The sequence below is a fragment of the Lactuca sativa genome, chromosome 6 (assembly GCF_002870075.4).
Source record: "Lactuca sativa cultivar Salinas chromosome 6, Lsat_Salinas_v11, whole genome shotgun sequence".
NCBI lineage: Eukaryota > Viridiplantae > Streptophyta > Magnoliopsida > Asterales > Asteraceae > Lactuca > Lactuca sativa.
This window is the reverse complement of record NC_056628.2, coordinates 201,332,816-201,404,904: the sequence shown is the minus strand read 5'-3', so window position 1 is coordinate 201,404,904 and position 72,089 is coordinate 201,332,816. Positions and strand designations below refer to the sequence as shown.

Here is a 72,089-nt window from a genome sequence, read left to right as displayed (position 1 = left end):
AATTCAAAGTATTGAAGGATACAATCATAGATAAGAGGGATTGGTGGTGGTGGTATCAACGAGGAATGAGGCAGCGTCATGATTTTTTTTCTTAGATGAGAGGCGAATCAAAGATTGGAGAAATGATTTTTATCATTTTTTGTGTGTGTGATTTAATCACCATTGGGATGAAGGGTGAGTGGTGGGCTAGTGTCAGTGGGGGATAGAAGTGATGTCGAGGCGAAGCCAATGAGAGAAGAGGTAAAATATAAGTCGATTTGGTGTAGGGTGATGATGAAACCTGTATATTTTATAAACACAACAATTTTATTTTTTAATTAATAAATAGCAAAAATTGTTAATGACTACGGTTTAGGCCTAAGGCCTTTAGGGTTTAAGTCATTTGGGTTAGGTATTCTCTATAGATTACTAAGTAATTGTCTTTTGAGTATTAATCAATCTATTATCTAATACGGTATCAGAGCTTTAGGTTAAAACCCTACTACTGACCACAACCCACAGTCGTCGCCCTCCACCACCGACGACCTTCTCTAGAAGGAGTCGTAGGTGCCTTCATTATGTTCCATATTTTTTCTCTTTTCTATCTTCTCCGCCTATATAATAAATTAGGAGTTGGCACCAAACCAGAACTCTTTCGTCTGCTTCTTCTAATGCCTCGTCTACTTCTACCTCCTCATCAGATGAATCCTGTCTCTAAGCCTTATGCCTCCTCCTTAGATGGCCACTTCTTCATATCTCTTTTCCAATTCAGTCCCTTCTAATGTTGCTACTGTCTCCCACCGATGACTCTTTCTCTATCGGGAAACCTGTAATTTGCAGTCGTCTCTTTCTCTATCAACATTACAGTCGCCGATCTCTCCAAAATTGGCTCTGTCTGCCGCATCTAAAGCATTCTTTCTTTCTCGATGTCTTTATCTGATCTCCGCTATTGTCGGTTGCATGATCATTGTCGCCGCTGTCGTTCTTCTCTTCTTACACAATGGAATCGCCTCTAGCTATCGCTTCTTCTCTCGTCTTCTCCAACGAGCAATCGATGTTAGCCGCCATCGTAAGAGATCGACCACCACTGATGTCGCTATCTTCATCTAGTTTTTATGTTTTGTAATTTTTTTCCACTCTAATCGTCTTCTTGTAACATTCCAAAAATACTAAGTAAAAAATTTTGTTTTTAAGTCAACCAAAACCATCATTCATTCATTTCAAACCATCGAAAGCATTTCAATGTGGAAAATAATTATCAGAGTATAATCCCAAAATCATAAAATGCCAAATACTGGTGAATGCGATGTGATCATGTCAAGCCTTTCCCTTTTGAACTGGAAGTACCTGAAAAACATTCAAACAAAAACCATAAGCACAAAGCTTAGTGAGTTCCCTAATATACCACATACCATACATACACATCATACATATATATCAACCTAAAGTTGTAATGAGTCTATTTCATCCGTGAGTCCCTTCCGACTCCATGAGTCCCTTCTGACTCTCTAATTCCCTTCCGAATATTTGAGTTCCTTCCGACTCCTTTGGTATCTTTCAACCAGTACGGGTGTATTTCACCCCTTCATCTAAGCATACAATCATTCTAACAGGAGTCACAAAGACAACAAGCACATAAAGGCATATCAGTAAGTGTCACAAAGACAACTATTATCCTACAATATAATCCAGTGGGTTGAAATTAGTGCCTTTAACCCACAAGTACAACGAGGAGACTCATCTCAATCTGATGATAAACAATCACACTTTCGCGTTGCTGCTACCATGGCTCCTTACACTGAACATATCCAAAATCAACATTAATTAATAATTAGGGTAATAACCTCTAAATGGTCCAAATCATATTCTATCTTAATATGGGTAAAATATCATTCTACCCTTCCTATATTTGACCCAACTAATCATGGCCCAAAACCCATATTGACCCAAGGCCTAAAAATGGCCAAAATGGGCTTCTAGGAGTACGCCATGCATACCTCCCTATTACGCCTTACGCACTGGCTTCAACAGAAAGGGAAATATGGCATAGCCCGTTACACCGTGTATACTTCATGGTTATGCCCATCATACCCCTTTGATGCTCAAGATCTGTTTTAAGCACTTAATACCTAAAGTCTAAACGTCCAATTCACATATCAAGCTCTTGGAAAGGTATTAACTAATAAAGTTGACAACTTTTGGATTTTGCATGGCATGTTAGAGCCCAAAACCAAACCCTAACTTCTAACTTCATAAAATGGTCAAAAACTCATGCATGGATGAAATGTACCAAACAAGCTAGATTCGATTTTTGTGACTTAATGACCTTACAAATGGCTAGAAATGATGCTCAAGGGTTCTGGAGTAACTCCTAGTCACAAGATCCAAAGCCATGAGATTAAACATGCCAACACATAACCCAAATCTAGATCTAAACTACTGAGCCATAAAGTTTAGAGCTTTATACCTCCAGAAGATGCTAGATGAAAAACCAAGTTTGGATCTACTAGCTCCAAGCTTCCGAACACCTCTCCAATGGGCTATTTCTTCATCAAAAAGAACAAAAACACACAAGAATCACTCTAAGAGCTCATGAACCTCACAAGGTGGTTAGGGTTTCAAAATGAGGCTTCGGGACAATGGAGGCTGGTAATAAGGGAGGCCTCAAAGACTTAACGTCCTTTAAATAGGGTCCAAACCCTAAAAATTAGGGTTTGGGATTTGCATGAGTACGCCCTATGTACCCCTTATGTAAGCCTAACGTACTCAACAGAATCCGTGTCCAAATTAAGTGATGTAGGCCTTGCGTACCCATCAGGTACGCCCAATGTACTACCAACCCCCATTTTCATCTTAACTTCAAACAACCATAACTTCTTCGTTCTAACTCCGTTTTTGGCGTTCATTTTATGCTCGGGAAAGTATTCAAGAGCCCCACAATCCTATCTCATTACTTTTGAATTAAACCATACCAAACTAAGATTCTTAATTCATGCAAGAAGCCGAATCTATAACTTTTCCCCTTTCTTCTCTTTGGGTCCAACATACGAACCAAGGCTAGACCTTACAACCTAATAACGCTTATTTTATACATATAATGTAGGTGTTGTCTTATTATTTTATGCTATGTTTTTATAATATTTTGAGCTAAAAGGTACTTATAATGTTTTGAGTTGTAATTTACAACTATTAATTATTGTTGGAGCGGAACTGAAGCAAAAAGCCCGGAAAAACAGAGTTGGACTGCAAATAAGAAGAATTGGGCTGAAAGTGGGCCGAACGCACTGAGTTCCCCGGATGAATGCACTGCGTTCGTGGCTTGCAGATTACGGGATCGCTTGGAGGAGCGTAGGGATGAGCAAAAGGACCGAACCGGCCCGAACCGGACCGGAACCGGGAAGCGGCTTCGGCCAAAATCAAGAACCGAACTGGCCCGGCGGTTCTACCGGTTCCCGGTTCCTACCGGTTCTTGTCGTGTCTTCAAATGTTGGAACCAGTCCTTGAAAAATAGCATCATACGATTCCGGTTTTTACCGGTTCTACCAGTTTTTGCCGGTTCTACCGGTTTCGGTTATATCGGTTCCGGTTCCTACCGGTTCCCGGTTCCAAAAATCCACAAAAATAACGTCCCGGTCCCGGCCCGACCGGTTCCATCAGGTTTCGGTTCTGGTGCCGGTTCCGGTACTGGTTCCGACCGGTTCCCCGGTCTATATGCTCATCCTTAGAGGAACGCCCTGCGTTCCTTGGACCTGCGCGCTGCGTTCGTTTGGTAGTGTGAAATTACTATATATCGACAGTTAATTCGTTCAAAAAGGAGATTCTGACTTCTAACCTATTTTAGTCGACAAATAACTTCTAATGAGTCGTTTTGAGGGTCTAGGAGACGGCTGGAAGGCCGTTAAGCTGATATGGAGCAAAAATCTAAGGGATTGGAGAACAGATTTGTGTTGGTAATCATGTAGTTTGTTAACGTGAACATGTTTAACATTCCATTATGATTCTATATGTAGTTACTTTCTGATTTGGGTGTTAAAACCCTTTGCTTTGTGTTTATGATTAGATGAAACATTGATTTATGGATTAATTGCTATTTGGATTGTTTTATTCGTATTTAATTTATCTTGTTAGGCTTGTTAAAGATCCTTGTGTATTGATGATAATTATTTTCTGTTAAATATCAAGTTATTGAATTTCATGAACATCTTCTTAATTGCTTGAATCATATAGTTTTGTGAACATAAGATTATATGCCTAGGAATAGTGAACATGAAACTAGGGTTAACTAGAAAATAAGTAAATCAATGTGTGAGCATGTGTGATGAACAACCACATATAAGTTGATTAAATTGACAAATTTAGTTAACTAAAATTACAAGTCTGTCTTGATACGAACTGAACACTAGGAAACATGTTGGTTTAATCAACTAATCACTGCTTGAATTGACTTGTTTGCTAAAGGATTAGTAATAGTGAACATGAACCTAATCATTTTAGAAATCGGTGAACATGAATAAGCAAACCTGTTTGTGCAATTATCCATGATTTTCAAGATGTAGTTTGTCTAAACCAAAGTACCTAAAGAGATTTGTTTTCCAATCAGTTTATCGAGATTTGCTAATTAGTCAATTGTTGAGATTTAATAAAACCTTTCTCTTTTTATTGCTTTTGTGTGTTTTGTGTAACCTACAATCAAACATTCTAAATTAATTCACTAGGTGTAGTCCCTTGTGTTCGACACCCTTGCTTATCAAAGCTATACTATACTCGATTTGGTTCACTGCCTGTAAGTTGTGGTTTAGATGCAATAAATTAGGAATTATAAATAAAAAACCAGTGCATTAAAAGTACACATCAAGTTTTTGGCGCCGTTGTCGGGGAACGGTTTTCAGTTAATTTAGTTTGTTTGATTAGTCGTTATTTGTTTTAATTTTTTTAGTTTTATTTTTATTGTCGTTGATGTCGTGTCACTTGTCGGGAAGGTTTTTGTTGTTATGTGCAGGAATTCGTGATCATACGCATTGCTTGGTTTTACTTTTTGCGTGGGTTTTGAGATTGCAAGCGATTAGGGAATTCTTTACTTGTTTAGTCTACTACTTTGGTGATTTGTCCAACTCAATCCATGAGGCGTAGTATAGCAAGGCGTATCGTGGTGGTTAAGTGGAAGACCGAACTCTTGCTACTCTTGACTATTTTGGTCAAATCTTGTTCTACTTATTAATTAATGGTGCAAAGTAAATAAAGGAAATAGCCTAACGGGTCCCGAAAGTTTTTGTTTTCACAAACCACTTCTTGCATGCAAGGGATTTAATCAACAATTGTTGCTTGATTTCGACGAAGAGGAGTGATCATAATATCCTTTTTAGTTATTTTAGTTTTATTTTATTTTTATTTCAATAATAATGTGTCACTTGTCGGAGGATTTGGCTGTTGGTTTAACAGATCAGAAATATTCAATAGACGCGATGGAGCTAAGGATTATAAGAACACAGTAAAAATAAAAGAAGCAATGAATTTTAATTGTTGAATGGAGTTTTAAAAGAAAATATATTTAATAAAAGAAAATTGAGAGTATTCAGCGAACACCATGTGTAATATGTGGGAACGCCCTGCGTTCATCTTTTTGGTCGCGATTTTCGTATCCAGAGTTCATTGTGAACGCGTTGCGTTCCTTTTGAACACCCCACGTTCATAGTTACAGGTTATGTTTTCTTACCGTAGTTTACTTTTTTCTTTTCCAGTCTTCTTTTTCACTTCACTGGTCCCCCCTCGGTGTTCTTACTCCCTCCGTCGATTCTTCGCAAAACCCTAAAATTTCTTCTGTAATCGGCTCAAAAGTTATGATTTTAGTAATCCTTGTGCTTAAGGTTAGTTTAACTTCTTAAATTGTGTTGCATTGTGCTAAATAGAAAAACTAAGGTTTATTCTATTTTCGATTTATGGTTCGATTTTGATGAAGTTGACGCTTATTATTGTATTGTCAGACCAAATTCATCCCGTAGACCAAAACCTAGCTTGAAATTTTGGCATTAATTTTAATTTTGGACGAACTAAAACTGCAAGCGACGAACGAACACACTGCGTTTACCAGACGAGCGCCATGCCTTCGTCTTTCTGCCCAACTTTTCTTCTTTGATTAAATAAGTGAATATGTGGTGTTTAGATGTTTTTGTGCTTTAGTTTTCTTTGCAGGGAAATGGCAAGGAGAAATCAACAACCTCCCGAGGAAATCACAAACCACCCGTTCTTGCAATTTCCCCGTTCTTTGAATCCGATCACTCTTACAAAACATCAAGGAAGGATCAGCACATTACTTCAGAAAAAAAAAAATTGATATTGCACCAAATTTTGAATGGGAATTTGCAGCCCAATATGGGATCGATGTCCTCATCCGGGATTTTTTGACATACACTCACCTGGACACAGGTGGCGTGCCTCTGTTTACATGTCGAGGTTAGGACCGGTTATTTAGGATTCAGAAGCCCGTCTGTCGGGAGTTTTTGCTGGTGTTCTATGCTACAGTTGCTTTTGATCCTACAAAGCCTCTCAACGATAGGATTGCATTTTCTTTTCGATTAGGTGGTGTTAGCGGGGAATGTAGTGTGATTGAGCTTGGCATCAGGGTTGGGGTATATACTACAGATGAGACGAGGACTCCTCATTTTCATGATTTTCTTTCAGACTATGTTGTAGGGACGCATGAGGAGTATAATGAAAACTAGGGATGTTATTCGGGTCGGAACCGAACCGACCCGACCCGAACCCGAATAAACCGAAAATCGAATAAGGGTAATTGTATGAACTGAAAACCAAACCAAATAAGCAATACGGGTTCGGTTCGGTTCGGTTTGGGTATTATTCAGTTTGGTTCCGGTCCGAATAACCCAAATAACATGTACAAGATGATTAAAGAGCCGAATGATCCGAATAACCCGAATAACCCAAATAACCCAAATAACATTTAAAAATAACATTTACAATGTGATTATAAATGTTGTATTTTGTATGACTTTTGTAGCTTATGTTAAACACGAATAACACATTCTTGATATATAAAATGTAAAATCCAACCACCACAATCTTAAGATATAGTTATTAAGCAACATATTAAACACTAAACATTAAAAATCCAAAACACCCAAAAATCTATCTATAAGTATATAAGTTAAACATTAAACATTACGTAGGTATTTTGGGTAACGATCGATAGAACACAAAAACAAATAAAAAAATCGTACAAGTGGGAAAAAATGTGACTTTTCATATTCGGCTCGGTCCTTTTGGACCAAATTAGCCCTTATTCGGGTAACCCGGACCAAATAATCCGAAAACCGAGTAAGCCTTATATAGATACCCGAAAACCGAATCGAATTGCTTATTCGGGTCTAATTCGGTTCGGTTCGATTCGGTTTTCGGTTCCGTTCGGGTTTTCTGGCCAAATTCTAATCCCTAATGAAAGCACTTTTTGGGCTCAGCTTGTTGGGGAGGTGTATGTTCCATCTTCTGTCCGGGGCAACATGATTAGTTCAACTACTTATAGATTGTTACACAGATTGATTGCGAGCTCTCTCACTCATCACAAAAATAGTGAGAGGATGCCTTCTGGAGATCTTTCAGTTTTATGGACCCTTATTACCCCAGGGAGGCACCTGAACTTTCCATTGGCTATAGAATTGTATATGGTGCAGAAGGCAAGTGGGCGTCGGGAGGATAGTCCAATTTTTGGTGGAAATTTTGTTACTCGGTTAGTTGCGTCATACTCGTTGTTGACCAGGGATATTACAAGGACGATGGTCTGCTATGACATGAGGGTGATGGGTGTTCAGATGCTGGAGTCTATGCGTGTGATTGCACGAGGGGGTGATGGTATTTTTTGGATAGTGTCTGATGATGAGGCATCGGGGGATGCTGCCCCACCACCTGAGCCACAGAGAGTCCATGAGTGTCGTCCTGCTTCTCGAGGAGCACAGTAGGGACCTTAGCCAGAGATCGATATACATTACCTTTCTCGATGCATGGACGAGCGTTTTGATATAGTAGAGACTAGACAACAGTGGTTTAAGGGAGTATTGACTGGTTTTTGTGCTTCGCAGGGATATCATCATCCAATCCACTTTCCCCAATCATGCCAGCAGCGACAAGATGGAGACGACACATCTGGGACACAACAGCACGATGACGAGGATGACAAGTGACTTAGTTTATCCTTTTTATTTTTATTTTTATGTTATTTTTAGTTTATTTTGCGTTTCTTAGTATTAATATTAGTATTTTTATTTTGGTATGTATTTAGTTTAAATTAGGATGTTTTATTTTTGTTTTTGTAACTTTTTTTTCCATGTTGATGCTCTTTGATTGTTTTAGATCTTTGCAGAATTTTCACTCTTAGGAATCTGGCAGTAAGTTCAGCCGCTAGGTCCGACTGTTGTTTTATCACGAGAGAGAAAGTCGTGTGAGAGTTTGAAGTTTATAGTCAAGACTCATAAGTGTGGGGTGCGTATCGATATTTGGAGAAATTATTATTTACAAAGAGTAGCATTTCCATTAATACATTGATTCCTATGGTATGGAAGAGTTGTTCCCACACCATGGAGTTTTATTTCGACGCAAGGTAGAGGTATCATCCCGGCTGCCACGACATGGTTGACACTTTCCTATGTTGTGGGGGACCTTTTCATCGTAAGAGGAGGCTGCCATTTTCGATACCACGTCATGGCCATACTGTTATTGCTATGTGAGTATTCCCTCACTCGACAACACGATGTGGTCGACTCTTTCCCATGTCATGGTTACTATACATTGCATTAGTTTGCAATCCTTTGCACCACATTTTAGAAGTCGGTGTTCTTGATTTTATTTTCCGGCACATTCAAAAGCAGTTGTTCCAGTTTCCAATCTTCCAACAAATTTATGGAGCAACTTTTAGCAGTCCCATTCGATCTCGCCACCACTACCCCATGGGAGTCTGTTCATTTTTCTCCCTTTTTTTACTGCTTTTATGTGCTTAATTAGTTTTAAGCATGCAATGAGGACATTGCATCAAAATAAGTGAGGGGTAGGGGGTCGAAAAAGGAATTTAAATTGGAAAATTAAAAATTGCAAGATTGGGAAAATTTTAAAAATTTATAAACTTGAAATAATAGTTTAATTTAGGAAAATCTAGTAATAATTAAAAACTTTTGCTAATATTATATGGGATGATCTGATGAAAACCCAAATGTTTACCTGAGCCTACACATGTTATAGTGTATTTGTGGCTTCCCATTTCCTAGTGAAAAGTCACTAGATATGAAAGATAATCTGGTAGTTTATATGGCATAATATGCTTTGCAGCCTAAACCAGAAATCTATCCAGGAGAGCATATGTAGTCATTGCACTTAGACTAATACTTTAACCAATAAAAGTTGAAGTTAAGCTCCTTGCTTAAGCATGTAGGATATAAGCGAAAAAAGTGAGATATATAAAAGTAAAAGAGAGAGAAATTATCAAAAAGTTGAAAGAAGTTTGGAGCAGTCAAGTATGAAATTCAAAAATCAAAATTCTGAAGAAATCCAAAAAGTTGAAGATACCCAAAATCAATAAAAAAAGTTCGTGAATTCAAAGAAATCAAATACCAAATATTCAAAGAAGTTAAGAATTCAAAGAGCTCCATTGTGGTATCAAAGTTGTAATTTTTTTAGAATTTATGTATGCTTGGTTTTTTAGCCAAAAAAATACCTTGAGGTTAAGAAAGATTTCTGAGGATTATTGATTCGGAGGGTTGCAAAAATGAGTGTCATATAAACTAAGGGTTGAAGGTTCATAAGGATTGTGAGTATTTAAGAGTGGGAAGTTTTAGAAATTATAGACACAAATACATGCATTGCGGTCTTGGGATAATGGTTGAGTTTTAAATGAATTGTTTTATGTGATATTGGTAAATTAAAAGTAAGTTTTGCTTGGAGGCAAGCAAAAGGCTAGTGTGGGGTAGTTTGATAACACTTATTTTATACATATAATTTAGGTGTTTTCTTATTATTTTATGCTATGTTTTTATAATTTTTAGAGCTAAAAGGTACTTATAATGCTTTGAATTGTAATTTACAACTATTAATTATTGTTGGAGCGGAATTGAAGCAAAAAGCCCGGAAAAATAGAGTTGGACTGCAAATAAGAAGAATTGGGTTGAAAGTGGGCCGCACGCCCTGCGTTCCCCGGATGAACGCGCTGCGTTTGTGGCTTCCTGATTACGGGATCGCTTGGAGGAACGCCCTACGTTCCTTGGACCTATGTGTCGCGTTCGTTTGGCGGTGTAAAATTACTATATAGACATGAAATATCTAAATAATTAATGAAACTAAAACATCCTCTAAAACATTCACCTGACAATCCTGGACAGTCGGCCTTAGTTGATAGATCTTGATGTAGACTTTGAGATTGTTGAGGAATCTAAGTCCTTAGGATAATAAGTTCCATGAAATATGAAATTAGACTAAAACTTACTGTTATGTACATCTAGGTCTTTTGGAAAAAGTTGTAAGGCGAAGCTCTGCCCGATTCACCAATCACCAGACATTTTGTCAAGTGAGTGCATAGTTACTTTCATCATACACATAGACATGAAATATCTTAATAATTAATTGATATATGTTCTTATATTCAAAAATGTTTTGTGTTAGATGAAATATTATAAGATTATTTTTATAAGATTTACCCTATACGTATTTTCTTACCTGTAATATATTGGTCAAAAATAGGTAATGAGGGTTGAATAGAATAGAGGGGTAGAAGTGATGAAAGATGAAAACAATAATAGGCCTTAACTTACTAGTACTATTGCACTGGAATATGACATCATCTACCAGAGTATTGTAACGCCCGTGTTTCTATGCTAGGCATTAATGTTGATGTAATAGTCTAGGTTAACCTTTGTAACTCGTTTTGAAATAATAAGAATGTATTATTTGAGTATTATGTGTTTTATGCTTAATTGTGTGACTTAATTGAATTAAGAACAAGAATAAGCATAATAATAAAATATTAGATAAGCCCGATATCTATGAAGGAAGTTGTAGTGGTCATGACGAGGATTCTGAAATCATAAAGAATGCCGAAATCCGAGTTATAACGAAGAAGTTATGACATGTTGAAGTTTCGCGACAGAACCGCTACGACACTATGTGATGTAAATAGTGAATTTACGATTGAGCGATATTTACCCTTAGTGATCTAAATGAAAGTCGTAGAATACGTTAAACCGAGAGCATACATAAAAAGAGCGTCTAAATCTGACTTCGTATGAGGAAGTTATGGTTTTTCTAAGTTTCGACTTAGCAATATGCAGCCCAAAGTTCGAATATGAAATCGAGTGATTTCTAGCCAAAACAATCTAAACGAGAATCGAAGATCTCGTCGATAGTAGTCCAACGGTAAAAAGACAGACGAAAACGGACGTTAGATGAAGAAGTAATGAATTTCTAACTAAGTTTTCCTATCCCGGCCTACTAAAAATAATATAATAAAAATAAAGTCAAAATTAGCCGACAGAGTCTAAATGAAAGTTGTAGATCATAGTCTCATCTACACGTGGATATAAAGAACGTCAAAAACGGAGTTTGTATGCGAAATATACGAATTTTAGATGTTTGGAAATGCGGAGTACGTCCAGCGTACAGAAGTACGCCCAGCGTACTCATGGTTCATGGTCTGGGTTGGGCCACGTCGCCCTACTCCCTAACTCGAGTGCCTCGGGTCCGAAGCCGTGACGCATCCGATCCAATCCACCCAATACGCCCAACATACTAAGCATACGCCCATCGTATAGGTCGACAAAGCAGTACGCCCCGCGTACTCTGAGATTACGCCCAACATCATCCGATGCTCAGCACCCTATAAATAGAACTCGAGGGATACCGATTTTTTTTTGCTAATTTCCACTTCTTCACCCCTTTTTCTTTCTTCTACTTTGCGAGAAATTCCCCCGAAGCCCCAGTATCAACCCGACACCCGAAGCAAGTCCCGAAGCCCCAAAGATCCCAAGAAATAGAGTTGTCGAGCCGAAACTCTGCCCGTGAGAAGCCTAGTTTTTGAAAGATATCCCGGTTTCATCGAAGATTATTATTTTAAGAGCCGTAGTGCTGTCCGAGCATCGTCTTATCAAGTGAGTGTGTAGTTGCTTTTTTCTAACATATAGATATGAATTATTTCTCTATAAAATACGTGTTATGTGTATATATATTATCTATTATTTGGAATGAGTATTGAATGAATATATTATACAGGTTTTAAGTTATGTATGAATGTATATATATATATATATATATATATATATATATATATATCTACAAAAATGTTGGGTAAAACATAGGTAGATAGTTGATGTGTGATGAAATAAAAATGATGAGAGGCCTCAATGTTGTTGTTGATCTAGTCATCTAGCGGAGTATGGATGACGACCACAGACTCTTTCTAGACAGTCCAATGGAACGCTGGCAGGTTCATAACCTGTAGGTGTTGTGAACGATGTGTTCAGCGGTGTACTCTATCCCCCTCATGGTTGCATTTAGGACATCTATTGTTGAGGAAACCCCTTTGCAGTAATGTCCATCCCGATGAAAATCCTTAAATTAGGTCCATTGTGATAGTTGTTGTTTTAGGGACGTAAAGTGAGGATAACGGGAATGGGTAATCGGGTTATTGTCGGTTGGTGAAACTAAATATAATTATTTATTGTAGGTTGAAAACCCTATATGCTTAACAGGCTCCCAAGCCTGACCACTCAGTTTTATTTGTATTACAGGTAGTGGCACGGGAGCATAAGTTGGATGAATCATCAAGTTATTTTGTTTATAAGCCTGTAGTTGTAAATAACCGTTGTAAGGCTTATAATGTGCTATTTATGCTTTTGGCCTGTATCGGAACATGACATCCCGAGTTTTATTATATATGAAAATACATTTCTTTAAGAAATGCTTTGATAAATTTTATTTATCATATTTTATTTTGGGAACAAATTCCGCAACTCTTTTAAATCAAAGGATTACTCTGAAAATTATTTTAAAAACATAAATTAAATCGGTCTTTTCTGGCCGTGATTTTGGGGATGTCACAAGTATAGATGACAACCACAAACTATTCTAGACAGTCTAGTGGAACGTTAGCAGACTTGCAACCTGTATGTGTTTATGAACTATATGCTCACTAGATGTACTCTAAAACCTAGTGACATGTGTTGTGGGTGAATTCCCTAAAATAATATTGTCTAATAAAGAAAATGATCCCTAGAGATAAATCCTTAGAAATGAATATAGAAGAAACCTACTGATAAGTATCATAGAGGAATCCCTGAACTAGTACTATCAGCATAGATGATCCTTAGGGTAAATCCTTAAGAATGAAGAAGATAATGGGAATGGGAAATTGAGTTAATTGTTTGATAATTAAACATATTAACTATATTATTGTGGGTTGAAAACCCTTTGTACTCAATTGGTTTCCTAACCTGACCCACTCAGTTTATTGTATGACAAGTATTGATATAAAAGATACATTCTGGTGAGAGATTAAAGGAGTATTAGGCCACTAGTTTAATTCCTGCAAGGATTGTAATATTTTATTATGCTTATGTTTCTATATTGACGATGACATCTCAACGTTTTAATATAAATAAAATACATTTCTTCGAAAATACTTTGAGAATATCATTATCATGTTTTTTGGAACAAATTCCGCAAATTATTCCCCAAAAAAGGATACTATTATTTTAAATAAGCATAAACAAATCGATCTTTTCTGGCTGTAAAATTGAAGATCTCACAGTTGGTATCAGAGCATTAGATTAAGAAAACAAGGAATTTTAGATGATTTCTAGACTTAAAATTAGAATACTAAGCAATGATCGTGAGGTGTGTGTCCATATTATTTTAGGTCGTACACGTGAATTGGTAGAAGCACTAACTTACTTTAGGATAAGATGCCTAATTTGCTTTTATGCTCTAAATGGTTTGAATTATAGTGTGCCTTAGGTTTCTTATCTAAATTGCTATTATTAGATTTAAGGTCTATTGCCGACCTAGAATTAAGAAATTTTATGTGTTCAAGTTTCTAAACGTTTAATTACGGTACTAGAATTGACATATAACTTTTCAAAGTAATAAGGAATTAGGAAATGAATTCAATTCCAAAGCTGAGTTTCCATTTCAGGGGTATACTATGCTTGGCAACTGATACAACAAAGAATCGTCCCACTACCAGTACAACAATTGAGGCTGGAATGGGAAATTAAATGGGCATCAATACAATAATGAAGCTGGAGCGGGAATGGTGGTGGACAAAACAATGTGAATTAGCAACAGAATGGGAATGAAGTTGAGCAACGGAATGTAAATGGTGAAGAGGGATATGAACATGCTTAATCTTATGGTTCTCCAAAAAAAGGTATAACTTTGTTTAATTTTATAAAACACAAACACGAATCTATCATATAACTTAAATATGTATTTACATGCATTATAGGAGGTTGTTCATTTGTTTTTTGATGAAGTCTTTTACTTAGATAAGCTTCATAAATTGAGAATCAAAGAAGAATTCATTAATTTTCCATGTTTTAACAAATTATTGTCTTAATTGCTTTTTCACTTCTCATTAATATTAATTTATTATCATGACTACATGTTAAACCTTTTGTTTTGATCACTTGTTTTCATTTAATTTTTGTGCAAGTGTCACCATTATCCTTCAAGGTTGTTATTTTAAAATCTTAGATATATTTTATATAGTAAACACCATCATCCATATGATTTTCCTTTTATATTTTTCAGATTAAGCTACCTTCAAGCATTCGTTCTTCGGATGATGAATGAAAAACAATCAAAAGCATTTGACCATATGGTTGTATACAATATAAATATTTATTTAATTACCACCTAAACCGTTTGTATTTATTTTTTCATATTCTTGGTCATTTGGTGGTGGCAGACAAAAGTAGATTGTTATTTGTTGCAATTTTCATATTTAAATAGCATAATCCTTTACAATGTAACTCAATAAAATCTTCCTGTTTTTTCCGTTTCCGTAGCGTTTCCAACCCCGCAAAGCGGGGTTCTTCCCTAGTTTAAGCATTAAATTATCATCTATGCTTGTGGTTATTATCAGTAATTTATCTAAAATTCTATATTATTTTAATATAATAACCGTATAGTATATGAGTTTTAACCTAATTAGATTATATATCAAATTAAATATTATAGTTTATTTATGATAATATATTTCAGTTTTTTAACTAACATCACAATAAGAAAATTTATTATTCATATATTCTAGCTTGAAGAACGAACGTGCATCCTAACAAGATAGTGATATATATATAATATAGAAAATGACCAATTCATTGTCCGACAATATATATCGAATTGAATTATGAACTGTAGTCTTCATGCACTAAAAATTATAATAAATACAAAAACTATGAAAACAATAAGTTTATAATCCTGAAACGTGTCATTAATCGTGTATAATCCATGGTTGAGGGGTGCATGTTGAAAGGAATGAGATATTTGCCGTATAAAAAAAATACATTTTTAAATTATAGTCAGTTTTGTTAAATATTTTAATACAATATGTTAAATATAATGATTATAAAAATAATTACACAAAAGAGGGTCAATCACGTAAATATTTTAAACTGTGTAGTCTTGTTTATATCAAAACATTCTCATATTTCACAACGTTTTCTTTATAAGTCTTGTAAAATGGGCAATGTTTTGTTTTATACAAAGTTTCCATGTTAAAATGATTCACTTCTTGATCACACAAATAATATTCATAATTTTCTTTAATTGTTTTGCAAGAAAATTAAATATTTATGTAAAATAAAACAAAACAATTTTCATGATATGAAAGGATTTGTTTTATTACCAATACAAAGGTCGCATTGATCTATCCGATAACATGATAACTTCTCTAAAATGATTTGATCTTTTTTTCTTTCTTTTTAAATTAACCAATTTTGAGAAACAGAGTTTTAAGAATACAAATTTTTTTACAACCTTTTATCTCATCCACTAAATATCATATAATATCATATGAGATGTAAATCCATACACTAGTACACTAAATAATTATCTTAAAGACACAATCCACATTATAACTGCATTCCTAGATTTGAACACTTAACCCTTGAAGATTTTTTAAGTATATCTGATTGGAACCAAATGTGCCCCGGACAATTTCGTTATTTAGGTTCAAATGTCACTTTTTTTATTTTCTACTATTTTTCTTTGTATGGGAACAATAAAATAGCAATCTAATAAATACATAGAAATATTGAAGTTAAATCCATGATGTCATGAAAAATATATTTGTTGAAAGCGCAATAATATGTAATAGCATAAAGATTATACAACTTTTTTATAGTAGTGTATTATTAAGATGCATTTTTATCTAAATTTCAAACAAAAATCCAAACCTCATTGTTAGATTTGGTCTTTCTAAAAGACTAGAACAATGTTTCAAAATGATTCATTTTTTGGATGTGGTGTTTTGGTTTTTTGTGGTTTTGATTTTATGTGCACATCTGCAAATCGTATACTGAAAAAAAAATTAAAAAAATTAGTTACTTTAAATACAAAATTTATACAAAGAAAAATACATGTCCACTCCAAGGAGACTGTTTTGTCAACCCCACCACCGGGTGGGGTTTAAGCCTGTTACCGTTATTGCTTCTCTTTCTAGTTTCTATATATAACGTATGCTTTCTCTTTCTCTCTCTAAAAAACCTTACTTTCAAATTTCAAACATGGCTTCCACCTTCTTCCTCCTCCTCCTCTTCTTCACCACCACCACCATAGTCACCGCCCAAACTCCTCCAGCACCTGCACCATCACCATCCTCCGCCACCTGCAACGGCGTCTTCCTATCCTACTCATACAGTTCCGGAGCCCAAATCCCACCAAAACTCAAATCCGACCCCGCCAAACAACCTTACCGCTTCAAATCCACACTCTCTGTACTCAACAACGCCGCCGAGGAGCTTAAATCATGGAGGGTTTTTGTTGGATTTCAGCATGATGAATACCTGGTGTCCGCTTCTAACGCTGTCATTGCCGACGGCTCAGCTACTCTTCCGAGTCCAGTCGGAAATGGGACAGTTTTCGCTGGGTTTCCGAATTCTGACCTCAAAACCGCCATTGAGACCGCCGGAGATCTGACTCAAATGTCCGTTCAGGTGAAATTTCTTGGTACACAGTTCGGAGTCGGGTCACCGGATGTTCCCATGCCTAATAACATCTCTCTCGTGAACGATGGGTTTATCTGTTCTGTACCTACTATGCAAGGTAAACTCATTGCAATTTCGAATTCATTCATCTGGATTAGTGGATTTGATTTCATTTGACATAGAAATGATTCAATTGTTATGATTTTTCAGGGATTAGAGTAATGGAAGTTTGTTGTATGAAAGATCCAAACGCAATAACGAACGTAACTCTCCCCGACGAGTTTCTTCCACGGCAAACCGGCGACCTGACGATCATGTACGACGTGATTCGCACCTACGAGTCCAATTACTGGGCCGCCGTCACCATCGAAAACCACAACCCTCTCGGCCGCCTCGATAACTGGAATCTGACATGGGACTGGATGCGAGATGAGTTCATCGGAGATATAAAAGGTGCGTATCCCTTCACTCGGGATTCATCCAGTTGCATATTCGGCCCACAGGGTGCGTTTTACACATCAATGGATTTCTCCAACGTTTTGAACTGTGAACGCCGACCAACGTTGATCGATTTACCCCTCGAGATGACCAACAATACCCAAATCGGAAACATCCCGTTTTGTTGCCGGAACGGCACCATCCTCCCGCCGACGATGGACCCAAGCAAGTCAAAATCGGCATTCCAGATACAAGTCTACAAAATGCCACCGGATATCAACCGGTCGGAGCTCCTTCCGCCGCAAAACTTCAAGATAAACGGCCGGTTGAACCCGGATTATAACTGCGGCCCGCCGGTACGAGTCAGCCCGAGCGAGTCACCGGACTCTGGCGGACTACCTGGTTCGACGGCGGTTTCGAGCTGGCAAGTCGTCTGTAATATAACTCAACCTAAAGGTTCGAGTCCACGATGCTGTGTGTCGTTTTCGGCGTATTACAACGAGTCGATTATCCCGTGTCCGACTTGTGCGTGTGGCTGCCGGAATACGAATCCGGGAACGTGCAGTGCCACCGCACCGGCGTTATTTCTTCCGTCGCAGGCAATTTTAGTTCCGTTTGACAACCGAACTGCACTAGCCACGGCTTGGGCTCACCTGAAACACCGAAACGTACCGAGTCCGTTGCCATGTCCGGACAACTGTGGAGTTAGCATCAACTGGCACTTGTTGACGGACTTTCGCGGCGGATGGTCTTCCCGTTTGACTATGTTTAATTGGGAAGATGAGGCTTTCGCCGACTGGTTTGTGGCGGTGGAAATGGACAAATCTACACCGGGGTTCGAGAAAGCGTACTCGTTCAACGGGACGATTCTGGAGGTGAACCGAAAGAACGACACGATTTTGATGCAGGGTCTTCCAGGACTGAACTATCTCGTCGGAGAAGTAGATGGGGCGAGCCCGGAAAAAGATCCTCGGGTACCTGGGAAACAGCAATCGGTGCTTTCGTTCACGACGAAGAAGATGTCGGGGATTAATGTGGCCGGCGGCGATGGGTTTCCGACTAAAGTTTTCTTCAACGGGGAGGAGTGTGCGCTTCCGGGATTAATTCCGACGAATGATTCTCACCGGAAGAAGTTGGAAGGAGTGTTTTCAGTGGTTTTAGCGATTATTGTATTGGTGTTGATGCAGCATTGACATGACATCCATTGATGTCGATTTTCGATTTCTTGATTCTTTTTCTTTCGAATGATTTTGGGTCGAATTTTGTTGTATAGAAGTAGTTTTCTATGTAAAACATTTTTTATATATGAATCCCACGTATTTTGAAACATATGGTATTGATCTTATATAATTGTAGATCGATTGTTTTCCAAAAAAAGAAAATTTTGAGGTTAGTTATTATTAATACAAAACGTATTTACTTGCCTTCTCATTAATCACAAAAGTGGTATAAATACAATGCATGGTATCCTTGCTAATAACAAGAATAGACAGATGCTCACACCTAATATGTGACGGTGAATTTCCATGGTTTAAGTAGGTGCCAATGAAAGTTCTATGTTTCGCTTGGCGAGCTAGGTTGGGTCGAATCCCAACTTTGTTGGCCCTTAGCCGCAGGAATGTTAAGGTAGACTCCCAATGGTGTAGTGCATGTATCTCGAGGTTAGAAACTTCCGACCATCTCCTAGTGGACTGCCCGTTTGCGGATCATGTATGGAGGAATCTGGAGAAGTGGTGCGGTATTAGGAAGATAAACGCCAACTCGGTTCGAGGAATTATTGATGAGGGTGTCAGACTGAAGATGGGTTCCAATCGCAAGAAGAAGGCTCTGTTCTCGATCCTCTATGGTGCTCTGTGGGCTATTTGGCGAGCCAGGATTGATAGAATCTTCAATGGCGATATTGCTGATCCGATTAAGGTTGTCGATTCGATTAAGTCTATGACATTTCTGTGGGTAAAACATAGATATGGCAGGTGTAGTATTAATTGGGGTGATTGGATTGGATCCCCGTTAAACTGTTTGTAATTGAACTCTGTCTTTTGTTTTTCTTTATCCTTCCACTAGCACCTTGCTAGGGTTGGTGTTTTATATAATATATATTTGCCGGTTCCAAAAAAAAAGTTATAGTGGATTGAATGAATTAGCCCCTAATTATTCCAAAAAGGTTTGAAAATTGAAACCACAAATACTCCACATGAAAATTAATTACGTAAATATGGATTTACATAAAATTATTTGAATGAATTAGCTCCTAGTTGTTCATTCTTAGGGTTTAGGGTTCAATTGTGTTTGATAATATGTTGAGAATATTAATAACTATTTGTGAAACCCATGTATTACATGAATTAATTTTTTTTTAAAGTTAAATATAAATATTTCAAAACTTTGAATTTATAAGAAAATAAACCAAATAATGAATTATTATAATAAAAACAAATAATTAAAATAGAGATAAGAAATTAATGAGCTTCAATTTTAGGAATTTTGAAATTAAAAGGTAAGTTTATTAATGAAATTGATATCAATTTATTACTACATTTAATGCAATTATTATATTAAAATATTATGTAGAATTTAATAAAATTGGAGAACTCATAAAATAACATGTGAAAAAAAATTAATTCAAAATAACCATAAAATAACATTTGACAATTGAATAAAAATGTGACTAGTGACAAAAACTCTTATATGTATGCCAAAAAAAACTTAAAAGAAAAAGAAAGACATAATTACATAGATGATCCTTGCGGTTGACATAGTTGACCAACGCTCGTCCTTATGAGAAATTGTGTGCATAGATGGTCCATGTGGTTTCAAAATCTTGCAAAAGACAGTCCTTTTAATTAACAATATTTAACCTTTTCAGTTAAGTCCCTTATGAAATGACACATTTGCCCTTCCTGCCATAGGGACCATTTATGTAATTTGCTCCGGTCATAGAGACCATTTATGTAACTGTCTATTATTTAATTTCTTTATATTTATGTGATTTAGAATTTTTTTTTGACGGTTTGTTCGAATATATTCTTATTTTTTTTTTTTTGACTTTTAATGTTTTTATTAATTTTTTTTGTTTATATTCATTAAAGATTTCATGGTCACCGTAATCATAATTCGTAACTTAATTCACTTCGAATCATATTCTCCTTCTTTTTGTTATTTATTATAGATAATGTTATATAATTATTATTTTTTAATTCAAATATATTACTATATAACACATATAAGGTTGTATAATTATTATTTTTATAAAGCTTTTTATAAACATTTAAAAGAAAATATAAAAAAGTTTATTAAACGTGAATATGATTAAAATGGATAGTCTAATCGGAACATATAGGCTATTTGGAATCCAAAACCGATATCAAGTTATACATAGGTTAATCGAAATTTGTATAACTTGAAAACAAAAATGTTTAAAAGATTTAAATAACTCAAAAATACTAAAATTAAGTCTAATGTGAAATGACATGGTCGTTTTCGTCAAAACTACGAGACAATCTGTACCTAATTTATATTAATCATATTCACGTTTAGCAAATTTTTTTATTTTTTTTTTACAAAAATGTTTATGAAAAACTTTACAAAAATAATAATTATACAACCTTATATGTGTTATATAGTTATATATTAATTATAAAATAATACTCAGAAAAACTTATCTATATTAAAACAACAAAAAAGGAAAATATAATTGTAAGAGAATTAAGTTAGGAATTATGATTACGGTAACCATGGAATATTTAACAAATATAAACAAACAAAATCTAAATAAATAAATAAATAACATTAAAAAATCTTCGAACAAAAAGTAAAAAAAAAAATTAAAAGAAATTATTCAAATAAAAATTCAAAACAAATATTAATAAATGTGTTCAAACAAAATGTCAAAAATATTAGAAAAAATTATATGAACAAAGTATCAAAAAATATAAGCAAATATATATATATATATATATATATATATATATATATATATATATATAACATTAAAGAATATATTTAAACAAAATGTCAAAAAAATCTAAATCGTAGAAATATAAATAAATTAAATAAAAGTAATAATAAATAATAGACGAAGTTACATAAATGGTCGGCTGAAACAAAGTACATAAATAGTCCCTATGACAGGAAGGGCAAACGTGTCATTTCATAAAGGACTTAATTGGAAAAAGTTAACACCGTTGGCCTTGTAAGATTTTGAAACTATAAGGACCATCTATGCATAAAATTTGTCATAACAACCACAGTTGGTCAACTATGTCAACCACACGGACCATTTATGTAATTTTGTCAAAAAGGAGGTATACAATCGTATGATGACCACACTTTTGATAGTTAAATTTTAGCAAAATCCAATTGATAGTTGGAAATTATAGTTTTACTTGTTATACTACGAGAATTTGACAAAAATAGCTGAAAAACTTAAGAAATTAAATACTATCTTCTTGGCTTTTGTTAATGTGTAAAATTATATAAAAAAATGTTGTTTAAAAAAGAAAAATATATAAATATACTTTTAAAAATAATTTTGAAAATTGATTAAAAGGTTCAATAGTTGTTTTTTTTAAGTGTTACATAAAATAACTTATAAATTTGGAGTTTTTTTGTTCAAAATAAAAGCTAAACATTTGTACTTTCAAATATAGTTTTTTTATTTAAATTTAACTTTTTGTTAAAAATTAAAAAATAAAAACTCTTAAACGCTCGGTGTCAACCACGTCCATACTTTAGGGTAGAATTATCAGGTTTTTGTTATATTACTTTTATGTATCTTCAACATTTTCACATTATTTTATGAAACTGGAAATTATAAAAACCAAACTTTGACCAAGTGATTGTAAGTTATATGCTAACAAAAATATAAGTATTTTATCTATTAAACAAAATATTTAAGAGACTATAATCATCTAATTATACCATGAATGCCTTATATTCATTTTTTCTTTTTTCTAATTAAATATAATTTCACGCATTTAACAATTAACACAATACAATTCAAATCGATAAAAAACCAACAACATATTATATCACTAATCCAACAAATAATTTCCAAAAAATAAGATCATAAATATTCAAAAACAAGCATAAGCATCAAGTTAACCTAAAACTAATTCAATTTTCTGCAAATACCCTCAAATCCAACTCACAAAGTTAATCAATCTACTACCTAAACAAAACAAATTATCTGCAAATATGCGTTTGCATATACCATAATAAACAACCTATAAATCTTTGAAAATTCAGCTGAAAAAAAAAAAAACTAAACTATGTACGCCTGATAATGCACGATGTCCAAGTGTTGAAGCACATCTTACACCGGAAGATTATCCAGTGAATACCAATCCAACCCTAATTCGTTTTCCCCTTGTCCAATGCCTTCTTGCTGTTGTTGCTGCTCAATGCCACCAAATAAATAAATAAATAAGAAAAAGTACAATACTCTAATAAAAATAAATAAAAAAGTTGTAACAAACCTGTGTAAACATTGCGGTTAGGAGATCATCTTGACTGTATTCTTCGGGGCAAAATGTGCTTTTGTAATTGACCTTTTCGGCCTTAAGCATTGAAGAATCGTCCACAACGTGGGTCCCACTTCCTTCCCCTGTCGAGAAAATGACCTTATTACCCCCGATTTTCTGACCAGAATCATAGTTGTTATGTTGAAGCACATTCAATCCTCCGTGCATATTTTTATTCATATGGTGCGAAGGGTCAAAGGTCAAATCCGCTCCTTGTAAAGGTCTGGTTTGAATTTGATTTCCATTGTTTACAAGACCATAACTTGGAATTCCCAAATTACCCCTAAGCTGAAAACGATTCCCTGTCGACTCGGTTACATGATTCCCAGGTGAGGAAACTACCTGACCAGGCAAAACGGGCTGTCTAGAGCCATGATTTTGACTTTGACCGGTCATGGGAATCAGACCTTGACTAGTCAACCCTGCAAAAGAACCCTGCATCCCCACGAGCTGCTTTGGCTCCATAGTTGTGGGAATCCCATGAAGCAAATTCATCGGTCTGGTGATATTACCATTATGCCCCTGGCGGTTTTGGACTTGACCATATCTTGATTGAGGGTTTTCAAAGCTAAAAATGTTTCTTTGATCGATCAGGGGCACCGAAATTGGGGATTTTGAGTAACCTGACCGGCCAAGTGCCGCCGCTTGGAGGGTGGCGAGACTTTGACCCGGGAGTTGACCGAGCTGACCAAGCTGCCCGCTGGCGGCTAAAGCTTGAATTTCGAGATCACTGAGTGTTGAAATTGATCCGTATCCAGCATCGGGAGTGCTGAAAAACGAGGGGGTATTTCCGCCTGATTGGTGGGACCCACTGAGTCTTCTAAGATAAAGACGATATTTCTACACCAAATGTTATAAATAATTAAATACGATTATAAAAAGTAAAACTATACTGTTAGAATAATAATTTAGAAAAAAAAACCGATATTTGGGGTTTAATATATCAAATATGACTGAAAAAAAAACATATCACTAAAATAATAATCTAATTTTGTAATAAAATAATTTAGGAATATGTAATTGTAAATATATGAATAACAAAAAAACAAAAATTGGTAATTTTTAACGTAAATTAACAAAAAAAAATAGTTAGGTTTAGGATTAAATTTTTTACCTGAAGGTGACTAGCAACATTTTCACGTGTTATTCCAGGAACATTCATGAGGTCCAATATTTTCTTAGGAACAGCTTCTGTGTAAACAAACAAGATTCAAGAACACGAAGGGCAGATTAGTAATTTCATAATAACTCACTGAAACAAGCTGATTTTGTTCAAAAAATTATTTAAAAAAAAATAAAAAAACATACTATCGATCCCAAGCTGATTAACGGCTGCAACAAACTGTTGATGAAGTTCCACACACCAAACAACACGAGGCTTCTTCAAAGAAGAAGAATCATCTCTTTCCTCACCTTCACCTTCACCTTCACCTTCATCCTCATCGTCTTTCCTCCTTTTTGTGTTTTTCCAATTATGCCCTTCGTTCGCAGAAGACGAGTAGTCCGGATCTTCAGCCTGTTTCTCCTCCTTCCTGTCCACGTCATCCAAACTTGCTGACGTGTCAATGTCTTTCCATTCACGCTTCTTTTTTCGAACCACATGTTGCCAAATGTTACGCAATGCTTCTATACGTACGGGTTTTATTAAATAGTCACATGCCCCGTGTGTTACTCCCTTCATCACTACACTCTTGCTGTCATCCGCTGACATCACTAATACAAAAAAGAAAAAAAAATCAATTTTGACCAAATATAACGAAAGTCAAAAATTCTTTAAAAGGAGTAGATTGTCTTTTCGCTAACTTTGTATTCGGTTACCATTATCTAACCTACCTTATCCATCTCATCAGCTCATTTAATGAATAAGCATCCACATCAGCAATAAAGAAAATGGCCAAATCATCACTTAATGTTAGTTTGAGACTTATTTGTAAATTAGGGTAAAATAATGAGACTTTAATGGAACCAGGTTAGCAATGAAACCGGTAACCCAGGTAAAAAAAGGGTCAAATCGTTATTTTACAGGTAATTCATGTTCTTTTGTAAACAAATTTTAGTTTGGGAGTTTTTCGTAAATTTGGGTAAAATATTGGGACTTTAATAGACACGACAACTAAGTTTTGTTCTGTTGGTTAACCTTGACATGATGGGGCATAAAATTATTATGTGCTAGGGATTGATTGGACTAGAATGGGACTGATGTCAATGAGTATAGCAATTTTTATGTCACATCCAAAAGAGAAGAAACATGGTGAGACAACAATTTTGGGGTTATCTGATAACCTCTGAATTGAACAATTCACATGTCACCTCTGAATCAGTCAGCATTCAGTGTGTTGTGTTTGATACAGCCTCTAAACGACCTCTGAATCAAATGGCTCTAAACGGTTATGGAACCATACCTCCTCTTAACCATTAAGAGGTTGGAATCATTAAACACTAAATGGTTCAGTATTATCAAAAGACGATAATGCCCTTGGCATCAAAATCATCAAAAAAAAAAAAAAAAAAAAAAAAAGTCCTAGAAAGCTTGTAAACGGTCTCAATCACAGTTTACAAACAAGGATCACAAGCGAGAAAGTCACTGACAAATAGATCATGGATTTTTTTTTTTTTAAATCAAGAAACATGAAAAGGATTGAAAAGTGGTTGACTTACTGATAACAGGAAGGTCCATTTCAAGCCCAATGTGTACAAGGAGTTTGAATCCATCCATATCAGGCATATGAACATCGCTAATCACCACATCGAATCCGTTTTTGTTTTCCCGAAGTAAAGATAAAGCAACCTCGGCCCTATTGCATTTAGTCACTGCAAATTTAGAAGATCTTAGAATCAGTTACTTCAAATCTATACACAAATCATAAGTACATAAACGATTTTCAATTGGGTAACAAAAGCAAATTGAAAATCGAATCGAGGATTGCGTAAAAAAAATTAATCATATTATATTACAAAGACCGTGATCTAAATCGAAGTAATAAAAACCCAGATTTAGTAACTCTCGGCATAATTCATAAATCAGTGAGGATTTTTCACAAACAGTTGGTGTGCGTTTAGTGTATGGTTGTACTTACCTTCGTATTTGCAATTTCTTAGCATCTTCTCTAAGATCATGAGACAAGTTGGGTCGTCATCAACAACAAGCACTCGTAAACCAGCCGGAAACTGGTCCGGGACATTACTATCACCCCCGGCGGTCGAATTCCGAGAAACGCTACTTGAACTAGGCATCGTCGACTGTTTGTTGACTAGTGTTTGACTTGCAAGATTCAGTGATTTCTCCGAGGAAAACCTCAATCACACCCATAAAAGTACATGTCCTTTTTTGTGATTTATGAATCAAATCAAATTGATTTTCCACAGAAGCATGCGTACCCAATTCAAGAAAATCAAGAAATTAACATAAAACGAAAACAGGAACAAGCTAAAGTTTTGACTTTTAGAGAGAGAGAGAATGGGGAATTACAAGTGGGTGGATTGGAGATTTATATTTAGACATGATTGTGTGCTTCAAAGGGTTCAATTTTTGGAAGTTTGTAGTTATTGGTGTTTTGGCAATTTATTGAAATTGATTTTTTCCATTTTTGAGTTGTTTATTGTTTAATTTCCTTTTTCTTTTTAAGGTTAATCATAAATGTTTTTGATGAAATAGTTATGCATTTTTTTTTTGTCATTGTCGAAAGTGGGTCACTCCGTAGAGTTTGGATCCAGCTCATTTTTTAATGTCTTCTATTAAGGCTTTATGGTATGGTATGCGGATCACAAAGGGCTTGTTGGTTTAGCCGGTTACGACCGTGGCTCGTACACACTAAGGTGTTGTTTGATTTTTTGAAGCAAAAATTCATAAAGTCTGCGGACCACCTCTATAATCCTCTGCAGTAGAAGAGGTGGACTAAATGACTGCATACTGTAATAAGAAGCGTGTTTGCTTTTTTTAACATTTGCATACTGCTGCAGATATTAAAAAATTAAAATAAACTAATTTTATAAACCGAAAATAGCTTTTTAATACGTAAAATCTAATAATGTATAACATTTCGGTAAAAATTAATGATATTTCAGTAAAAAATAACGATATTTAAACAAAAAATAAAAATATTTTAGTAAAAATAATGATATTTCATCAAAAAGTTATCATTATTGAATATAAAAAACGAAAAATAAATTCAACAAGATTAAATGAAAAAAAAACGAAAAAAAAATGTGAAATAAAATTTTAACAATAAAAAAAAAAAAAAAAAAAGAGAGGCTGAAAGACTTTTAAAAAACAGAGCACGCGCAGAGGTTTTTGACTCAGAAGACTTTTAAAAAACAAACAGCTGCGAGATGAAAAGTGACGCGTGTGTGCTGCGCCGCGCAGCAATAAGAGGTTTGAAGAGGGTTTTTCCAAAAAAAACAAACAGCACCTAAGCATGAACTTCCGTGGTACGTCGTTGTCGTGCTCGATTGTGTTGCGCACCGCAAAGTTAAACAACCAATGGGAGTGGGGTTTTTCATTTTGATCGTTGACAGGACCCGTTCAAGTTTCAATGACTAATTTTTAAATAATTTTTTTTAAAACACAAATTTTACCTATAAAAATCACAATATACTATTTTTTTTATACCATTTTTTTTTCTTTCTTTATATATGTAGCACTCAACATTTTTACAATCACCCCCCCCCCCCCCCCCAAAAAAAAAAAAAAAAAAAAAAAAAAAACCCTTAGAAATTACAAACCAGATAACAGTTGTACATTAGATACAACTCCTCGTCAATTTCGACCATGAAATCCTCTAGGTGGTTTTGTCAATTTGCTTCAAACCAATTTCCCTATCCAACAAACACCACTTTTCCAACATCAATTCCAACCTTTCAACAACAATTTCATCAACAATCGTCACAACCACCACCTTCACAACCACAACAATCACAACCACCTCATTCGCCAGATTTTGTTTGGGAAATGCAACCTTCACCACCACCACCTTAACCAAAAACAAAGAAAGCAAAAAAAAAAAAAAAAACACGGTGCGAACCACTGCTACCCAAGAAAGGGTGCCATGGACAAAAGAGGAAGAAGAAAAGATAGCGGAGGTGTGGGTTTCGACTTCCCAAGACTCAATTGAAGGAGATAATTAAACCTTCAATTGTTTTTAGGAGAAAATTTGAAGCGTGTTCTAACTTCTATGAGTTAATGGAAAGTGAAAATCGAAATCTCAATCAATTTAGTTCTAAGTGGCGAGATATTTGACTAAAACGCACCGAATTTGGAGAAATTTACAACAACCTCCAAAACATACGCAAAATTGGTTCTGTCTTCAAGGTGGCCTTGTAACAATTTGAAAAGACAACGCCAACCCGCAAAGCTTTTTCGTATGTCAAAGCATGGCTAAAACTGAAAGACTTTCCAAAATGGAAAGAGCAGACGGAAGGAACTTCACAAACCTCTTCTGGTTCAAAGCGTTCAAGAAACTCGGATGCAACTTTCCAACTATCTGATGGGCGAAGACACAACGACATCAACGATGATCTGCTCGATCTTGAAGACGACCAACCTCTTCGTCGATCAGTTGGAAAAAATAAAGCAAAAAAGCGGGTTCATCGGCTTTGGGTTCTATTGTTATCGATCATTTTGGAGAAAATTTTGATCGATATGTCCACATTCAAGAAACCAAGGCACAAATGTTGAGTCGGTGGAGCAAAAAATGATAGAAGCACATATGTCATTCCAAGAGGAGCAAATGATGCTTCGAACACAAACAAACATGGAGATTTTGAAGATGAAAGCGGATCTCGAAGGTGAAAATTTGGAGATTTTTCTCGCGATGAAAGAGTCGGTTCGAACCCAATATAGAAATATGGGGTAGTTTCTTTTAGTTATGTTTGGTATTTTTAGGTATTTTATTTTTATTTTCATTTTTATTTTTTTATTTTAATTTATGTAATTTTTTTAATGTAATGTGGTATTTAATTTAATTAAAAATAGTATTAAAAAATTATATGTTTTTTTGAAATAAATTTAATTAAAAAAATGAGTTGGGATGATGTGTTTAGTGGTAGTCATCTCATAGTTACTAATAGGGAGTATGTTGATGATGTGACACCTACTACTATAGTCGTTAGTGGTGGCTATAACGGATGGTCTAAGAAAAAATAAAGGCTTAAACATTAGTGTTTCTAATAATAAATAACATTGTCTTATAATTACTATCAAATAGCTATTCATTATATAAAAATATAAATGGTTGATGTGTGTGAAACGAACTAGTTTTTAATCCTACTACTTCAAACACAATTTAACACATGAAAGGCAGTGTACCTATCGTTAAACAATATAGTTCAAGTAAGCAGGGTATCGAACACAGGAAACGGTAACAATTAACTAACCACTAGAATTATCTAATTAAAACTAACGATAAAAAGAAGGGGTTTCTCTAGTGTAGCAAGACTAGAAACTTAAACAAATGACTAACACTCAACCTAAGATAACTAAGCAACTAATGCAAATAAGAGGTAATTAAATTCAATAATAAAAGAGACTTTTGTTCAGGTTCGACTCACTTGTTTCTATAGTTGATTTTATGGCAAGTGCAATGGATTATTTTGTCATTGGCTACCGATTAATGTGATTTGATTCATGTTCACTATTACTAATCCTTAGAAAAAAAATTAATTTAAACAGTCGCCAATTGGTTAAACTAATGAATTTCCTAGTATTTTGATTTGTGTTAAGTAAGACCTGTAGTTGTAGCTAATTAAATTACTAATTCAATTAACATCTTGTATGGTTGTTCATCACACAAGTAACTTACCTATTTTCTAATTAATCCTAGGTTCATATTCACTAAGACTAGGCATATAACATTGTTTTCACATAAATCATCTGAAGCAAGCAATTAAGAGGATGTTCATGCAACTTAATAGACTTGATAATTAACAGAAAATAGTTATTGTCAACACATAAGGATCGTTTACAAGCTTAACAAAACAATTTTCACCAAATTAAATAATCCATGCCATAAATTCAATCCATATTAACAAGATAGTCTACCCTAAACAGAAGTAATGAGTTTTTAGCTCATATCAACAACAAGTAATATCTCAAAAACAAAATCCATAAGTAAAAACATAGTTTTGTGCAATAGATTAAGAAAAAGAGAATATATGTTGCCTTTGATCTCTTCCAAATCAATCTCTAGGGTTGATCTTCGAATTCCAGAGCTTCAATAACCTTCCAATCGCAGATAAGTCACTAAAAGATCCAAAGGAAAAGTCCTTCTCTCGGAAACTAGAGCCCTTTATATAGTTTTTTGAAAACAGGGGCGACTCGTCAAGTCCATAGACTGACTCGCCGAGTCCATCACTTAAATCCCTTGTACGGTAAGGCACCTGATGGTTCGTGAATATTCTTATCGACTTGACGAGCTGAGGACCAACTCGTCGAGTCCTTCAGCTTTTTGGCTTAATTTCTTCTTTCTTCAATTCCCGAGATTCCGATTTCTAATCCCGCTTCCTTTTTAACTTGAGCATGTCTTTTAGGCTAAAAATAAAAATTAAACATAATTAAGTACCTTTTGTCCAATAATCGAGACAAAATAACCAAAAAATATTAAGATATTAACCAAAATATATGACTAAATATGGACATATCAAAATACCTCACACTTGACTTTTGCTTGCCCCCAAGGAAAACTAAGTTTTAACACACTAGTACCATATAAGACAATCCTAATCAAACTCAGCCATTATGCCAAGACCGCAACGCATGCATTTGTGTCTAAAATTTTTCCTAAAGACCCCTTAATCCTAAATACTCACAATCCTCATAAACACTCGCCCACTTCTTGTGAACAATGCTCATTTTATGCATCCCTCCGAACCATCCACGGAAAACTTTCTTAACCTCAAGTCATTTTTGGTTAAACTACCAAGCATACATAAATTCTAGGAAAATTACAACTTTGATACCACAATGGAGCTCTTTGAATTCTTCACTTATTTGATCTTTGATCTCTTTGAATTCACCACCTTCTTTGTTTGATTTTTTTGGTATCTTCAACTTTTGAATTTTGATCTTCATACTTTATATTTTGACTACTCCAAAATTCTTTAACTTTTTGGTAATTTCTCTCTCTTTTTTTTACATGTTCCTCACTTTTTTTTCACTCAAACCATACATGCTTAAGCAAGGAGCTTAACTTCATCCTTTATTGGTTAAGGTATTAGTGTTATGTGCAATGAGTACTTAAGTTTTCCTGGATACATTTCTGGTACACGATGCTAAACATATTGCATTCCTTAAACTAAGAAAGGTCATGTTTTTTTCCCATGATTTTACTAGAATAAAGGGGGCCACAAATGCATTATAATGTGTATAGGCTCAACTAAATATTTGGGTCCTCATAAAATCATCAAACACAATACTATCATGAATCCTAATTGCTTTACCAAGCTTTCCTAAATTAACCATAGAAATTTATGCAAATTTTTTAAAAAAATAGACTAAAATTTTAAATTTGACTAAATGTGACCAACCCCCTACCCCACACTTAACTTATGCGATGTCCCCATTGCATATTATGCATGATAAAAACATAAAAGTAAAGAGAGAATTGGAACAAACTCCCCTAGGATAGTGGTGGCGAGGTTGATCTTCTTCATTTAAAGCTCCATCTTCAATTGACTTTAGGCATGGGAACAACTCATCCATACCTCAGGCGTCAAATCTCGTGTGTACAACTCCAAATATAAAAGAACAAGCTCTTAGAAATGCTCGGAAAATGATCTTCAAATAATATAATCGAAACCAACATCAAAGGGAATCGAATCATCAAGCGGAAAATAAAAAGTTGAGAAACTCGTCGAGTCCATGTGGAGACTCGGCGAGTTATAGTTATAAAAGCAGAACAGTCGCATTTTTTCACTTGGACTCGTCGAGTTCTAGTTGTGGACTCGACGAGTAGGCGTTGTATGGAAAAACAAATCTCTTCTTCTTCAGGTCCGTTTCTGGGGTGTTTGGGTAATATCAAAATGACACTCCCCCTCACTTTTCTTCAATAAATAAGCACTCTTTAACTTTTTCCATTATCAGACTCATACTTGGACTCAAAACTCCTATTTCTCTTGCCTAAACTCGACTTCTCTCAGATTTTTCTTTACTCTCTACTCTTGCACTTATTTCCTCATCCCTAAACTGAAAAGGATAAAAAACAAACACACATAACAAAACAAGGAAAACAAACTAAAAATCCTAATAACTAGGAGTTTAAACATCAAACAAATAAACAAAAAACAAACCAAACAAAATAAAAATTGTCTTAAAACAAACCACACAAATAAAATTAAAAGGATAACTAGTCTTCATCTCCTATTCCGCTCCCCCCGGCTCCACTCCTTCTTGGATTTACCCTCTCTTCCCAACTACTCACATAAGGATACCCGGGCCCATCCATAGGTGGTATGTTCAAGTGATTAAGCAAATGAGCAAGTGTTTGATGGTTATAATTCATACTCCTCCCCAAATCATCTTGATATCTCCTCACTTCCACATTATACCAATCCATGGGCATATCATCATCAACCGAGATTACCGACAAGTCTTCTTGAATATTCTCTTGCCTCGGTCTAACCCGTCTACCCGGTTCCTCGGGTGCCGCAACCGCATCATCATCCGGGATTGCAAAGTGACCATTACCATAGTCTTCCATAATTCTTGCCCTCATGCATGATACTAAATGGAGGTGTTGGTAACATAGTCAACATGCTCCCGGCTCCCGTTTCCATGATATCATATGATCTTGCCAATAGAGTAACAAACATACCCCCATTTATTTTTGAAGTCGTCCTATTCTTCACCGCTCCCTCTCCTAAATACCTCACCAAGCAATATGGAATATTACAAAAGGTGTTGGGCATTATAATGCACTATAAGTAAAAAACGTCAAGGCTCGGGACCTTTTCATCATCTTTCCGCATGTTAATGGTGCTAGAAACTAGGCGGTGAATCAAATGGTGAATGGGGGACCGTATGCTCCCTTCTTGAGCCGCAGAAGGAATATACACTTTGTTTGCAATTGTATTCCACCAATTTACTAAATTTGTTCCCTCCGGAAAATCCTTGTGACAATTCTCCAAGATCCTCCCAAAAGCTCCAGTCATAACTACTGACTCATCATAAATTCCCAACCTCCAGCTCAACTTTGCCATACTACACTCTCGGTGCTCCCCACCAAGACAAAAGGTTAGGACTTTCGGGTTGTAAAAATCATTCCCCCCTCAGAATGATATTGTAGATAAAAAATCTGAACATATCTCCTGGTATACCAGTTCTTGAATCTGAAATAAATTCCTCCATCCATCACACGTAACCGAGATCCCATCTTGTACAAACACTTTAGTCATGTATGGGTTTAATGCCTCCTCTAAGCCTACTTGTACTAGTCACTCCTAATCTATCTCATTTGGTACATAGATGTCCTTGGCCTTGAGTACTTCCAGTTTCTTCTTCCACCTCGCCATAATTGATTTTGAAGCTATTTATGGAAAGTTTAACCAAGGGAAATCCCCTTGTCTACCTCTTGAGCTCTATCCCGTTCTGAACATTTTCTGCAGAATCAAACACAAAGAAAAACCACCAAATCACAAAAACATTAAATAAAAAATCTGGAAAATAACAGCATGGACTCGTAGAGTCCATGAACAGACTCGACGAGTCTGATGAATTGCTCGCGAAAATATGCTCTAATTCGAGACAAATCAGCCATGTATACTCAAAATTTGTTTTAGGGGTTTGTCTAGGGTTGTACACCAAGTGTTAATTCACACAAAATTTCAACTATAACACTCTAAATTGACCAAAATCGAAACCCTAAAATTCATGTCAAGTTCAAAAATCGAGATTCTAACCAATTATGGCCATTACACTACTAAAGATCAAAACTTTAACATAATTATGGGTGAAAGTACTAACCTTTTAGCAAGAAATTGGAATAAATCATGAAATTTGGAGGATGGTTGCTCGAGAAAATATCTGCTCGTCGAGCGTGTGTGTGTGGTCGCTGCTAGAATGAACAAGTTTACCTTTTAGGGTAAAAACCCTATTTTACAAAGTTTAAAATTATTATTCTTTTCTGGTTAAAAAGTCGACTCATCGAGTAGGTGCCTTGACTCGGCGAGTAGCATCGCGGTTTAATGTACTTATTTTCAAATGGATAGGTGTCCCGACTCGGTGAGTTTTTTACTCTGTGTGAAAAAATTTTGAAATTTTTTTACTGTCTTTAACTAAATTGCACCACACCCCACACTCAAACTTTGCTTGTCCTTAAGCAATCATTTAAAGCTTAGAAGAAGATTTAGACTGAAAATCCATAGAAAACACACTAAAAGAAATAAAAGACTAAAAAAAAGAAAAATAAAAGGGAAAAAGAAAGCAAACTCAATCATCGGGTTGCCTCCCATAAGCGCTTCTTTTTTAGGAGTCTTTAGCTGGACTCCTTCCCGCTCTACGTTGCAGGGGCTTTCTCCAAGTCCAACCCTTCTTCTAGTCCTTCATCCTTTGGCATTCCCTCTTCGTATCTCTTGATCCTATGCCCATTGACTTTAAAGCTTGACCCATCCTTGCTCTATAACTCAATCACCCCGTGTGGATATACATGCTTGATTGTAAAAAGCCCGGACCAACGAGTGTGCAATTTTCTCGGAAAGAGCTTTACTCTTGAATTGTACAAAACTTTTTGCCCTTCTTCAAACTCCTTATTACCCTTCAACCTTGCATCATGCCATCTTTTGGTCTTGTCTTTATAAATAAATGAGTTAGTGTAAGACTCATTCCTTAATTCCTCCAAAGCATTCATTTGCAATAATCGATTGGCCGCAACTCATTTAGCTCAAAATTGAATGTTTTTAAAGCCCAATAGGCTTTATGTTTAAGCTCCACAGGTAAATGGCAATTGTTGCCATATACTAGCCTATAAGGTGTGGTTCCAATGGGTGTCTTGAATGCGGTTCGGAAGGCCTAAAGTGCATTATCCAATTTATCCGCCCAATCTTTTCTATTGCTACCCACCGATCTCTCCAGAATTCTTTTAAGTGCTCGATTTTTAATTTCAGTTTGCCCATTTGTATTGGGTGATATGGTGTAAAAAACCTATGACGTATACCATATTTTTGAAACACTTTCGCGAGTTCATCATTAGCAAAGTGGGTTCCTCTATCACTAATCAAAGTTTTTGGCACTCCAAATCTAGAAAATAATTTTTTAAGGAATTTTACCACCACCCTAGCATCATTGGTTGGTAATGCTTGCGCTTTTGCCCATTTTGACACACAATCCACCCCCACAAGTATGTATTTGTTGCCTTCGGATGAAGGAAATTGTCCCATGAAATCCACACCCTAAACATAAAAGACTTCACAAACTTGAATATTCCTTTGAGGCATTTCAGTCCTTGCCGAAATATTACCCATTCTTTGGCAAGCATCACATTCCTTTATGTCTGTAGCAGCATCCTTGAAGATAGTAGGCCAATAGAACCCCACATCAAAAACTTTCTTAGCAGTGAATTGTACACCATGATGTCCTCCTGCCAGCCCATTGTGGCAATGCTCTAGAATGTCACAGATTTCCTTGCCAAATACACATCTTCTAATAATCCCATCTGCATAACTCCTAAAAAGATAAGGCTCATCCCAAAAATAATATTTAATTTCTGAAAAGAGCTTCTTTTTCTGTCGATGAGTGAGCCCTTTTGGAAGAAAATCTCCTACCAAGAAGTTTACAATATCGTCATACCATGGTTTTCCCTCATTATAACCATCAAATACTCTTCCAAGAAGCTATCTTCAATACCCTTGTTGTCTATCTATTCCCTTGTCGGATTCTCTAATTTGGAAAGATGATCAACAACTACATTTTCCATCCCTTTCTTATCCATGATCTCAATGTCAAATTCTTGAAGTAGCAACACCCATCGGATCAACCTTGGTTTTGCATCCTACTTAGCAAACAAGTACTTAATAGAAGAATGGTCATTAAACACATTAGTTTAGACAAAATTAAATAGGGACGAAATTTGTCAAAGGCATACACCATGACTAATAACTCTTTTTCGGTTGTGGTGTAGTTTTCTTGGGTAGGATTTAGGGTCTTGTTGGCATAGTAAATGGGTTGAAAGTGCTTGTCAACCCTTTAGCCAAGTACAACTCCTAAGTCAAAGTCGCTTACATCATACATTATTCCAAACGGTAAGTTCCAATTTGGGGCAATAATGATCGGGGCATTAGTCAATTTTTCTTTCAAAATTTCAAAAGAGGCTAAACATTCTCTAGAAAAATTAAAAGGTGCATCTTTCAAAAGTAGTTGAGTTAAAGTTCTAGTAATTTTTGAAAAATCTTTAATAAAGCGGCGGTAAAACCTGTGTGCCCTAAAAAACTCCTAACGCCCTTTACATTAGTTGGTGTAGGTAATTTAGCAATAGTGTAAATTTTCGCCCGATCCACTTCAATCCCCGCCTTGGATACTTTATGGCCTAACACAATGCCTTCTTTCACCATAAATTGACATTTCTCCTAATTCAATACTAGATTGGTCTTTTCACACTTAGCAAGCATCAAGTCGAGGTTAGTAAGACAATCATGAAAAGAAGAGCCAAAAATAGAAAAATCATCCATGAATACTTCCATAAAATTTTCCACCATGTCATGGAATATCGCCGTCATACATCTTTGGAAAGTCATCGGCGCATTGCATAACCCAAATGGCATGCATCGATAAGCAAATGTTCCACTTGGACAAGTAAAAGTGGTCTTCTCTTGATCAATTGGGTCTATAGGGATTTGGAAATAACCTGAAAACCCATCTAAAAAACAATAATAGCTATGGCCCAATATACACTCAAGAATTTGATCAATAAAAGGGAGAGGAAAGTGGTCTTTGCAAGTGGCATTGTTTAGCTTTCGATAATCGATTCACACCCGCCAACCGGTTACCGTTTGTGTAGGTATAAGATCGTTCTTCTCATTTGTGACGACCGTCATCCCTCCTTTTTTTGCACTACTTGAACGGGACTAACCCATGGGCTATCATAAATGGAGCATATTATCCTTGCATCTAAGAGCTTGAAAACTACTTTCTTGACCACCTCTTGCATGTTCAAGTTTAAACGCCTTTGGTGTTGTACTACTGGCTTCGCACCTTCTTCAAGAATTATCTTATAGGAACAATATGAAGGACTTATTCCTTTTATATCGGTAATTTTCCATGCGATGGCATTCTTCCTTTTCTTTAAAACTTGGACTACCTCTTCTTTTTCAGCTTTGGTGAGGGCGGAAGCAATGATAACATGTTTTTGATCACCTTCTTCGAGAAATGCATATTCCAAATGTCCAGGCAGAGTTTTCAGCTCTAATTTTGTATTTTATACACTGAACACGTCGACTCTAGAGAGGGGACTCGTCGAGTCCAGGGCAAAATTCTCGTCTGATCGCGATTTCCCAGATGGACTCGTCAAATTAGTGTCTCCAACTCGGCGAGTCGATTTTTCAGAGACTCTGATTATTTCTTTGTATTCAGATTCTTCAAGCATTTTGTCTATCTCCTTTAGGTCTCTTTTAGCATCAAAGTCATCTTCAAGGTCAATGGAAGGCTCGTTTAAGTTGTCCTTCTTCCATTATTCCATTAGGTCATCCAAAGTGTCCACCGAAAAGGTCGTTTCATCACTATACTTAGAATGCTTCATTGCCTTATCAAATCCAAAAGTGACTGACTCGTCCCCCAATCGAAGGGTAAGTTTGGATTCTCTCATGTGTACTATGGCACTCGCGGTGTGTAACATCCCGGAAATTCAGAAGTATAGTTGAAGGGCTAAAGTGTAAATTAAGGCGGGGAATCGACGAGTAGGTCTTCCGACTCGCCGAGTCGGAGCGGGATTGGTCGCGGGATTAAGTGACCAACTCGCCAAGTCGGTAGCTGGGACTCGACGAGTTGGTGCTGAAGAGAGGAAACCCTAATACCGGGGGTTGTGCCCTATATAAAGAACATAACACCTCTTCCCCAGCCTCTTTACCTTCCCTTTGAGTTCCAGAAACCCTAGATTCGTGTGAGCTTTCCTTTGTGAGAGATTAGAGCCTTGGAAGAGGAATCTTGGAGGGAAATTGAAGAGCAAGTAGATTGGAACAAGGGGCTTTACATAGATTTAGCTTACTCTTCAGTTGGAGCTTTCATTTGAGGTAATAACCTGTTGTTTGAGCTTTTGTGCATCTAGATTTATCATTTGTGGGGTTTTTTGGGGCATGAATGAGGTCCATCTCGAGTTTGGTGTGAGATCTGAGGTTGCTACCTCAGATCTAGGCTTGTAATGACCCAAGGATCCATAAAGTCTATGTTCAAGAGATGTAGGTGAATTTATTTTGTCCCAAACCTTAGCCCAAGAGTGTTTTATGCTTAGATCTCTTTGGATTCACGTAAAGGTTGCCACTTTACGTGATGGATGGGTTGTAAGGGAGTGGATCTATGGTTTGGAGCCCCTGCATGGCTTGGGAAGCCACTGTATGGATTAAGAGCTAGAGGTACTCGGCGAGTCACATGGGTGAACTCGGCGAGTTGGACGAAGATGGGCAGGAACTCGACGAGTTGGAAGAACAACTTGGCGAGTGTGTTGAATGTTGTCGTGGACTCGGCGAGTCTTGGGGCGACTCGGCGAGTTGATTCGTGGATTGGGAGTTCTGAGTATAGGGACTCGACGAGTCAGCGGGTTGACTCGGCGAGTAGAGTCAGTTAGGAAGGTTGACTTTGACTGAGGACTTTGAATTTGACCAGGAGTTGACCAGTTGACTTCCAGGGGCATTTTGGTAATTGTTGGCATTTATTTTGAGTTCAGTGTTTTGGTGTTGGCTAGTGGTGGAGATGGTGTCAGTGGTCGGAGCAGCTTGGTCTTATCTTTTCAGTCGGCAGTTGCACGTGAGTTATCCTCACTATATCGACAGGGTCTACGGCACCAAGGCCAACCCTTTATCGGATTGTAATCCGGGTATCGTTATGTTATTGCTTTGCTATGTTTGCATCCTGGTAGTTAGGATGGTATATGTTAGGGACCTGGTTAAGGTTGGTATCCTGGTATATAGGATGATTCTATGCTAGTGACCGGTTAGGTCGGTATCCTGGTTAGGATGATGTTATGTTATGTGATCTACTAGATCGGTTTAATTGGATGTGAATTGTTATATGATTGTATGTTTATATGCACATGGTTGTTGGACTGGGGTTGGGTTGAGGCGGGTCCTGCTTTGTGCTGTAGGCCAACATACCTAGGGTGGACCGGTTATCCCGAAGGCCTAGCGAGCGGTCCAGATAGGCTGTAGGCCCCACGAGGGCGGACCAGACGTGCCGAGGCTTGGAGAGAGTGGACCAGGCCGACTGAAGGCCCGGTGCGGGCGGACCAGTCATACTGTAGACTCATAGAGTGGACCAGGTGGGTTGAAGGCCCGGTGCGGGCGGACCAACCACACTGCAGACTTGATGTATATGGCTAGACTCGGAGGATGGACCAGGTGGACTGAAGGCCCGATGTGGCGGACCAGTCACACAGTAGACCCGAAGTGCATGGCTGTTCTGTGTTCTGTTATGATATGACATGTTATGTGTATGGTATGTGGTTGGTATTTTAGGGGTATCTCACTAAGCTTTCGGGCTTACAGTTGTGGTTTAAATATTTCAGGTACTTCAGGAGACCGTGGCAAGGCAAAGGCGTGATTGTACCGCTCCTCATGTTTATGTTTTACGATATGGTTCTGGGAATACTCTGATAATAATTGTATTGAAAACCTTTTGTAATAACTTAATGAAATTGGGTTGTTTTTGAAAAGTTTAAATTGGTTGGAATTTTTAGAGTGTTACACGGTGTTTAGGAAAGGTCTTCCAAAGATGATCGACACTTGGTGGTCCTCTTCCATGTCTAGCACTATAAAATCTGTGAGGAATACAAATTTATCAACTTTGACCAATAAGTCCTTGCATATTCCCCTTGAAAATGTCACCATCTTGTTAGCTAAATGAATTGCTAGACGAATCGGTTTCGGCTCCGAAAGGTTCAACTTTTTAAAGAAAGTGTATGGCATGAGATTAACACTCGCCCCCGAATCCGCCAATGCATAACTAGTGGCTAGGTTACCGAATTGGCATGATAAAGTCAACATCCCGGGGTCACCCGTACTCTTTGGCAACTTGTTCAACATTTCAGCTGAACAATTTTCATTAAGTACTACCTTGGACACCTCTTCCAACTTCTTTCGATTTGTAAGTAGCTCTTTTAAGAATTTCGCGCACTTAGGCATTTGTGTAACCGCTTCTATGAAAGGCATGTTGATTTGGAGGGCTTTGATGTGTTCCAGGAACTTTTTAGAATCTTCATTCTGCTTCTCTTGTCTAGCCCGTCATGGAAATGGCAATGGAGGTTGATAAGGCTTCAAAGGGGGGTCTATTTTCTGTTCAGACTGTGGACTCGTTGAGTCCTTCTCCACAACTCGTCGAGTCGAGTTGACTGTTTGCGATTTTGGGTCCTCTTTCTGTTCCTCCTGCATCTCTTTTGTATCTTCATTCATAATGGGTATCATAGGGGTAATTATCTTTCCACTTCTAGTCGTCACGATGTTAATTTGAGCGCCTCTTGGATTTTTCTCGGTATTGCTTGGAAGTTCACCCGATGCTCTTTGATTGATTTGTAGTGCAAGTTGGCCCAACTGTTTTTCAATGTTAAGAATAGAAGCTTGTTGATTCCTCATCAAATCTTGTTGCCCTTTCATCATGACTTGTTGTTTTCTTATTGCAGCATCGGTTTCGTTGTGTCTTTTCTCAAATGCAACTGCAAATCTTGTGAGCATATCTTCAAAGTCTAATTTCTTTTCTTGCACCGGCTCCTCCTTTTGATAGAAACCTCTTGTCTTTAGTGATGGGTTTTATGCATAAGAACAATCCTATGTGCTCATACAAACCCTAATGCTTGGATCTAGGTTTCTCTATTGTACATGCTTTGAATCCAAGACTAATAAACTTGGATCTAACATATTATAAACTGAATTAGGGTTTAGAGAATTACCTTTGATTGTTATATAGCAATAACAATCAATTCCTTGCTTGGATTGGCCTTAGAAAGCTTAGTGCCTCAAGTGCTGCACCTCTAATGGAGTCACAAACACCATATACAACTTGGATGAAGAGGAGAAGAGAGAGGCTGCCCAAAAACGACTAGAAACCCTAGAGAATCAGTTGTTCACGTTTTTGGGGCCTAAGGGGTCCTTTATATACTTGTGTGGGCTGCTAGGGTTTCAGTCAAAACCCTAATGGACAGCTTAAACTCTAAGCAGCCCATGTAACCTTCTGGATAAGGCCATGGATGAAAATATGATGGGCTTCCATCATAATTTCGTTCACCCCTTGATCCTTTAGCATTCCTTAGCCCAATAACTCAATTATCCAATAATTGCAGTCCAGTCCCCTGAATTTAATTAATCTCTTTTAGCCACAAAATTAATTATCAATTAATTCTTGACTAATATTAATTAAACAATATGATTTCTCCTTTAATATATTATTCTCATAATATATTAATAAATCATATTTAAACCCTTCTCTCCTTAAATCATCCTACATATTGCTATGGTGAAGGCAACCCAAAAGGACCATGCTCATAATCGGGTCAAGTACATACCAAAATAGTCAAGGACTTAGACACTAATCCAACAGTCTCCCACCTGGATAAGTCTATTAACTATTTTCCGTATGACTTCAGAACCTGATCAGCAATCGTAGCTTTCAAAAGCCGCTGTCAACTCTGATCTTATCAGATAGCGTGTCCTCTAGATAAGGGATTATATATTCCTCCATTCTCAAGATATCGTATAGACAAAAGACATGAATTTCAATCATTCTCTCTATACTGTTTCCCAACTTCCGATTTATGACGACTGATAACAAACTACAATTGAACACATCAACTTAGTCCCGGCTTGGCCAAGCGCTTAGGTGTCATCACTAAATCATCGAGAGGCCCACATATATCGCTTTTATCCCACTTTGAGTAAAAGGAATGGATAAACTTCGACTCAAATGCTCGCTTGAATTTACTGATCGAATCACACACAACAATAAGTTTTATAACACCAAGTTACTGGTGCGTTTACTTATTATCAATGTGCAACCGACCAACAAATAACAACTCACACGTCTCGGTTTCAAGAATATACAATATTATCGTCTCACTAATCACTCGTGATAAAACCATGAAGTGATCCAAGTGAGCGTGGGTTTAATCCAATACTCTAATCTTATCAAAGCACTCATGAACTCTGCAGCAAACTTGTGCCATGTCTAAACACTTCAGACAATCTACAGACAGATTCATGACAGTCTTTATTCATACCTACTCCCAATGTATGACCGACTGTGGATGTTTGAATAACCTAGTTATTCTGGAAGTCAAAACATGCAAACTGAAACATGACAATAATACTTAATCCTATATGGCCCCAAACTTGTGAGAGTAAATAAAACACTTCTATTTATCCACCATATTGATCACTCATTATTTATCATTTAATGTTTCGTATAATCAACTCATTACTTGAATTACAACAACAATTGTCCCATGCTCTAAGCATGCACACTTTGTTTCCTATGGTCCATGCTTTGTGAAATAGAACAATTGAAAACTTTTCCAATGATTCTCATTTCACAATTCCTCAATCCTCATTATTAGTGTAAGAACACAAGGTTCTTCCACTACTAGAATATGCTAGATTCTAACATTTTACGCAACGATCCTTTCGTAAAGTCATAGCACAAAAGTCACCAAGACTTGGCTAATGAAATTACAAAGTACTTTCTTAGATATTGTTACAAGACAATTCCATAGACGTGAAGTCTCACATTCAAAGTACATTCTTTTGAACATCCTTCTTGCATAAAGTTTTCTAATCTAGACACATAATCTCAATATTCAACTCCCAATATGGAAACATTTCCACATTTGCCATATGACAGCTCATTCTTAATAGAATCTTATCTATTCATAATAATGTCGATATGGTCCATCCAATACCATACTTCCAACTACTCACAAGCGACCAATCATCAGCGAACTTTGGATCGTCCTTTGATAGTTGTTTAATAATTTTAGTCAAAATCCATTCTAGTCCTTTTTCCCTCTTAATGTGCTAGACATTTGAAAAATTTTAGAATGGTAAATATTATAGCATTTGCAATCGATCCTATACCCGAAGCGTATGGGACACGATGCATAATGTCTTTCATAAAGATATGATACTTTACCAATCTTTTGCCATAATATTTTATGTGTCATGTTCTCACAATTTGAACTATGAAGAGGGATGCCGTAATCATAATCGAATTTTAAGAACACACAATGTATCCTTTGACTGAAAATGTTAAAATTTCTCAATCTAAGCTTTAGATTTTGAAATGAAGTATAATATTCTCTCCCTTAATTATATTAAAACAACTTTTCAACCCATGCAACTTTGCAAATTGAATCTTTGTTTTTCTATAATTAATATTGCTAACTTGCAATACTCGCCATAATAATCATACAAGCATAACACTTATGCTCCCACTATCATGATGATTATTATTATATAAGCATAACACTTATGCTCCCACTAGCTTTGACATGTATTCAGAAAACAAATGAACTTCCAGAAAACAATGCCTATTGAATTTCTGAAATTCATATTTCTAATACCAGATGCTTCGATAAGCCTTTATCTAAGCTTCTTAAACTTATACACCTTTGCCTTAGATAGCTCATATGTGTGCTTAAACAATTCAGAACTTATGTTACTAAGTTCCAAATGTTCAAACTAACTGCCAAATCTCACAATTCGAACTATGGAAAGGGATGCCGTAACCATAATCGAATTTGAGAATACAATTTTCACAATTGCTATCTTCTTAAGATCTCTCTTAGTGAAAGCATTTCCTCACAGTCATTTTCGTGAAGGAGGGAATCTTATGACACTTAGATCTTATGGTGTATGAATTCCTATCCATGTGAATTAGCCAAAACCAAGGTTTGCGACAAATCCAAACTCATATGGACTGAACTTTCTTAATCTTGATTTCTTGCCTTATGGTAACACGAGTGCCCACCATGTCTTCCAAGTAGTTTAGTAACTTGTCCTTACATATCAATGTATTTTTCATCGACTAAGGCTCTAGTATGCAATCAAATGAGAACTCATAGAGCTCACATACACAATTAACTCAATTGGAATGGCAAAGTAACAAAATAATGTCAGCACGACAGGTTGTAAACCTTAAGTCGTGTGCTAGTGATGATCTATAAGGTTTATTCTTGATTTGTTCTTGAAACCCTTCAAGACCATTAAGACTCCCACTGACTCCTTGATATATAAAATTCTCTTGTGAAGAAACATTTCTTGACAAATCGAATATTCAATAGTTAGTGTAGTTCTTATCAAGACAAAACACTTCACAAATTGGTCCTAGTTGGTCTTTGTCTTATCCAAGACATCACAACTTACCAATTTCTAATGTGCAAGAATAAGAAAACTTTTCCAAATTCCACATTTGATGAGTGTTATAAACCTACTTAAGACTTGTCACTCAATGTCACAATCTTGGAGTATGACTCTAAGACTTGATATTGGAACGAAGTATGATTGGCTCTTTGATTTAACCATTTCTACAATTCTCGATTCCTCTTCTTAGACATGCAAATGCACTAAGACTCACTTAGAGGATCAATTGAGATATGGTTCTTAATCATTAAGACTTCATCATAAAACACAATAAAAGGTACTCTCCCTTCTTCTTAGAATGGAGAAACTTTTATCTTTCTGCCTTCCTGATTCTTCTTATTCGTTCTGCTATTGATTGGAACTATTTCAGTTAACTCAGAATTATACTCAATCTTATAAGTATAACCATATTTACTAAACTTTAGTAAATCATGACGAATATCTTTGTCACTCTTGTGGTAGACTTGATCAATGTACGACCTAGTGTACTCGATCTCCTAGTCCTTCAATTGACACTTTGTCAAAGAATTAGTCTAAGTTTCCCAAATATGAAAGTTTTTCATTCATCATACAATACACATTGCATGATTCCAAGTTTCTGTCTAATTGAAACTTGGGCGATGAGAAACTCTCCCTATTTGGTAAACTTTTGATATGTCCACAAATAACATAATTAAGAATCAAATCCATTATTGCTAATAATAGAAACATTCAAACATCAATTTTTCATACATGCTATTGCAAGGATAAATAAATAAGATAAAATCAAAATTCATTTTATTGCGGAAAAATTTTGTCCTTACAATGCAATTCAATTGAAAAACTATGTTATTACATATTTCTTAACAATCTATTCTAACTCCAAGTAGTAGCTCAAGAATCCATTCTTCAAGTAATGCGATCGAAATCCATTTCTTCACGATTAGATTCAGCTCACTTCTTCCCTTAAGCTTCCTCTCTTTTCTTCGATCCTACAAAACATCAAAATGCAATCTTATCGCATCATGTATTAAGAATCTAGAATAGGAACTTAAAAGAGTTAGATAATGGATTTTACCTGAAGTAGAGCCATACGTCTTGACTCTCCCATCTCTTAGATCTCTCAGGTAGTTAGGACAACTTCGTCTCCAATGCCCCTTCTCTTGGCAATAAAAGCAAATGGACTCCTTTGGCACAGCACATCGGACAATCACAGACTTAGTTCTTTTTGGACTTCCAATGTTGCCAGTGTCCATTGAAGTTTGGGAGTTTGATTCACCTGACAAATTTGCTTGATTAGCACGCCAAATCATTGCTGATTCAGCAGCTATAAGCAAATAGGTGAGATCAATAAGGGTCACGTCGTGGTCCATCATATAGTACTCTCTAACGAACTCACTATATGATTCAGGAAGTGACTGAAGAACCCAGTCAACAACCAACTCACTTGAAATCTTGACACCCAACATGTTTAACCTATCAATGTGTGTTTTCATCTCTAAGATGTGCGCACACACAGGTTTCCCATCTTCGTGTTTACTTGCCCAAAGGGCTTGAGTGAGCTTGAACTTTTGAAGCCTTTGAACTTGTGGGTCAGGGAGAACAATTGGAGGAGGTGGAGGAAGTGAAGCATGACTCTCATTTCCTTGATCGTATCTCGGAACGTCATCTTCATTTGGAAAACTTGTTCCATGGGATTTGGGAAGACCATTGTAAGATTCAGACATCTACAAAACGGGAGAAAATTCAAGTTAAGTTGATTAAGTCCTTAATAAAACACCCAAATGAGTTATTAAGGCTAGGATCCAACACAATATTCTACAACCTAGAAAAGGGATGCCGTAATCTAGTTGCAAAATATTTGAAGGTAGGTAAATGACGATTTACCAATTTCCACCATGAAAAACGAAAAGGAAGATTAAGTTTTAAATGAATTGAAACTCCTAGATCTTTTGAGATTCATTGAACTTTTCAATGGCATGTTTAATCTCGATTATGCCCTACTATTTGTGACTGGGATGCCGAGGATCACAAACAAGGTGTGAATAACCATACGAATCACGTGGTGCACCCAATGCTACAATCACCCAATCAATTTGCCGGTTAGCCACACACGCTCCATTGATCTACGACAAACATCGAGTCACCCTTCGCTACTAATGTCATCCCCAAATTAGTGTGCCGGTTAACCACACACGCTCCACTAACGTTTGACAGGGGTACGAAGTGTCATTCTATGGATTAGCATACAATTTCACATTTTTCCTAAAGTAACTATGATTTGGGAATTTGAAAAATCATTTAGTTACTTTGTACTTCATTATACTTATAATTAAAGGTTTCTGTCCTATCCTACCCGTTCGGCTAACGACCCTCCACTAGTCAAGAGTGCGGTGAGTAAGAGTGGATACCCATTTAATCGCCATTTTATAGGCAATTTCCTTAAACACCCCTTATAGACCAGCTTCGTGAATGAGGCCTACCAACGGTAAGACTGACTGATTACTCATACATATATAATATTAGACTTTTAATGTTATATAGTATAGGGTGTATTTTATACTTTTAAAATACTAGGTGGTTTAACTTAGTAAATTATACTTTTAATTTAATTAAATGTAAACCAAAAACTTTATGGGATTATTAAATCACTTTTAATTATACACTTTAATTAATTAATAAAACCATAAGGGTGTGATTTGAACTTTTCAAATTACTAGGGTTTTAGAATTTAACATTTCAAAATTAAACTTTTAATCAAATTTAAAATTCCAAAACTTGAGGGCAAGTTTTGAAACATTTCAAAACATTAGGGTTTAACTTATTTAAATTTCATAAACAAAACTTTTAAGTCATTTAAACTATAAAATCTAAAGGGTGCAATTGAAACTTTTTCACATCATAAAGGATCAAATAACAAATAATATAAGTTAAACAATTAATTTATTCATTATCTATATTTGACCTAATCTTATTTTAGTCATTAGATAATTACCAAATAACTTTAAATAATCCATATTTATCACATAAACAACCAATATTTAAAAGATTTGAAATTATCTATTGTTTTGGCAAGGATAATCATTAATTTAAGATAAAAATCGGATTTTAACTTCAAAAACCGAATTAAGCATCAAATCCAAGTCAAAACAGCAGCCAAAACCCGAAAATCCCTCTGCCTGACGAACTGACTCGCCGAGTAGGAGTCAACTCGCCGAGTCCAGATACTGACTCGCCGAGTTGAGTCGGGCAGGGGCCAAAAACTCGATTTTCATCAAATAAAGCAGTTAAGCATCACATACAACTGAAACCAATCAAGGCTCTGATACCACTGATGGGTTTTATGCATAAGAACAATCCTATGTGCTCATACAAACCCTAATGCTTGGATCTAGGTTTCTCTATTGTACATGCTTTGAATCCAAGACTAATAAACTTGGATCTAACATATTATAAACTGAATTAGGGTTTAGAGAATTACCTTTGATTGTTATATAGCAATAAAAATCAATTCCTTGCTTGGATTGGCCTTAGAAAGCTTAGTGCCTCAAGTGCTGCACCTCTAATGGAGTCACAAACACCATATACAACTTGGATGAAGAGGAGAAGAGAGAGGCTGCCCAAAAACGACTAGAAACCCTAGAGAATCAGTTGTTCACGTTTTTGGGGCCTAAGGGGTCCTTTATATACTTGTGTGGGCTGCTAGGGTTTCAGTCAAAACCCTAATGGACAGCTTAAACTCTAAGCAGCCCATGGAACCTTCTGGATAAGGCCATGGATGAAAATATGATGGGCTTCCATCATAATTTCGTTCACCCCTTGATCCTTTAGCATTCCTTAGCCCAATAACTCAATTATCCAATAATTGCAGTCCAGTCCCCTGAATTTAATTAATCTCTTTTAGCCACAAAATTAATTATCAATTAATTCTTGACTAATATTAATTAAACAATATGATTTCTCCTTTAATATATTATTCTCATAATATATTAATAAATCATATTTAAACCCTTCTCTCCTTAAATCATCCTACATATTGCTATGGTGAAGGTAACCCAAAAGGACCATGCTCATAATCGGGTCAAGTACATACCAAAATAGTTAAGGACTTAGACACTAATCCAACATTTAGCCTATATTTCTCCTCATTTTCCTTCTTGTACTCGTCGTATGGTAGCCACTCTTTTTTCGGTTTTCGCCAATCTTCATCATATCTATCGCCACTAGAGTAACACACTTGCACTTTTTGGTTCCTATGCTCGTTTAGATCACAATCTTTAGTAAGGTGAGGCTAGCTACAATTCTCACATCCCACCTGGATTGCATGGATTGATTGATCCATCTTTGTCATTCTTCGGTCCAAACTATCTAATTTAGCTATCACTGCCGCCATATTATCAGACACAGAGTTCACCACCTCACGAGTCAAGTCATTCCTTGAATTATAATATTCTCTAGAGTGCTTAGAGAATTCTTCAATTAGCTCCTTTATGACTGCGAAGTTTTTCTTTGTGAGTGGTCCTTGGGAGTCAAGGAGCTGTCTGGTTGTCACGTTCACTCCATCATAGAAAATGGAGACTTCTTGTGGAATGTTTAAGTCATTGTGGGGGCAATTCCTCAACAAGCCTTTGTATCTCTCCCACGCCTCATAGAGTGACTCGCACGATTGTTGCTCAAAATTGGCAATGGCTTTCTTCAACTTTGCTATTTTTGAAGGAGGGAAAAATTGATATGCTTCACGCATTTTAGCCCATGTGGTGATGGACCCTGGAGGGAGTGATTTTAGCCAATCTTTCGTGGCTCCCTTAAACGTCACCGGTAGCATACGAAGCAAAATGGTCTCGCGAGGCACATTATGAATGTTGAAATAGTCGGCAATGTCATTGACCTCGTCGATATGCTTGTATGCGTCTTCGTGATCTTTCCCGTAGAATGGGATGTCCTTGAGTTGACCGAGTATGTGGCCTTTTAGCTCGAAGGTAGCAGTTGCTGGAATCGCGGGTTTCACGAGTCCCGACCCGGTATTATCACGCATTCTCTTCTTGTATTCGCCCATGATGATATCAGCGATGTTAGCGATGGTGTTATCGGATTCGCCTTCTAGGTCGCTTTCTTCTTCGGTTTCAATTTCTATTTCATATCCGGTTTCTTTTAGATTGGGATCGTGTTCAAAATTTTCTATCTTACTTTCTTCGCTCCTTTAACTGCTAGACTCACCCACTTTCTTTCCTTTCTTCCAGGGCCGGTCCAGACGGTGGGCATCCTGGGCGACCGCCCAGGGCTCATGACTCCAGGGGCCCAAAATTTATGGGTTATGTAGTTATATATATATATATATATATATATATATATATATATATGTATATATATATATATATATATATATATATATATATATATATATATATATATATATATATATATATATATATATTACCTAAAGGATTTTTAGGGCTTAAAGTTGGTTGAAACTCAATTTAGCTCAAAATATAAACAATTTAGTTTGCTTTTTATTTCAAATTGAAAACGTCTATATTGAAGAGTAATGATATTTTTTGAATCTTTATTATATTTGTATTTGAGGGACCATTTTTTCTTTCGCCCTGGGCCCCATATATGTTTGGACTGGCCCTGCTTTCTTCTTTCCAAAAACAGATTTAAGGTCCTTGAAAGGTGACTTCTTTGGCGGGTTAGTCTCTTCAACGGTTTTACCCTTGTTCTTCCTCAAAGTTGATTCTGGATCTTCAAAAGGTGAGACCAAATGTGTATTTTATCCTCGGGTCATAATATACCTGAAAGAAAACAGAAAAACACGTGTAAAAAGAAAAACGAATATGAAAAAAATGCGATGGACTCGTCGAGTCAGTTCGACTGGACTCTAGTTCACAGCTAAAACAGAAAACTAAAAACTAAATTTTTTTTAAGACAAACTAGAGCTTAAACTAGATAACTAATTTACTAAAATAGTAACTTTGTGCAAGATAAGTCTTATACAAAGGATCGATAACTCTAGCAATTAAGATAACTATTTAAAACCGTTCCCCGACAACGGCGTCAAAAACTTGATGTGTGTGAAACGAACTAGTTTTTAATTCTACTACTTCAAACACAATTAAACACACGAAAGGCAGTGTACCTATCGTTTAGCAATATAGTTCAAGCAAGCAGGGTATCGAACACAGGAAACAGTAACAATTAACTAACTACTAGAACTATCTAATTAAAACTAACGATAAAAAGAAGGGATTTCTCTAGTTTTGCAAGACTAGAGACTTAAGCAAATGACTAACACTCAACCTAAGATAACGAAGCAACTAATGCAAATAAGAGGTAATTAAATTCAACAATAAAAGAGACTTTTGTTCAGGTTAGACTCACTTGTTTCTATAGTTGATTTTATGGCAAGTGCAATGTATTATTTTGTCATTGGCTACCGATTATTGTGATTTGATTCATGTTCAATATTACTAATCCTTAGAAAAAAATTAATTTAAACAGTGGCCAATTGGTTAAACTAATGAATTTCCTAGTATTTTGATTCGGGTTAAGTAAGACTTGTAGTTGTAGCTAATTACATTACTAATTCAATTAACATCTTGTATGGTTTTCATCACACAAGCTTACACATTAACTTACATATTTTCTAATTATTCCTAGGTTCATATTCACTAATACTATACATATAACATTGTTTTCACATAAATCATATGAAGCAAGCAATTAAGAGGATGTTCATGCAACTTAATAGACTTGATAATTAATAGAAAATAGTTATTGTCAACACATAAGGATCGTTTACAAGCATAAAAAAACAATTTTCACCAAATCAAATAATCCATGCCATAAATTCAATCCCTAGTAACAAGACAGTCTACCCTAAACAGAAGTAATGAGTTTTTAGCTCATATCTACAACAAGTAATATCTCAAAAATGAAATCCATAAGTAAAAACCTAGTTTTGGGCTTCAAGTTTGGACCATTTTATGGGGCTTTGGATGCTTGGGTTCTTGTTGGGCCATATGAGAACAAGAGTTTTGGACTAGGAAAAGTTATTGGGATGTAACGCCTCGATTTTCAGGTAATAATTTAAATAAAAACATTTATGGGTTTTGGCCCTACTCGACGAGTTGGTTCCCTACTCGTCGAGTAGTAGCGGGTCGGATCGCGAATTAAGTGGCCTACTCGGCGAGTCCTTTGTTGGACTCGGCGAGTAGGAGCTGGAGAGTGAAACCCTAAGTTTCGGGGTTTGCACCCCTATTTAAAGAAGCTCACGCCTCTCTTAGTTCTTTTGCAACCTCCTTTGCATCTCTATCTTGTGTGTGTGTGTGTGCCCTTTGTGTGTTGAAGTTTGAGAGAGAGTTTCTGGTGGAAAAGTTTGGTGAATCAAGTGATTTTGGCAAGGTGCTGGGAAGAGATCCGATTTCTTCTTCTGTGGACATCTCTTGGGAAGGTAATTGACTATTTTCCTCAGTTATTTCTATTAGACCTCATCTTTGAATGAGTTTTAGGGTTTTTGAAAGGGGATCAAGTTGGTATGACAATCTATGGGCTAGATCTGAAGTTGTAACTTCAGATCTGGACCCCCTTTGGATCTTTTGAGCATAAAGTCCCAGCTTTAGTCGAGTGTAAGGTCCCCTTGGTCCATGAGCACCCATTTAGGGCTTGGTTTTGGCATTTGGAGCTTGTAAGGCAATGCATGCACGTAAAGTTTGAAACTTTATGTGATAAGTAGGCTTAAGAAAGCTAGATCTACAATTTGGGACCTTGCCATGGCTTATAGACGTCTGCATGTTAAGTTGACTAAAGAAACTCGGCGAGTCGCAAAGCCGACTCGGCGAGTCATATGAAGATATGCATTGGACCCGACGAGTGGGATGAACAACTCGGCGAGTCAGTTGAAGGAAGCCGGAAACTCGACGAGTTGGTTGAACAACTCGACGAGTTAGATGAAGTTGGTCATGAAACTCGACGAGTTGAAGAACAACTCGGCGAGTTGTATGAGTTTTAGCCAATGACATGTTTGTATGTATACTCGTCGAGTTGCAAGGAGGAAACTCGACGGGTGGTCTTGAGACCTGATCAGGATTCGAAGGAACTCGACGAGTCACCCCAATGACTCGGCGAGTTGGTGTGTGCTTCAAAGACTCGGCGAGCCGCCGAGTGTACTCGGCGAGTTGAGGTCAACATGAACTATTGACCTTGACCAAGGACTTTGACCTTGATCAGGGATTGACTAGTAGGTTATGAGGTGTCTCATAAGAGTAAGAACTTATGAGTATATTGTGCTATAGTTATAGGTGGTGGAGCCGGTGTCAAGTGATCCGATAGTTGGAGTTCGCATTTCTATCGACATCTGCGAGATAAGTTATCCTCACTATATCGATAGGGTCTACGGCACCAAGGCCGGCCTTTTATGGTTTACATCCTGGGTCAGGATGGTTGTCTTGATATTGCCATGTTAGATTACATCCTGGTTTAGGATGGGTGTTATGTTATTGCTTTGCTAGAATTTATCCTGCTTAGGATGGTCGTTATACTAGAGCTTGGTAGTTACGGTATGCTGCATAAGATTCTGATATGTTGGATTGGAATCAGGATAGATAGTATGTTATGCTTGTATGGCCTGTGAGGATTGGTATGTTAGTGACCTGTTAGGTCGATACACTAGCTATGAGTGAAACTCTACGATTGATGGTCAATGAGATAGATATGTTTGCTATGTGAACATGCCAGTATATGATAGTATGCATACATGGTTAGTTACTTGATGGCTGGGTTGAGGCGGTCCTGCTTTGTGCTGAAGGCCAACACACCCTCAGAGCGGTCTGGGGAGACTGTAGGCCCACGCGGCGGACCAGTCATGCCGAAGGCTTGGGATAGATTTAGATAGACTGTTGGCCTAGTAGGGCAGACCAGTCCGGCCGATGGCCCAGTATGTATGTTGTTTTGATTGATCGTTATGGCTATGGTTCTGTCAATGTGGTATTGGTATTTTAGGGGTAGCTCACTAAGCCCTCGGGCTTACAGTTTCAGTTTATTGTTTCAGGTACTTCAGGAGAGTGAGGGAAGGCGAAGGCGTGACCGTACCGCTCCTCATCCTCATGATCTATTTTGGGACACTCTGATGATAAATGGATTGGAAATGTTTTGTAAAAACATTTACTATTTGACTCTTTTGTTAGTATTAAAAGTTTAAATTTGGCATAAATTTTATGGGTGTTACATGGGATTTAGGGTAAGTCCCATGAGAGGGTTTGGGAGTGGGCTTCGGATGATTATTTGGTTTTGGGCCTTTTAGATTTTGATTTGGGCCTTAGTCTTGGGCCAAGCTAGGTGAGGGGTAAAATGGTCTTTTTACCCTAAGTATGTACTGTTGGACTTATGGTTATGGTTTGGAACCCAAGTGTTAATTGGGTGTTGTTTTGGTATGATTAGTCAGAGATTCGTTGGACCAGCAGCTAGGGATTTTTATACAGTGAGACTCAGCAGTCGAGGTGAGTTTCCTCACCATGTATAGCGGGTTGAAGGCACCAATGCCGACCCATAATCTGATATGTTAGAAAACTCATTGTCAGTGTGACACTAGTATGTATATGTGCTTGTATGCTTACTGAGCGGGGCCCGATAATTATCCTGTATGTCATTACTTGTTATGTAGTATGAATTTTATGTGGGTGGGTCCCGTTATGCGAGTTAGGGCGAGGCCTGTTATACTCATTGGACGGGGTCCGTTATGCGAGTTAGGGTAGGTGTAACATTCTAAATTTTCAAATAAAATTTTCATTTTTAAAACCACATAAAACACAATCTCACATTTCTCAAAACCCAAATGTATATTTTGTTCAAAACACAAGACAACATAATGTTTGACAATATCCCAGAATCCTCAAAACATAATCTCAAGCGGGTGTGTATAATCAAGTAGGCACCTTCCCCCGATCCTGAGATATACCTGAAACACATTTCACACAACATTGTAAGCACGAAGCTTAGTGAGTTCCCCAAAATACCACACACAAATAACTAGCATCTCATGGCTATATATCGATAAGGACCCTACGGTCATGTGTCTCAGTGAAGACCCTCCGGTCTCACAGCTCGGGTTGGACCCTCCAGTCCTGTATCTTAGTGAAGACCCTCTGGTCCCACAAAGACATAATAACTCAATAAGGCACATAATAAGATACAACATAAGTCACAACAAAATGCATAGTATATCACATAACTCAGTATAAGCACATAAGACCCTCCGGTCGCACTCAGGTAAGTATAGTGAGAAGACTCACCTCGTAAGTAAGCAAGTAGGTCTCGTACTCAACAATCGGTCTAGACTCCGCCTACATATCATAATCATCTCTAATTAACAATTTATAACAACAACTTGCAAAGATGTTAAACTAACCCCTTTTCTAACTCTCAGGAAGGGTGAAAGACCATTTTACCCCTCCATGGTCTCCATAACCCATAACTTGACCAAACCCTAAAAGTCAACAGAATTCAACACTTGAGTCAACAGTCCATATTGACCCATCTCGTCGAGTGTATCTATGCGACTCGTCGAATTCCTTCGTTTCTCTGAAAAATCGGGAAAATCTAACTCAACTCGCCGAGTTTGCAACACGTCCAAACCATTGGGGGAAACCCTAACCAACTCGTCGAGTCCCTTCACTCCATTCTCTCATTCAAACATTTTTAAGCAGAACTAAGTCCTCATACTCTAGATCTAGCCTTCTAATGCTGAAATACCATGTAAAGCTGCAATCTTTACATCCATGCATGACATCTAGGGCTAAGTTTGCCAACCCAAAGCTCAATAAAGGGTTTAATGCATGAAATTTGGCCAATAGCTTGATAAAGCTTGAATCTTAAGCCTAAGGGACCTAGTATTGTCCAGATCTGAAGTCTCATCTTCAAGGCGTGCTCAAACAACTAAAGGACTTAAAGAGAAGATGGAAATGACCATAAACTCCCTAATGGAGAGATCTAACGCACAAGTGGTCAAGGTAATAGCTTTTTACCTCCAATGATAGCTAGCACTGAAAGAATACTGGATCCAAGGGCTCCTTCTCGTTCCAAGCCTTTTGCTCCTCAAACTCCTTCCAAGGATGCACTAAAACATACAATATTAGCCTCTCTCTCTCTCTCTCTCTCTCTCTCTCTCTCTCTCCCTCTCCCCTCTCACAGATGATAATCGCTCGATTAGGGTTTCTCTCAACGTGTTAAAGGTGATGAGGGAGGCGGGGTAAAGGACTTAAGGTCTTTTAAATTGGGTGCAAACCCTGAAAATTAGGGTTTTCACACTTAACTCCTACTCGTCGAGTTGGGTCCCCTCAACTCGTCGAGTAGACTCTAAAAATCACGCGACTATCTCAATATCTACTCGGTGAGTTGGGGCCTCCAACTCGTTAAGTTGCCCTGTCAAAATGAATATAATTTAATTAAATACTTTACATGGGAATCAGGATGTTACAACGGGGCCCGTTATACTTTTTGGGCGGGGCTCGTTGTGTGTTTTATGTTTGGTATGCGGTATCTTGGGGAATTCACTAAGCTTTGTGCTTACGATTTTCACTTTATGTTTCAGGTACTTCCGATTTCAAAGGGAAGAGCTTAGGATGACTGCATCGCACACACCACAGGGTTTCCACTTTTGAGATATTACTATGATTTATGATGTTTGATACACTTATTTTCACTTGGGTTATATGGATAATGTTTTGGAATATTGTTGTATTAAATTAAAAATAAATTTTTTGGATCATATTTTTGGGACTTTTCATGATGGAGGCTAGGGGTGGTCGAAAACCTAGCCTCCATATTCCTTATAAAGAACCCAAAGCTTGAAACTTAAGGTTTTGTACACACAGCGGCGCCACGCCATGATAAACAATACACCACATTGTGACATCATCTAACAACCACATCGTGGTAAACAATGCTCAACTCCATGGCAGGACAAAACACTTCACACATTTTCATTCAATAAACATAAGAGTATAGTCCCTGAAATACAAATATTACATATTTTTATGCTTTCGCGCTTATGAGAAGTATTGAATATTGTTGAGAATTTTACACATATCATAATGTTGTTTTTCTCACTTGATTAAGAGTTTGTTTAATTAGGTTACTAAAAAGTTAAACTTAATTGAAGAGTTTGTTTTAACTAATTAATTTAGTAAAAACGAACTTACTAGAGCTTGTTAGTAGTTTTCATTAACAAATTAAATAAAACACATCATAAATAATTAGATGTGGATTGATCATATAATTAGAAAAGTCGTAGCAAAACAAAAGTGTTTTTTATTATTGAATTTACTTTAGTTATTTCACATTTATTTTTAGTTGTTGGAATAATATGCAAAAAAAAATGTATTGTTGACTGAATGGAAACTTACGCGGTTGCATATTAAAAATCATTATAAATGAAATAATAATAATATTTATAATATATTTATTTTTTTATTAGAATAGTTAAATAACAAATTGCTTATTATTTATTAGTCAAAAAATAAAATAAATAGATAAATAGTTTATTTATTAAATTAAATAAAATCTTTAGTTAATTAAAATATCAAATTAATTAATAATGAGTGTTTGGCTTTCATGGTAAGAAAAATGGGCTTGAGAAACTCATCACTTAAGTAGTATTTAAAGGACAACAAGTCTAAATAGTTAAAACTTTAATTATTGTTATTTATTTATTATTATTATTATTATTATTATTATTATTATTATTATTATGTGATAGGTGTCGTCCATACCTTATGGGTGTTGTTAGTGAAACACCCTTTTTTGGTTTTATCTATTAAAAACATTTAAATCACCTTTTAAAAGTAATAATATCATTTGTGGAAATCGATCCTAAAAATATTTAATGTCTTAAAAAAATAATTTTAGTTTCAAAAGGTTGTAGAAATATCACTTCATAACATTTTTTTTATCATAAAGATCTTTCATGTGAGGAAGCACTAAAGGAAGCATTAGAGCTTCACGAGAGCATTGTTGATTAAAAGCTTAAAAGCAGGATTTTTTTTAGCATAAAGATCTTTCAAGATGTGAGGAAACACTAAAGGAAACATTAGAGCTTCATGAGAGCATTGTTGATTAAAGCTGGAGTTTGGATGGAAGATTTCTTAACCAAAGATTAAAATCCACGTCGCATGAAAAAAGCAAAACACGATCGTGTAATTATCTCGAAGAATTTATGGATCACTATTTGTGTTGAAGACTCCTCGACAAGGTTACACGATCTAAAAACCATCCATGCAGTCCACGATAGAGTTACACGTTCGTGTTTACTTTTACACTATCATGTTTTTCTCCCAAGGTCTCAAAATAGCAACGTACTTCATTTATTCCAATCAGAACACACTTTGCATAAATTATAAATAGTTGGTTTTTTTTTTATGTACGTGTCAGTATAAATTTGAGTTTATCTACGTTTCGACGTATTTTTTTAAGTTTTCGTTATTATTTTTATGTATGTTCTCTACATATGAGTTGAGTTACATATAATACGTTTTTGAAATTTTAAACTTCCGTTCGTTACCTTAAAAAAATCATAGTTATTTTTATGTACATGTCGATATAAATTCAAGTTTTTTTTTTACATTTCGACATGAATTTTGTATACATTTTTGTCTTTTATTTATTTATCTAAATTGAAGTGTCGAAACATTTTCTTTTGTCCCACTTTAGTCATTGCGTTTTGATTTTCATTTTTGGTCATTGTTTATTTATTTATTTTTATTTTTTATAGCATTGTCATTTTTGTAAATTTGTTTTATGTAACTTTCGGTATAGTTGCTACATGTTTTCTAAATACTCCGTAAATATTTAACACATGCAAACCATCATTCATCAAATACATTACCGCTGCCGCAACGTACTATGGACAAACACCTAATCATGTACTAAAACCTAGGGGTGTTTACGCTCCGGTTTTTTCGGATTTTATGTCAAACCGAAGCCAAACTATTAGTACGGTTTTTGTAAATCGAAAATCGAAGCAGAACCATTGAAAATTAAAACCGAATGAAACCGAACCGTTACTAACGACAACGGCGTAGCTAGGATTTTGTTTTAGGGTAGGCCAAATAATATAAAAAATATGAACGAGTGGTAAAATTCTTCAAACAATAACAAAATATAAGTATATATGTATTTTTAACTAAGTTGCATACGATGTTGTATTACATCATTAAAGTAATCTAAAATGGAGTCTAATCGACATAGACAACTATATATTCTCTTCTATTAATTTCAAGTTTTGAATGGAATAAGCCATATAACAATCGTAATTCCTTTTATTTAACAAAAATATATATTATACATACCATATATATGTAACTTTAATTTTGTGTGGGTGGGCCAATGCTTACTCTTGTCCTATATTGGCTACGCCCCTGACTAACTAACGGTTTGACTCCGGTTTACTTTCATGAAACATTTTAAGCTTATTTGAGTCGAGCTCATTATATAAATATTTGGGCGCAATTTTTTCAAAAAAAAAAAAAAAAAAGCCTGTCAAACAAGGGTTGGTCTTCACTCACAACATAAAGATTGGGCTGCAATGTTTGTTTACCTTGATAATCATATATCTATAAATTAATATATAATAAAACTATATATAATTACATATAATAAAATTATATATATATATATATATATATATATATATATATATATATATATATATATATATATATATATATATATATATATATATCCTATGGTCCGGTCCAATTTTATACGGTTTGAAATTTTTTATGCCAAACCGTTCATCACGGTTTCGAAAATTTGAAGCCGCAAGCCAAATTGTAAATAAAATACAAACCGTGAAACCAAACTGATGCCCGATTTAACCGGTTTTATGGTTTAAAATCGAACTGTGAACCTATAGACTTCCAAAGTCCGACCAATCCGAACCTAAATCCAATTCCAATTAATGGAACCAAAGTAGAATACCTCGTTAAACTCTTTCACCATTTTACTTAAATATCAGCCCATCTTCACGCGCACACAAATTACCCATCTTTAAATTCATTACAATTTTGAATTTTAGCCCACCACTTTTCTTTGTTAACTTAACAGTACCATATAGACCTACACAAACCGGTTTTTTTCGAACTTGTTTTGTGTTTTTATATAGAAATACATAATACAACTTCAAACATAAAAACATAAAGCATCTAAATTGTCAAACTAATACATCTTCACACATAAAGACATAAAATATAAAACATCGTCGTCATCTTAGTCTTTATTCCTAGTCGTAGTCATTGTTCTTTGGATTTATTCTTCATCCGCCATATCATCGTGCAATGCTCTCTCGTACTCGAGCTCTTGTAGGGTGAGGGACACCGACAATCCCATGGCTACTTCTTCGTCATGTACTTGTTGTTCAACATGCAACGGTTTGCCCTCTAGTAGTTCAACGTCTTGTATTCGTTCCACGCCATTGAGGTAACATTTCAAACAAATGCACATTTCCACCGACAAAGGGATGAGTTTTGTTCTTCTTGGTGGTATAACCCTGCCATCGAGGTTTTTTGACGTTTGGTTAAGCTAAACTTGAGAGCTAAACATCTCATACATATATATACTATAAGGAATGGTTAATATGGACAAATAGGAGCCAAAATCGAGCCATACACACCCTCAAATGGCTATATAGCTGGTAGGAAAAAACAAAAAAAAACGGCCATATCTTTCCTCGAAAAACCGGTTCATCAGACCGGTTCCAAACTGGGCCCAACGGTCAAATACTCGAATTGGTATGATCTGCCGGTTCGGTCTAGCGTGGGTTCGGTTAGAGGCTGGACCTGTTCAGTGGTTAACTGGTTTTCGGTTCCGATACCGGTTCGGGTCGTGAACCGGTTTTTTTTGCCCACGTCTAGCACCATACAATATATAAAAAAAACTTTTTTCTGCCCACGTACCTTTGAAAGAAGAAAACTCGGCATATTTGGCCCATCAGTACCATAACCATTAAAATTCACCCAAACCAAATTCAAATCAGTGAATCCAAATCCAACAGTTACTATATGAAGCTTTAACCCAACAACTTCAAAAATTTTAAATCTTTGTAACACCTTCAAAGTTCAAACCCCTCGACATATTCCTTTAACCCACCAACATCAATATTATCATTTTTTTTTTCTTTTAGGATCAGAACTAAGCAAACCAAATCCAGCAATCTCAACTTGTCATGACAACTAAAATTAGCAACCAACTTCCAAAAACCATTGCTATTCTTCACATTCACCTTACTAATTAACCAAAAAATTATGCTATTCTTTTTCATTTTTACCCTTTTGCAGTTTTCCAATTCCATGAAGCTCAACTCCAGAACCTTCTTCGGTTAGTTTGGACCGGGTTAATCATATTTTTTTTCATTAAAAATATAACCGAATTACTATTTGGATATTTGGGTTTCAGGTAATTGTATTTCGGGTCAGGTTGGGTATGTTGTAGAAATACTCGAGAATTTTTCCTCAGAACTAAAATCACGTTTTGGGATATATTTTCATGTCATATATATAAATCAATGCTAGATACATCTTTTTTGAATTTCATAAACATAATACTATCGCAACTTTGTCGTATACATATTATGATATTAATTAATGAAAGCCTTGTTGATATAAAAGTATTACATACCTTAATCTTTCTTCTACTCTAATAAATGAAAATCTTTTTGTCACATGTCACACTCTCATTGATTTGATCACATGTCATTTTGTGGTTATTTTCAATTAAATTTTTTCCACGTGACATTTTGTGGGTTTTTTTTTTTTTTTTTTCATTTTATCAAATTTCACCTAATATTTAAATTGTAATAATTATAATAAATATAACAATAAATACATATCAATTTCATTAATTGACTTTCTTTTTAATTTTAAAATTTCTAAATTAAAACCTCATTAGTTTCCTTTGTTTATTTATCTAAATTATTTGTTTAAATTAAAAAAAAACATATTAATTTTAATAATTCCATATTTTTCTAATTTTTTTTATAAATTCAAACTTTTAAATGTTTAGAATTTCATATTTAATTTTTTCTTTAAATGAATCAATGTAATACATGAGTTTTACATCTAGTACAAAATAAATGAGTAGACTTAAGCCATGGGTCTATAATATGAAGAATCTTGAACGTTTATACCCTTTGCAATTGATACTTTCAGTTTCCTTGTGCCAGAAGTTGTGGAGTTACTCAATAGAGTTCAACGGGTCATGCATAGTTATATTATGACTCCAAGATCTATAGATGTTGTTTTTAAAAGAATTAGTTTTGCCATCCAAAAAAAGATTGTGACACAGCTTGTTGCTCAGTTACCCGTAACGTCTATATAAATCTTTCTTATGAATTTGGTAATAAAAAAGACTAGTATTTTTCGTTATGTAACGACTTCCAACAATAACTATCCATTCTGGAACTGTCTCTCGTTTAAGTGCATGATCAGTCGATATATATAATCTAATTCAAGAATAAATAAATATATGAAAACTCTTCATTTTTGGGTATACCCGAATTTAAGTTTGCTACCTTAGACCCGAACCAAAATTATCATGGTTAAACCAATTACCCTATATTGAGGACCACTTGTGAAATATCTATATACATAAAGGGGTAATAGCATAACATAGACATATGTACACCATTAGCTGGGTAGTTTGGTGGAGAGTTCCTCTGGTGTCTTTCTCTCTCCTCTTTCTTCGAAATTACCTCACTTTCGCAATCTGAGAAAACCTATACAACATCCAGACCATAAAAAGCTCAATCAATACACGGCTGCTCATAATCTTTTGAAGAATTTCTTGTCATTGTTGCTTTATTTCGAGATTTATTTTCTAAGATCGAGAAAAAAATGGACTCAGATTCATGGACTCGTCTCTCTACATCTAATTCTTCTTCAAGACGCGGAAGTTACCAATCTCGCTCAGGTTCGTCGCGTTTTCCAATCATCCTCTGTTTTCCTTGAAATTATTTGCAAAAACAGATTGAATTTCAGGAATATGCTTTTGAGTCGTTGGAATTTTGAGTTAATTTGTACTTAGTTAACATTATCGAAGCTTTTGAGTTACAATTGGTATTTTTCAATATGGATATAGAAACAAATTAATCGATGTATTTGCATATTTTAAATAAAAAAAATAAAATCATACATTCATACTTCAGTGAGCTATTATTCTTTTCGCATATTCGTTTTCAGAACTTTACCAAAAGGTGTACTTTATGGAACATGTTTATTATATTTCAGAATACTCTCATTGAATTTCTACCGAGTATAATAAATAAATAAACCTAACATCTATAGATGATGATGATGATGATAAAATAATAAAGCAACTTTCAGTGTTTTTAGAAGCTACTTTGGAAAAATATACTCTGAAACATTTTAACAGTTTGTTTTTAAAAACATTTAAAGTATAATACACAAATAAATGATAGTACATTGCTATTTCTTTTACAGAAACATTTCATCTTGTGGATGAATTTGAGGGTGATGAGGAGCCAAGGCCAGAGTTTTTGTGCCCATTTTGTGCAGAGGATTTCGACATTGTTGGTCTTTGTTGTCATATTGATGAAGAGCATACACTTGAAGCAAAAAATGGGGTATCACTTTTTCTTTCAAAAAATAAAAAAACTCTTTATTCCTTGTTATTTGCAATCATAAATGGTATATTGTCTATTTCAATGGAATATTTGCACTAATAAATTTTATTTTTAATACTGTAAATGCAGATATGCCCGTTGTGTGCTAAAAGGGTTGGTATGGATTTAGTTAGTCATATGACAATGCAACATGGGAGCCTTCTAAAGATATCCTTTTTTTTTAATCGAATTCCTTTCATATCTCTTTACTTTTTAATCACAATCGATACTCGTGACTCGTGAGTAGTTCTATATATCATTGAGGGTTAATTTTGTAAATATGTAGAAAATACATTGCTATTCCTTGACTAAAGATTACGTTCAACGCAAGAGAAGGTTTCGTAGAGGTGGGACCCACACCCACACCCACACCCACACAAACACCAACTCAACCCTTTCGATTTTAAAGAAAGAATTTCGGGAAGGAAATCTTCACTCTCTTTTTGGACTTCAGTCATCATCATCATCATCTGAGCCTGAACAATGGTTATCTTCTTTCATTTCCAACACACCATCATTACTTGATGTTGATCAACCACCACCACCACCACCACCAATTGCTCAACCTCATGCCGCCACGTCAGCAAAGTCAATGGCGGAAAACACCCACAAGGATTTGTTGCGAAGGTATCACCTATTATAGCATATCCTACTTTTGTGCTTAATGCATAAAGTACAATTTAACAAAGAAACACTTTGTCTTTTTTTTTTTTTGGGTAATATACGAACTTGTGATTGTTTTAGGAGTAAACAGCAGCGGGGTCCACTTTCGGACAAGGATCAAGAGGAGAAGGCTAGGCGAAGTGAGTTTGCTCAAGGCCTACTGTTTTCTAGTTTCCTTGATGATGGTTTATAAGTAAGTTATCAGGGGTATTTTAGGAAAAAACAGACGAATTCTTAAAAAGTTAAAGCCTTGTAATGTATTTTAGATATAGGTTATATAAGTTTGCTTTAAATCGTTATGTGCAAACTTTTCTATTTCAGTTTAATAGAACATGACGACATGACCATGATATAACATGTTGCAATGTGTTTGACATATGTATTTGACATAGTTGGGCTAATGTCAATTGGATAATAACTCAAATTTTTTTGTCCCAATAAAAAAGATGATGGGTCAGGAAGTCACTCTTGATTTTTTAACTTTGAAAAAGACGAGAATGCCCTTCTCGTCGTTATCGAAAAAATATTATTTTATAAGGTATTAAAATAGATATCTTAAGTTGGTTATTAACAATATTTATACCCAAGTAATTATGAAATATAAAATCTTCAGTTGATGTCAAATTCAACTAATTGATATCCATGTAAACAATAACATGTTAAAAAAGTATTTTTATTTTATGTTATATTTTATAAATGAAAGTAAAAATAAAGCCATAAACTTTAGTATTAAAACTTAGAAAAAGAAACTAAATTAGACATTTTGTTAGTTCATTATTTTATAAAATTAACCTGACAAGAGTGGTGTCGAACATCATTTAACTCCAACACTTCAAATTATATATCAATCAAACTTTTATATTTCTACAACTATTAAGCCTTTTAAAGTATCCACCACTAATCGTAAATACGATGAGTGTCACCTCATCGTCACACAACCACGTCACCTTATCATCACACAACCACATTCGGTTGAACTCACCATTCCATATATCCTTACTTTTTTAATCATTTAAAATGGAGAGAGAGAGAGAGAGAGAGAGAAAGAGAGAGAGATGTGGTTATTTGTGCTGCACACTACAAATCATCATGACCACAACTAATCACAACCCATCGGGGTGGTGTTCACGGATCGTGGTGGTTGTCATGTACACCACGGAAGGGTCTGTGGTATGCAATGTCTTAAAAAACGTTTTTTTAATTGAACTGGTTTGGTGACCGGTTCCCAACGGTTGATTCAACCAAGAATTTTCTACATCCGACAGTTGTGTGCATTGACCTTTGAGTTATACACTCTGAAAATATTTTATTATCTTTGGAAATATATTGTTCTTAATGGGCTAAGTAAAATCAAACTATATAAGTCCAATAAACCGGTTCTATTAACGGTTTTTGAATAAACCGGTAAAGCTGGTCCTTATTGAACTGCTCTTGTCTCTGGTTTAATGTTCAACCGGGTTTTTAAGACATTGGTGGTATTTACTCCAAATGACTTATACTTTTTGATCATTAATGGTGTCTTTTGTTCTTTTTGTAACCTACTTTTTGAATGAACTTAAATATAAATATAACTAGTAAAACTTTCTATTCTCAATATATAACTAAAAATGGGATAAATATTTATTTATTGCAAAAGCATTTCAATTCCCTAAAATTATTTAACAAAATGGTTTTTAAAACAAAACATACAACCATATTTACTGTAGGGAAATTTTGGCTAAATGCTTATTTATGCAAAACAATATTTCAATCTTCTAACAAGCTTATAACTTACACAAATCATAAAACTACGACATAAATCTCAATTAGTTTCTATTTTAGAAAAAAAAAACACATTAGTTACAATCAAGTCTGTACAAGCCTCTAGCAAACCAAATACAAAAAGTTTCATCATTCAACGAAACCTTAACAAAAACAAGAAATCTAGTATAACATTCAAAATTACCATATCAATCAATTTATACGGTTTTTTAGTGGTTTTTAAAAAACTCGTAATCGGGATGATATACATCCAAATTTCGGAGCCAATTCTCGGTTGAGTGAATGAGTGAGTTGATTTTCTCAGTCCCGTGGGCCCCATTTATGGTCCAGTCAGAATTCTTGAACTTGTAGACAGAGAGCCCAAAAATCGGTAACGAAAGCTGACATGGCATTTGGCCTTCATGAACTTGCCTAGCTGTCAATGAACCGTTTGTACCTGAATAGTCGATCACAACATTTCAACATAGTAAGTAAAACTTTGTTTTTTGTAATAAACATAAACGTGTAGGGAGGGTAAAATAGGAATTTTACTTTTTAATGGCGTTGACAAGGAATGGTAAGTCAAGAAACTTGTATCCACATTTTGGAGAGATGGACCCACAGGTATTCTATATATTGGATACCTACAAAATAAAATTCAAATTAATGAATAATATAACTCTAAAAAGACACATCATCTATATGCCATGAAATTTACAGAGTTTTAACCAGACAGAAATTAAAAATAATAATAGAAATTTACCAAGCAACAGAAAGCCAACTTGACTGAGTTAGATCACAGCTCTTGTATGTATTCAGTTCTGGAAATATGGATTCAAGATCTGATATCTGTAAATCAAACCCAAAACATTTTGTAAGTCGACCATCTTATTGCATATTTTTTTGGTCATAAATGAAATGTTGTTGCATAAAATGCGCATTTACATGTTAATTGATGTTTAATGATAGTAAAAGGAATAAAATTGTGTAGCATTTCACTATTTTGTAACGTAAAAGGAATTAAAAAAAATTGTTATTTTAATGACAATTTGATAAAGAACAAATGAAAAATTGGTAAATCTTAAATTAAGGGCAAACTGGTAATTTCAATTTTGCATGGTTGAAAGACTTGCCTTGGTTGCTAAAGGAGCACGTTGAAAGGGTGATGCACGTTCAAAATATTCAAACAAATCATCTCTAAGCATGAGTTTATTCAAACTCCGGGCAGCAGAATCAACATTTTCAGCTGCCCGGGGTCCTCGGGCAGCCGCTTCATAGCTCTCATCACTGCTAGTTGTTCTAGATGACTCACAGTCACTATCCTCCCCTGGTCGTCTGTAAATATTAAATAAAAAAACAAAAATGTCAAAAATTAAAAACTAAATTAGAAATAAAGTGAAAGCACATTGCCATTGATGTACCTTATGGTGGTTGTAGATGATGCAGGATCAACATACAGTTGAATGGCTGATAAAGATGGTGCATAGTATTGAACAACAGAGTCTTGTTCATTTAACAAAAGAGGAACTCCAACTCCATATGCACTCCATTCCTTAAAAGATTCCCAAAGATCACCAAGCAAAAAGTATGGGTGATAATCATCTTCATCATTCCTCCATCCCTTCATGCTGCTCTACATATCTCAAAATCACCATAAATCAACACCAAAAAAATAGAAAATGATCTTACTAAAAAGATATAATACTCTTTCAATCTTTTTCCCTAATCAATAGCGTAGAAAACAAGTAAGAATTTCATATGTCTTAATTCACAGTTTTGGAAAGGACACCAAGAACAATGGACTTGTTGAATTTGAAAAGGGTTTACACAGATTCACAAAAAGTGAAAACAGAACACGTAATTCCATTACAGAAAATGCATATTTGGTTGATTAATGATTACCATTTACGCATATAGTATAACATCAAGAAATGGTACAAGAAATGGCGATTTAGTGATTCGGATGCTTACAATTACCTTAGGGAAATGCTGGGCAGTAACAATTGGTGTAGTATGCTTCATGAATCGGTCCAAATTAGTCATCGGTAGAGTACTATTACTACCCCGACTCACCGAAGACTCCGATTTCTCCTTCTTCGCTTGATGTTTTGGGTGTTCTGCTTGCTGTTCCTGCTGCCGCTGCTGTTGCTGTTGCTGTTGCTGTTGCTGATTGTACCTTCTCATCGCAGGCGGGCTGTAAAATCTGTCCTTCCGTAGCCTACTCCGACTCGAATTCGACATATCCGCAAATTATAACTAGAACACAGAAACTTGAAAGGTTTTCGAAATGATGATCACCAGAGCCAATACAGAATATATATAGGTATATGCGTTTATGTATGAAATGATTATATGTATGTATGTATGAAAGGTTTTTGGATGAAATTGATAGAGCTTTCTTTACTTGAATTGAAGATGTTTCGAAGTAATGGAAGTCAGCAAGGTTTATACCGAGATCGAAGTTTTATGAAACTCTATTGTTAGGGTTTTTGAAAGAGAGATTTGGGTCTTTAGGCTGCTTCAAATTTTGGACAAAGCAATTTACAAAAATGGTCCCTTGGCTATTTCTCTACACACAAGTTTCAACTTAAAAAGAATAGTACGTGACTTTGTTAAGGTGTTTGGTGTATGGAGAAAGAGGAAACAAAACCGATTAAACATTAACTTCACATGGAAAAGAGCATCGGAAAAGGACTTTCATAGATTATGATCAACTTTTTCAACTTACCGTTTGATTTACTTCTTATCGGGTCTAGTAAGAGGTTACCTCTTACTCGGTCTAATAAGTGAGTTTGATACCGACACTCTTACCTTCTTACTTGGTCCTAATGCTTGTTACCGGGTCCTTCTAAAAAAGATGTTGACAGAAGACTAAAACCTTTATTTCCTTCTCTAACCCTTTCTACGCCTTCAGTTGTTTTGTCACTTAAAGGAGACTGAGCATCATCGCCATTTATCTGTTGGGAAATTTAGGGTTTGTGGTGGAGATCTGGATACGAACTTGGATCGTGATATCACTTTCCAAACTGATATTTCTACCCTATGCCTGGGTTACAAGAAATTCAGCCTAGGATAATCCAAGTGGACACTTACGTTTCTAGGCATAGAAAACATACGCCAATATGCTAAAGGATTCTGTGAATGTGTGATGAAAAACGAGAGCTAAAGAACGTCCCCCTTCTGGAAAGGAAGAGTTGTTTATATATTAAACACGATTAGGGTTTCATTAGGGTTGGACCGTTATTAGTTGCTTTGGAAGCAAGTAATATTAATCCGGATTAAGGTTACCAAAACTAACGAGTTTCGTTAGTTTTACCATAATCACCCTCAAGAAATTGAGTTTTCCATTGTGTTCCCACATGCAAAATTCTGCCCCTTGGACCCCGTTAGGGGCGCTGCCCCTAGACCCCGCCAAAGGAGCGCTGCCCCTTTGGAAACCCCAGACCCGGGGGCGCTGCCCCCGGACCCCCGACTAGTCGTTGAACCGGCTTCTGACTCGACCTTATACATGCGTACACTCCGTACAACCCCGTACATATATTAGAGTACAAATCATGAAGCCCCTTAGCTCACATGTTAGTTCCAATTACTTAAAATGACATGATGACACTAAAATCACCAAACATTATCAGCCGCACTTCGTCCTCCACCCTCTGCCAGTAAGTTCCTCCGATACTCGTCCACTTGCGTCGACCTTCACACTTTATAACTCCCATGGTAAGCATTTTCTTTTGTGTTTTTTTCTTCTTCTGAAATTATATGCAAACATGGTTGAATCGATTACAACAATATAAGCAACGAAGTCATCTGAATTGGCTTCAATTATAGTAGCACATATATAGTCGTTTCGTTCCTCATTCTCTTTGTCATCCGATTTCCATTACAAACTTGTTTTTTTGAAAAACTTTGTGCATATCAACTTTTTGATGGAATGTTCGAATGAAATCCATTTGTAATTGTTGTTTGTGTTTGCTATGTGGTAGAATGTGGACGTTTTTTTTCTGGTGGGTTTATGTTTTACAACATGTACCAGAAGGCATGGTGTTGGTTGTTGTTTTTAGGTGGTGTTTTGCTTTGTTTCCAGGGTGTTTTTGCTTGGTTCTCCTTGGTTGCTGCTTACATGTGTGTTTGTCTATGAGCATAAATGGATTTTATTTGTATACATGTCATGTTATTTTTTGAACTTTCTTAAGACCATACTTGTAAACATATGCAAAACAGGTCACAAGATGGTAAAATCAAATATAAGCATTTATAAACATATATGAATTGAGTTGCTCCTTATACAAAACTAAAAAAAGTTCAACTCTTGTTTTTACTTAATTCTTTGTCAAAATAAACAAGATCCATAAAGAAAAAAAAACAAATATATAGAATGTTAAAATAATTCTATTAATACAAATACTTGGTAATTTGTATTTGAACATTATGAAGATAGAATGTGCTCATATTTGTTTATTGATGTGTGGAAATTTTAGAGTCTTGATTTGCTTCTTGATACCATTTGTACAATTGATTTCTATTTTTGGATAATTAATGGAAGAGTTTGAGGAAGTATAATATCTCTATTTATCTATATATAGATTGAGGATACAAGAAATCAGTTGGAAGAAGTTGTACTGAAGGCCAACCATAGATGAATTTGGTCACAAAGAATATTCGAAAGAAGTTGTATATACAAGAAGCTTGATTGGAAAAACAAGGAGAAATAGTAAAATCTATTCAAGAATCATCAAGTTATAATTTTTTAGAGTTCTTGGTACTGTTTTTTGAAGTAGTTGGGAAATTAGATCTTATCTTTCATCTCTACAATCATTGTTGTTTTTAGTCTTTGTAATTATTTATATTTAATTTAGATTTTTTTTATGTATTTTGTATATTTTGTATACTTCGTATAACTATTCATCAATTTCTTCAAATATTTTATCAAACATATACATTTTATTCAACACAAAACAATTAAGAAGGGTAAACTAATCATTGTTAGTAGTCAGCATAGTCAGTCAGATGCGTAATTAAATGCGTAATCAAAAACATGTTTCAGTCAGATGCATTCAAACAACATGATTTCAGTTAGATGCAATTAGAGCTTCAAACCCAGTCAGGTCCTAACTAAGTCAGCAATTATCAAAAAATCTCTTAGCGTTTCACCCATACATGAAACACAAGTTAACAAAGTCTAAACCCTAAACCAACAAACTCAACACGGAATGAACAAATTTGGTAACCGATTTCAATTTACAAAATAAATGGGTTAACATAACACAACACGAAAGCTAATCATATAATGTTAAGGTCAATGGTTATCATTTTATTTATTTAATGTTTTCCAGGTTAATATGGTAAAAATAATTACATAAAATGAAACATATATTAGTTACTTATTATAATTTTAAGCAAATGATTATCAAATTATATGGTTTCAGTTATGATTTTAAAGTCACAATAATCAATTAGAAAATATGAATCCAACTACATCTCAAGTGTACAAATCAATTCTGTTTGTCTCTCAGATGACTGATTGAATGTAATACGATGGTATTAAAGGGAACTACATGCAAAATAAGAATAGTAGTACACAATATCAAAGGTGTTTTGTTCTACACTTTCAATAAACTCGTCATTTTGGTTATCTGATTCATAAGTTATATATATATATATATATATATATATATATATATATATATATATATATATATATGCTAACATCCAAATAGCTAGGATTAGGGTTTTATTAAGCTGTGTACTTTACAATGTATTGATAATAACTATTAAAAAAACTTCGAATAAAAATGCTATTAATGTAACACTCTAAATTTTCAAACAAAATTTTCATTTTTAAATCACATAAAACAGTATCACATTTTCTCAAAATCACAATGTATCAAGTGTCAAAAATACGATTTAACAAAACAAATGATAATATCCCAGAATCCTCGACATAGTCTCAAACATGCGCATACAATCAATACATTACACTGAGAGATTAAAGAGGTGTAGATCACTACTGTAAATGAATGTAAGTTTTGTTTATGCTTATGTATCTGTATTGACAATGATATCCCAATTGTTTTAAAATGAATAAAAATACATTTCTTTGGAAATGCTTTGATAACGTATTTATCATGTTTTTCTAGGAACAAATTCCGCAACAATTTTATTAAACCATACTAAAATACTGTGAGAAAACTGAGTCACAACTGTATCAAAACAGATCTAAGCTAACTCCTCCACTATGTACCACTCAGGTAAGTATAATGAGAAGACTTACCTTGAAAGTATGCAAGTAGATATAGTACCCCATGAACAGCCTAGACTTCGCCTACAACATAATTATCTCTAATAAGCAAAACGAAATAACCAATCCGAGATGCT

At 35.6% G+C, this 72,089-nt stretch overlaps 5 protein-coding genes and 1 non-coding gene across 7 annotated transcripts; 3 read left to right on the top strand and 3 right to left on the bottom strand.

Moving 5' to 3' along the window:
- The first annotated feature begins 16,564 nt into the window (after positions 1-16,564).
- Positions 16,565-18,930, top strand: LOC111914140 (COBRA-like protein 7). The gene is made up of 2 exons (XM_023909887.3): positions 16,565-17,289; positions 17,382-18,930. The coding sequence occupies exons 1-2, from the start codon at positions 16,704-16,706 to the stop codon at positions 18,800-18,802; spliced, it is 2,007 nt and encodes a 668-aa protein (XP_023765655.1). The 5' UTR covers positions 16,565-16,703; the 3' UTR covers positions 18,803-18,930.
- A 3,728-nt stretch (positions 18,931-22,658) lies between these two features.
- On the bottom strand, positions 22,659-26,648 carry LOC111914139 (two-component response regulator ARR1). Its single transcript, XM_023909886.3, has 6 exons — positions 26,209-26,648; positions 25,790-25,942; positions 24,440-24,844; positions 24,246-24,322; positions 23,087-23,971; positions 22,659-23,004 (listed from the first exon to the last, which is right to left on the bottom strand). Exons 1-6 carry the CDS (start codon positions 26,363-26,365, stop codon positions 22,924-22,926), a joined length of 1,758 nt encoding a protein of 585 aa, XP_023765654.1. The 5' UTR covers positions 26,366-26,648; the 3' UTR covers positions 22,659-22,923.
- Positions 26,649-40,003: 13,355 nt separating this feature from the next.
- LOC128126940 (uncharacterized) lies at positions 40,004-40,471 on the bottom strand. The gene has a single exon (XM_052765141.1). It carries the CDS (start codon positions 40,469-40,471, stop codon positions 40,004-40,006), a length of 468 nt encoding a protein of 155 aa, XP_052621101.1.
- Positions 40,472-49,239: 8,768 nt separating this feature from the next.
- LOC111914226 (small nucleolar RNA R71) lies at positions 49,240-49,346 on the top strand. Its single transcript, XR_002857728.1, has one exon. It is a non-coding gene; the product is annotated as a small nucleolar RNA R71 (small nucleolar RNA).
- A 12,973-nt stretch (positions 49,347-62,319) lies between these two features.
- Positions 62,320-64,329, top strand: LOC111914138 (protein DEHYDRATION-INDUCED 19). The gene is made up of 5 exons (XM_023909885.3): positions 62,320-62,599; positions 63,130-63,272; positions 63,402-63,479; positions 63,631-63,938; positions 64,056-64,329. Exons 1-5 carry the CDS (start codon positions 62,524-62,526, stop codon positions 64,165-64,167), a joined length of 717 nt encoding a protein of 238 aa, XP_023765653.1. The 5' UTR covers positions 62,320-62,523; the 3' UTR covers positions 64,168-64,329.
- Positions 64,330-65,762: 1,433 nt separating this feature from the next.
- LOC111914137 (uncharacterized) lies at positions 65,763-68,270 on the bottom strand. Of its 2 annotated transcripts, none has more exons than XM_023909882.3 (6): positions 67,686-68,270; positions 67,136-67,347; positions 66,848-67,049; positions 66,478-66,563; positions 66,267-66,358; positions 65,763-66,171 (listed from the first exon to the last, which is right to left on the bottom strand). In XM_023909882.3, exons 1-6 carry the CDS (start codon positions 67,953-67,955, stop codon positions 65,945-65,947), a joined length of 1,089 nt encoding a protein of 362 aa, XP_023765650.1. In that variant the 5' UTR covers positions 67,956-68,270; the 3' UTR covers positions 65,763-65,944. The 2 variants fall into 2 exon arrangements, with proteins under 2 accessions (XP_023765650.1, XP_023765651.1); XM_023909883.3 differs by having other exon boundaries at positions 67,692-68,268.
- Positions 68,271-72,089: the final 3,819 nt, after the last annotated feature.

What these genes read in the sequence shown, in the direction of transcription:
- LOC111914138 (XM_023909885.3), top strand. Translation starts at nt 62,524, where the DNA reads ATGGACTCAGATTCATGGACTCGTCTCTCTACATCTAATTCTTCTTCA. An exon ending in AACATGGGAGCCTTCTAAAG is followed by an intron (nt 63,480 to 63,630) that starts ATATCCTTTTTT and finishes ACTAAAGATTAC; the next exon opens with GTTCAACGCAAGAGAAGGTT. An exon ending in CACAAGGATTTGTTGCGAAG is followed by an intron (nt 63,939 to 64,055) that starts GTATCACCTATT and finishes TGATTGTTTTAG; the next exon opens with GAGTAAACAGCAGCGGGGTC.
- LOC111914140 (XM_023909887.3), top strand. Translation starts at nt 16,704, where the DNA reads ATGCTTTCTCTTTCTCTCTCTAAAAAACCTTACTTTCAAATTTCAAAC. An exon ending in TTCTGTACCTACTATGCAAG is followed by an intron (nt 17,290 to 17,381) that starts GTAAACTCATTG and finishes ATGATTTTTCAG; the next exon opens with GGATTAGAGTAATGGAAGTT.
- LOC111914139 (XM_023909886.3), bottom strand. Translation starts at nt 26,365, where the DNA reads ATGCCTAGTTCAAGTAGCGTTTCTCGGAATTCGACCGCCGGGGGTGAT. An exon ending in AAGAAATTGCAAATACGAAG is followed by an intron (nt 25,943 to 26,208) that starts GTAAGTACAACC and finishes CTAAATTTGCAG; the next exon opens with TGACTAAATGCAATAGGGCC. An exon ending in AATGGACCTTCCTGTTATCA is followed by an intron (nt 24,845 to 25,789) that starts GTAAGTCAACCA and finishes TTTTTGTATTAG; the next exon opens with TGATGTCAGCGGATGACAGC.
- LOC128126940 (XM_052765141.1), bottom strand. Translation starts at nt 40,471, where the DNA reads ATGCCTTTCATAGAAGCGGTTACACAAATGCCTAAGTGCGCGAAATTC.
- LOC111914137 (XM_023909882.3), bottom strand. Translation starts at nt 67,955, where the DNA reads ATGTCGAATTCGAGTCGGAGTAGGCTACGGAAGGACAGATTTTACAGC. An exon ending in GTGCTCCTTTAGCAACCAAG is followed by an intron (nt 66,564 to 66,847) that starts GCAAGTCTTTCA and finishes TTTGATTTACAG; the next exon opens with ATATCAGATCTTGAATCCAT. An exon ending in CTTGTCAACGCCATTAAAAA is followed by an intron (nt 66,172 to 66,266) that starts GTAAAATTCCTA and finishes TCGACTATTCAG; the next exon opens with GTACAAACGGTTCATTGACA.